This window comes from Schistosoma haematobium, chromosome 4 (genome assembly GCF_000699445.3).
Source record: "Schistosoma haematobium chromosome 4, whole genome shotgun sequence".
Lineage (NCBI taxonomy): Eukaryota > Metazoa > Platyhelminthes > Trematoda > Strigeidida > Schistosomatidae > Schistosoma > Schistosoma haematobium.
In genome coordinates this window covers 24,644,593-24,716,681 of record NC_067199.1, presented here as the reverse complement: position 1 = coordinate 24,716,681, position 72,089 = coordinate 24,644,593, and the positions used below count along the sequence as shown (strand labels likewise).

Below are 72,089 nucleotides of genomic sequence, written 5' to 3'. Positions count from 1 at the left end.
ACAAGCGTACTTACACTCTTCCTAAAATCAATGTTTGTTCGAACTGATCGATTATTCAATTTTTGAATGGTTCGGTAATTGTCAGCCATGCTGCCTGATCCTCGAAATGGCGCTATTCGAAGTTGACGAAGAGATTTTAGCTAAGATATTAGTGTGATAAGATAGAAACAGATATGTATTAGTTCTTTCGAGATAATATATCTAAAAGGTGACAATAACGTTATATACATCCCTTTGAATATAGTGTTGTTGACCATACTGACTAAGCAAAAGCATTAAAAAATCTAAACGAATATATCACTGCAAAATGTTACATTTCAAATCAAAATTGTTGGTGAGTTATTCATATTTTAAAGGACTGATTAGTTTTATGCATCAATTGATTCCAGTAACAAAATAATCATCGAGTGTTAGCATGTGATTTTGTTTGTTTGAATGATTCTAGGATATTCGTTCCCCTTTTTTTAAAACTATTTTCATCATAATATGCAAGCTGGATTTATGTGTGTTTTTCATGAGTAATAATAAGTGAAAAACACAATCAGTCTTTTATTTGAATGATGCAACATTCAAATAAACAAGTATATTTTCCGGAAAATTTGGCATGAAAATAATATGCACTTAATAATTTCGTACAAACTAACTATACTTATATGATAAAGCATTTTACACAAACGGAGTAATTTTAGAGATAACTTTCTATTCAAAATGAAGTATAGTGTTGAATTTTTATATGCCGAACAATGTACACATTAATTACTCTGAGCAAATTTGTATTTAGAATAATCTTTACTAATTAGTTGTTTGGTTTTCAATATCTGTGTTATATGAGACCACTTTTTAACAATATGTAAAAGCTTTTTTTAAATCCTGGAATATTTTATGCAAACCAGAAATTCTACTATAGAAGCATCGCAATTAGCTTTCATAGATCTTTCGAATATTAATTATCTGTAGTGGACCTCTTTTTATGATTGTAACTCTCATCCACACAATACACACGATACCTCAATCCTCTTTTGATTTCGTACTAAAAATCCTCATCAAACATATTTGTCGGGTAGTAACTTATATAATAGATGGTGTTTCTTCATTCATCTGTATCGATAAGAGAACAGGATACATGAAAAATGATATATAAGGTTGATAACAAATAAACATAGTAAACCAGTGTGATCAGTCAAGAAGGCGAACCAATCAATTTAAGGACAGAGGAATAGATCGAAAGAACACTTTGGAAAACTTTTGGATAAATAAGCCACAATGAGCCTATCGGACATCAAAGGAGCACATACAGACCCTCCTATAGGTTCTACGTTATCATCAACTGAAGAAATTAGTATGGCCACCAGACACATCCAATGTAGAAAGGCAACAAGACCAGGCATCGTACTAGCTGAAGCACTGAAGCCAGGCATAGTATTAATCCTTAAGATGCTGCACATCCTTTTCAAAAGGATTTCGGAGAAAGAACAAGTGCCAACAGACTGTAAAGGTTAATATGTTTTCAATGGCGCAGGTGCATCCACTCTTTGTGATCTTCCAAATTCTAATCTCCTGATTCCTCCATGTCTCTTTTTTTCTCTTCCCAAATTTATTTCACTGGATTATACTCTTTGAATAACATCTCCAAACCCTAATGTTTCCGATTACTGCTTATACTCTTACTACCTCTACCACTACGGGATTTGAATGGACAACTGCATCTCTGTGCTAATGTGGTGTGGCAACTCGAACTGATATACGTACGTACGAAGTTCTACGTTGTTACTGACTGACTGAAAGGTTAATATATCAAGACACTAAAGAACGGAAATCTGATCAGGTGCGAGAACTAAAAAGGCATCACATTTCTGTCGGTATCAGGAAAAAGTTTTAATAGAGTGTTTCTGAACTGGATGAAATATTCTGTAGACACCCAGCTTCGAGATCAACAAGGATCGAATGCGCATGGACCAAATAGCTAAACTACGGATCATCGTTGAACAATCAATTGAATGGAACGCGTCACTATACATTAACTTCCTTGACTATGAGAAAGCATTTGGTTGTAATAATAAGAGAATCCTATGGAACCACCTCCAACACTGGTATAATTCAGCCTTAGTCAGAATTCTTACGAAATTCTGCACTGTGAAGCCGTGCATGGAAAGCAGTTCACAGACTCATTCCAAATGAACTTTAATGTCAGACAAGGCTAGGTTTTATTGCCAATTTTACGTCCTCTACTTGGTTACGACAGGATACTATGTACAACTAACGGCAGTCGAAAGTGCAGAATCCCACAGTTACAAACCCGAAAACGAAAGAAGCAGGGGAAGTGATTATTGGGAAGGAAAAACATGGGTATTTATAATTATTAGTATTGTCTATAACACCATTATAATTCAGCCAGTTGGTAAGAAGACTAGTTATGCTATCGTTCAACCGTAGCATGTGATGCTGATATTTTAGAAGGCAGTGCAAGAAACTAGCATTTTCTTATCAATAATTAGTTAGTCAACAATTGTTGGTTATTTCCATAATTTAGCCATAATTAGCCATCATTCGGACATTTTATGCAGCCCAACTTGTCATTATTGAAAAGACAAGAATTACATTTCAATGAAAACCCTAACAGCATGTAAGTGATTGTGTCACATCTCATTGTGTCTATTAAGCACGTACGTAGGGAGGAACAATCGTGATCTGAAATTAAGGGTGGGTGAACGCATACCAAAATGGCTGCAGAAACAGATGAATTCCGATGGTCAAATAAGATCAAAGGATAGACAGACATCTTCCCCAATTGCGAAACATGTGATGGAGACTGATCATAACATTGATATCAAGTCAGCATTTGTAGTATTGTACAAAAGAATTCAAGGACGTATACTAAGGTTTATTGAAGCGTTGGCTGTATGGAAACCGAAACCCTCTTTATGCGTTCAAAACAATTTGTCTTTACACTTAACCTACCCTGGTAATACTGATTTATTATTTAGAGTGGTTATCACATTGTTTTTCTGTAATTTATTATTTTTTAGTTTGTTACGACTTATGTTTAATCTGTCTAGTTGACCTTTTAATTTTCATATAAAAATGTTCTTAACAAGTATATGTGTGATCAGATTGTTTGAAATGTATTGCGTAAATATATTACATAATTCTGATAAACTTCATCTTCCAAAAGGACTAATTGTTTTAATTTAGGTTCGTCAATATTTATTATGAAAGCTTATGCCCTATATGATTACATACAAGATGGCAGTCCTGAGTTCGATTGCCGTTTCCATGGTCGTCGACGTACATTGCTGAAAAGTCTCTTTCTATGATAAAACAGACGTCTAGTGCATCTACGTTCTCAATGTTAGCCTAACTAAGATCAGCTTTTAATTTAAATAAATTTATTCTCTGTAGGAAACTTATAATTATGGTTTCGTTATACGCTTAGTTGCTAGGATAATTTATTCAACACAAAAAGTTTCATATTTGGAGTTATTAAGAATGGTCTATCAGTTGTGAATATATGTTGTCTTACCTGAGTTTCTGTAATTACGATCGGTTGATTAAGCAAAATCCATGTTGCAGTCTCATAACAGGCAGGAAATGGTAAAGAGCCTTGGTAAGTAATATATTGCATAGTAGACGGTAAAACAGCATCCAACAGCAAACCATGAAGCCTTTTAGATTGTCCTTTAAAGAACATTTGTTTGTTAATACAATTAAGAATAATGAAAAAAAAAGACAATGAGTATATCTACATAATCGAATATTGGCAGCAACATACAGAAATCTGAAACTATTTTCTAGCCATCTTATCTGTTATACATAGGAATAACATGTAATACACAATAAAAGTTACGTTCTTTTATGTAAATACTGTCTGTCAATTTTCATCTAAATTCATAATAGTATGTAGATAATGATAAACAAATTTCTGCGGACTGACAAAAGTAATCTACCTAATTATCAATTCATTCTTCAGTAATAATATTCAATTTTAGTAACACGCTTATAGAGGACATTTTTATTTTCTGGCTAATGCACATTATTTACGAATTCGGTTGTGTGTTGGCAATGTCTGTTTATGTTAAGTTGTTTTATTCTGTTTGACAGGTTAACTTTGAATGAAATGATATTAAATAATAATATTATCTCATTAGATAGGTATCTGAAATGATTAGAAAAATCCATAATTTATGCAACGTCAGTCACGATTTGTCGAGCATGTAACTGGTAAAAACAAACTTCAACAGCTTGCCGGGAACGGTATTTATCATAATTATTACAACTAACCACACTAATGTCTATAATCTATTTTATCAGCAAAGAAACATTATTATGGATCAAGGTAATAGATCCATACGGTTTGTTTAATTTCAAAGAGAGGTCTACTTTGATATATTTTTATCGTTTCAAAATGCAATACAGTCAGATTGCTAAAAGAGTTGGACTAGAGTATACCTTTCAATTGAACCTGCTCTGCCGTAGATAGTAATGCTTCCAAATCAGCTGACGACTGATCACCAATCTAAAAGATTACAGAAATAAATTAGTTGAAACTAATTTAATCAGTAATTTAGATACAGTTAATTTCTATGTATTGTACTGGTCAACTTTGTTTAAGAAATATATTTCTTACTAGCTTTTTGTGGAGATTCAATCAATTTAATCCAGTCATTCTGAAAACTGACATCAAGAAATTATGGCAATTTGTGAACCATATGGCTCATTTTATTGAGAACACTTGTCCAGATATATTATATATATGTAGTGGACGAAAACTTAGGTGGGGTTGACCAATTTACGGTCTTATGAAGGATTACAGAGTGCTTTCGTAAAATATGAAAACCATAGACTGGGTACATCATCCGCACATATTCTTTCAGTTGTTCTTGAAGTATTTCTTGATTCTTTTAGTTCTGTTGTTACTTCAATCGCTCTTTGTTTCCTTTCCTGTTCTGTTCAATTCAATCTTGTTCTGGCAGGCATTTCACTTTTGATTGGTGTTACATACTACTTGTATTTGTCAGCATAAGTAGCATGCACCATATATATATTTTTATACTGATTATTGATGATTTATAATTAATACAAATAAAACTCGAGATGTCGTAAATCTTAAATCAGATTTTATAGGTATTCAGCTTACTTATATATTAAAAATGACCAGATATCAAGTCAGTCCTTCAATTGTAAGTATTCAAATGTAGATTGTTTAAATAGATTAAAATAATCCATCGTTCTACTGACCATAACATTATGTTATAAATATATATTATTATTTTAAGGTAATCTAACAGCACTGAATTTCAGGTTTATCCCCCCAGATAGAGTGAGAAAACACATCTCAGGTTCCTCATTCCGTCAATTTTCTCTATAACTCACCTAATGAATAGACATTCATATACTTGGATTGGAGCCACATTTTAAATATCACTGCTGTTAATAACATACGGCTGTTTTAACCGAAATATAAGAAGAGTTGTTTAATCATGCAATTTGCTAATTGAAGGTCAAAAGCCTTAATCACTGAGCCATCGCTCCTATCTCGTTGACAGACTATACAGTTTGCTATTTAGCTTTACACGTTAATATATTCACAAACAACACTAAACAATGATAATGTTGATTACATTTGATAAAATGTATATTTACTTACATAATTAGCAACAATATATATTTTTATATACATATATGTTGTCAGAAATGCATTCAAACTAACACAACTTTTGTTTCTGAAATAAATGTAACAATAATAAATAGTTCTACTTTTTTAGGACGGCAATTTATGTACCTTTATTATTTAGTTTACATCCACTAGTAAATCTCTTTTATATTAATTATCGGCATAATGGGAAGAGAACTAACAAAATAAACTTACTTTAAAAAGAACAGATAATACAGCTAAGCCATTTGGTTTTGAAAGTGCGTTAGAAAAGTTTTGGTATAAAATAAAATTGAATGCATACAGTTGTAGCTGTGAAATAAATATGCAAAAGAAGAAGTGCGTAATACCAGTATAAACATAATTTAGCTATTTTCGTTAAATTATTTAAGACGTTATAACATAAACCAATTCATATAATTACATGTAATGAAACACAGTCTTTGCTAAGCAGTCAGAAAGCTATTCGCATATGGTATAAGAGTTAGTGAATATGCCGATTAAAATCAGATGTTAAACCAAGTTCATACTGAACATGTGCCCAATAACAAAAGCAATATTTTATGTTGTTGAATGAATAATGACACAGTGTGGTTGAATAATCTAATTTTATTTTTATTTTGACGGTTTAAGCGAACATAATGTCTAAACAAACTGACTTGACATAATACAATCTATTTTGTTATTACCAGCCATTTATCTATAAAGTGATGTATAGAACTACTAACCGTTTTAAAAGATAAATATGAGATCTAATACAAAATATTCTTTTAATTCTTCAGTAGACAGATACCTCAGCGGGAAAAGCAATACCATCAATTTGGTGATCTGAACCACGATCTGATCTTGAGCCAAATTTGATTAAAGCTCCAAAGAATTTGTAGTTATATACTAATGGTCCTTCACTGAATACAATTGATGCTATTGAATCGAGGATTTTCACCTGTAAATCTTGTCCTGTATTCACTACCTCCACATCAATCTAAAAAATGTACATAAGAGTTAATAAATCGAGATGTAACTTTTCATCATTTACTCGGCTCTACTACTGATTGAATTAAACTTAGGTTTGAATAACAAGAAAATTCGGTTAGATCTTCAGTTTACAACATAAGATGTTCTGAAGTACATAATTTAGAAATAAACAACTTGAATGTCAGCTACACAATTATACAAGCAGCGATGTTTTTTAGATGTGTATAATCCGAATGAAGACTCATGCAGTTACTGCAACTTATACAACGTTCAGAATTCGTAGTCTTCAAATGAATTCTTTCTTCTTCTGAAGACACTATAGCAACTCACGTGCAATTGAGTTTATCCTCATTTAACTCAGTTAAGCCCTTTTGCTAACTTATTTAGCGAACAAAGTCATCCGCACCATAACAACTTGTTGTACCTTTATTATTATTGTTCTTACATGAAATATATGTGAACGAACATGGTTCACCGCCTACGCAGATATTCATTCTGCCAACTTCATTATTAACTGTTTAATCTATTCGTTGACTTGTAGTGTCAGTCATTATTTTAAGCCCATATACCTTATTCTAGTTTTCGGACAAACCAATCTATTCATTCTACTTGAGTCATATTTTGACCTTGTCAATTATTTGCTTATCAGTCTTGACTGTTTTTATATGAGCGTATATGTGTGTACACTTCATATCCCATGTCTTATCACATGTTTGTAGTTTACTTTGTCTGCCTATAAATATTGAGTAACGCCTGGCTAAAAATGAGTCGGCTTATCAGCCATCTCTCTTGCGCGTCATTTTGGTTTGTTCGATCACATTCACTTTACATACAAAATACATGTGTTCAAAGGCCATTCTCGTTAATTATCTAAATTCCGTTATTGACTAACGTGATTTAAGTCGATGATTATATACGAGGATAGGTGATAATAAACATTCGTACGATCTAAATTGGAGTCAGATCAACGGGCCACTAAAACACTTTTAGTAGGAATGATTGTTTTCAAATTTCTGGATCTCATAGAGATTTTTCTCAGTGTAAGACCAGTAAATTTCTTTGTATGTACATGCAGCATGAATTGATTTGCATTTTTAGCAAATATTCCACTCATGGTTGATTTCTTATTTTCGTTTATGAATAAAAAATCAGTTAACTGAAAAATCCAACAAACACATTTCAGAAACTAGTGAGTCCGTACTTAAAACGTTCTCTAAAAATACTTAGAGAATTCGTCAGTATATTGAACACTTTATTGCTCTTTATCCCAGCTTTTATATTATATCAAACTAATCGTGAAAGAATTTACAGTCGAACATTTGCTTAGGCGCATGTTTCCCATTACAGTTTGTAAATTTAACTTTTACCGGAAAATAAAGTCAATTTTTATTTCAATCTCTTAAGATAGTACTGAATTCACTTGTTCAGTTTTCATCTAATTAAACTGACACTTTATATAGAACGAAATATTCAAGAATTCACTGTGGTGTAAATAATCAGGTTCACACTTACTTGCTTATCTGAACCTGAGATTTTCAATGGCACTAAGTTAGGATCAAATAGTAGATGTTTCGTGGAGATACTGATTGGAGATTGCATTTTCCCTTGATAACAGGCTGGCCATACGTCATTGGCAATGGCCATGAAAGCTGTCTGTCCCCAATGACTCGGACCTAGTAGTAAATGGACCAAAATACTTTTTAATTTATATGCCATATCAATCATAATACTGGAAATTCACTGTTTTTTCTTCATGAAAACGTTGCAATTAAAATTAACAAAGATGATTAGACGAAAAAATAATTTAAAAACGGCTTTTTTATTGGAGTTTAATAATTAGTCGGTACACTTCAATTTATCTTTCGATAAGAATCTCATTATTGGAAAAATAGCTCAAGTCATTTGCATGTAACTGAATATTGACGTATATGTTAGATATCAAACATAAGGCTCAAACATTTTAAAATAGATTCTTAGAGTATTAGCAATGGTTCATCATTTTCATCACATCAAATAGACAACATGAAAAAAAAAATCTCCACTTAAAATTTTGATATATTTGGACTATAAGTGCCGCCAGCTTTAAATTGGGACGTCAATGAGCAATGCTTCTTTCTTGACGACAATATTGAACTAATCCAATCGCAAAAGAAACTTATCGACTGCAGTCCTAAATATCAATGAGGAGGATTCAAACAACTGATACGAACGGATGATAAAGTTACTGAAAACGATTGTTTGCTCAAATATTCTCTGTGAGTTTTTTTTATTGCTAAATTAAAAACAGTAAACGCTTAAGGTTATGTAAATTATGTGGTAATATTCTACCGTATATGATGTTCCATACAGATGAGAATTAAGAACACGATGGATCAGATGTATTTTGAGAATTGAATCAATATATTTGTACTCAAACTGACATGGTGTTTAATAGTAATTTAGATTGTTCAAATCAAGTGTAAGAATAATCAATTTTTATTGTTAAATGTTGACAAATAAACTCATTAGTGATATTTGTTTGGTGCATATTTATTATTCTTATATTGGATAATAAAAGTTTATTTCATTTTAAATTATCACTTAATTTTACGGATTTGATTGTCATGTTAAAGCAAAACGCTGATTTATGTGTATGTCAGTCCATTTTCTACATGTAGTTTGTAAAGATTATGCTATAAAAAATGTTAAAATAATCATTCAACTTTATATGTGGAACATGGAAAATCGACTAAAACAAAAATTAATCCATACCTCCCATTACGCCTTCTTTGTAGTGCCACCATGTATCCCAAGAAGGATCCCAAGAACCGTCATGCCACAAAGCATTCATTCTCCCTGAAAAAATTTCAAATGTATAAAGTAACAACCATTGTCAACACGAAGAAAATTACTTGACACAATGTATTCTTAATGTGCAGTCATTTCTGAATGTCTAAACAAATGATAAATATTAAAATGTGAAATCGGTTACATCGTGTTTATCAAGAAACGTGGATTGTAAATAATTTTGTCAACAATATCTATATTTTCAACTGAATGTATTTCTTCGTTGCCACACATTAACAGACACTTCATTTAAATATATTTTCATAATTTTGGTTTATTTCTGTGTTCTATGTCAACGTTATTAGTTTAAGTTGCGTTTTAATCTTTTTGACAGCAAACAACTGAAATCCAAAACTGTGTCTAAACTATTGTCCGCTACTCTGGTATCTATTTTCAAACATTTTCCCAGTATATGCCAATTTAAGGTAAATATTATCTTTACAATTGAATTTCCTCGTCAATCAATGGGTGAAATATAAACTTGTGTTGTAACCCAACACCAAATATATTTGGAAATATATCAAACTTTTCATTTATTCCAAATTAAAAGAAAGGTCAATAATGGATGCAGTTGTTTCACACAATTAAATATATTCCTAACAAAATTTACTACCTTATTGATATCGTATAAATTATCACTATTCCATAAAAATAACAAATTATGTAATTACAATTTAATTTTAATTTTTTTACTCTTTTAGAAAGTGATTCGAAAAAAAGGACAATTTATACTTGGTAAAAACATCTCCCTAAGTGCCAGGTAATGTGATCTAAAGATCTAAATAAAAGGATCCGGAGTAAAAAAACTGATTGTTTGAAAATCTAATTTCAATTAGAAATTATCAAAAAAATAAATTAATTAAGAATCTGAACGTAATTAATTATTTACTTTGAAAACTTTGTAAATACTAATAACAATAACTTTTAGATTTCAAACAGTTTATTGCATGTAAAATATTGTATTAAAGCAGCATGTATTAGCCAGTTGTTTTATTCCAAATTAAAAGCTCTTAATAGTGAATAAGTACAACACTAGATAAGAATAAACACACTAAAGCTACATATGTCGATAGGTCTACAAATATTCAGCTTATACATAGTCCATTCGAAATTCCTTCACACTGATTAATACTACCTATAAAAGTCAAGTCATTGGTTCGATATTTCAGAGCTATCGGTTTATTCAGTAAAGCATTTAAGAATGAAACCAAGTATATATTTTACGTCCTGTACTGATTATTGGAATCTACCGATTTGAGAACGTAGGTTATCCTGAATTCAACCAGTATGAGTACTCAGTAGAACAACTCACTAGACAGACATTCAAGTATGAGATATAATATAGGTCTGAGGGCTAGTGATGCTTGATGGTTCTACAAACCGAAGCAGTGGATAGTGAGGTTTGAACTTGGAACTTAGTGACTGATAGCCGGAAGCCGTAACATATAAGTTGTCCCAAATTATCTAGAGGTTCAGAGCTCTCACGCAAGACCGAAAGTCCTGAGTTAGATATACCGTGATCAGTAGTCCTATAATAGGCCAAAACAACTGTCCAGTACATAAGCATACTAGTGGATTTCTTCCTTATTATAAATCAGTAAAATTAGGTCTGTTCAAATTTTCTTTCTTATTAGTTTACAATCTTTTCAAGAAGGGAAACTCAAATTGAACAGCTTTTTTACGTATGTTTGATGCAAAACACTAGTTTATAAATTATATTGATGGCATATTGAGTTCATGTTACAAACGCCATATAAATATTCGTTACTATTTGAATTATTGTTTACAAAGACACAGAATCTTAGGACGAACTACCTGAAAAAATAGTAATTTGTTCTTTTATCAGTTTGATTTCAGGTCAGTGATAAAACGAATGCAATTTTTGATGGATATAAAACTTTGTGGGGAATTATCAACACATTATATCATTTAAAATTTTCCGTAGGGCTATATTCATTGGAACTGAATTATACTTTGACAACTTGGGGATAATTTATTAGCGAACATAAAAAGACTAAGTCAAACCTCATGGCAATGTTTTATTAATTGCCAGCAATGTAATCATGAGCCTCAATGGTTAGCCATATTCGACAATGGGATTTATCAAGTAAAAATGATGTAAGTCAGGTTTTTCATGTCGCTTACTTTTTAACGACAATTTATATGTACGAAAACAGCATGTTTGTATACTTATTTTCTTAGTTTTTCTAAAACAAACAAAAATCCTCTTTATGACAACCCAAAGGTTCGACGAAATCCTAATGATAAACACACCGAGATAAAATCCAATAAGAATTTCTTTTATCTCAACCTGGATTATTACTGAATGGACAAATAAAAGACTTTAAAAAAGATTATTTATTTCTTAGAGAAGATTGAGAGTTTACGTTTTTACTCAACACAAGTTAAAATCGGTACAAACAAAAATTAAGTAAATGTATATTGCATATTAACTAGATTTGTTACCTTTATTTTAAAAGATAATGCAACCTCTCATTCGAGTGTTTAATTACGGGCAAAATAATAATGAATTACTTCATTTAGCTTAGCGATATTATGTAATAATCACACTATTTACAGTGCTCTACTACACTTGATAAGAAGCTATTCGCACTTACAACGAACGTAATTTAATCCAATGGAAGAGTAGTATTTAATCCATTTCAGATATAGTGTACTTATTTTTGAATATTTATTTAAAGTTGTACTGGTTTTAATCGAAAAATTGTTAAAAATGACTACCGTCTTATTTTCTAATTAATCAACCATTTCTTTCTTACTTTTTTAAAATTCTTTATCAATAAGAGTACAACAATGAAGAAATATCTACATCTATATGTATAACACTGAGTAAAGCGTATAATTAACTTTTGTTTATCTATATTTATTTGAAGACTTGAAGCAAATCACGTTTATGTTACACTGATATTATAAAGTGTACAGATTCACAGTATAACCAATGAACCACAACTTGTGATTAAAGTTTGTTTTCATTTCAAAGTGTATTTTTAAGTGAAAAAGAATTTGAATGAAATACCCTTCAAAATAATATGACTAAATTTAAACAATATATTCGACTTATTTTACAAGATAAAATAATAATTCTTGTATCATCTTTATTGGGGATAAACTTAGTTATATTGTAATATACACATGGTATATACTTCCTGTATTAAGTTTAATAAGTATGACCCATAACTTCTGTAGCTATCAAATATCGGTAGACATATTGTGGATTTAGCAAACGTTCGCATATGTTTAGCGTACAAATACACTATCACTTCTTACTGCTTGTAATTTTTTTGTGTTATTTACAATATTTATGTGTTTTGTTCTTTGTTTTTGACGAGTACTACAACATAACATGCTAATCATGTGACAGACTAGCTAACTTCAAAATTATGCTTTGTTTATGACTTAAAATTTTAGATAATATTAAAAGGATAAGTCAGTATGGAAGACAAATACATAATGTATTCACTTACATTAGTTCAATTAAGACATGAAGTTTTTGTACCTTTCAGCAACTAAAACTCATTATTGTGAATATCAGACAATTCCACAAGGTGAATCTCAGTCTAGTGTATGGGTTTATAAAACTCAGGTATTTAATCACAATTGACTGATCACTGGGTGGTGATCAATGTCATGCTTGTCTAGTCCTTATTAGTGCAGATCGAATGCTATCGATCATGTTGCAATGTGGCCACCAGTCTAGGTGACTCGACACTGCGGGCACTATGTATTGAGATTTAGATGGTAGTTGGAGGTAGTCAACAGGAAACCCTGGACCCGGGTTTCGTGCTACTTGGCACTCGTCAGCAAGGTGTACCTGTAATCTTGAGGGAACTGGTGCTCCCTGGCGGATTCGATCTCGTGTCACCCAGCTTCACAGTCAGAGACGTTACCACTGAGCTATCCGAGCCGTGACTAACCTCCTGCACTAATAAGGACTAGACAAGCATGACATTGATCACCACCCAGTGATCAATCAATTGTGATTGCATCTCAGTCCTACAGGAGGTTAGTCACGGCTCGGATAGCTCAGTGGTAACGTCTCTGACTGTGAAGCTGGGTGACACGAGATCGAATCCGCCAGGGAGCACCAGTTCCCTCAAGATTACAGGTACACCTTGCGGACGAGTGCCAAGTAGCACGAAACCCGGGTCCAGGGTTTCCTGTTGACTACCTCCAACTACCATCTAAAACTCAGGTATTTAAAAACAGTGGATTTATCAGCAATGATGTTACAACAATAGACCTTACAATTTTCTCTCATTAAAGCTGACATCTTGATGCTGACTAAACCGCCTAAATGTCATATTATCATTACAAACTGGATTGGGAAATAATTCTATCCCAAGGGTGGCTAGTAAATATTATTATATTGACCTTGTTATCAATAGCTTAAATGTCTAGTACTGTTACTAACATATAAATGAACAAGACATTATATATAAACGGTATTTGAATAATAAGTTATTTTAGATCAAACTGAAACAGTGAGATAAACGGTTCTACGTTCATCAGGGCAACTTATACACGTCCTCTAGACAAATGGGAATTTCGTACTTGATTTCACAACAGTTAACAGTTGACTAATGCCATAGTTTCACATTCTGGTTTAAATAAAACTAAGGTTTGTGAAGTTTCTGTTGGGATATTCAGGAAAATATCCCGAAAATTATTCTATTAAGTCTAATCCTATTCTTGGACTTGGAGATGGTGTTATTCTCTTATTGGTCAGTGCTTATTTCACGTGTCATTTTCCTACTGGTCAATACTGTACAATGTTATTTCCTATTTCATGGTACGATGTGGTCTGCTTGATTAGTATATAAACAGAGTGTGTTTGAAATATAATGATTCATATATCCGAGGCTGTGACTTGCGTTCTGGACTTAACTGGCTGGGCTAGACAGGGAAGCGGGGCCAATCAGGACCCTAGGTCGTTCTACGTGTTTGTGCGTCTTTGGTCCGATCAATAATTCGCTACCCCTTAAACAGCAGCATTTTTCACCGTCATAACAGTTTCCTAACTTTTACACTTAAAGTTTAGAAGGACGAGTATAATGTTGATGAATTACGTGTTTGATACTTCAGTATTTTATCAAATCTATCTGTAAGGATAACATTGAAAATCAAGAAACGTTTCCGATGTATGCGATTCTACTACGTTGGTCAAAAGTTATTTAATTTAGCATAGCATTTATTGTAGATCAGGGTTTAGCATTTCCAAGACATTTTATGCTATTCATTAAATTAATTTCTCACCTAAAAAAAGATAAACATGAAGTAGAAGAAAATCCCCTATCATGATGTTTATTTTGCGAACAACTGTGAATTTATTCTAGGGATTGTTTTGAATCAACTAACTTTGAAAATATTTGTGGTAACATTGCTTAGAAAATTGAAACGGTCGTCAAATGTGAATTTTGACTGCCACATAAAATTAACAACAAAATACTTAAAATAGAGCAAAACAATTGTAGATCTAATCACTTCAAAATACATTCGAATCACTCATAATTCAATGTAAAAATTACCATAGGTACAAATCTAGTCAGTCGTTTTTATTCCTGATAATTATTCATTGTTTGTTTTAAACTATTTTGTCAGCTTACGGTATCATTTCAATGGTATAGTTAGAGTATAAGGATTATAGAAAATAAGAAAATTTGTGAAGATTTTTACGACATCAACTAAAATAATTCAAAAGTTCACTTAGGCTTGTTGAATAAACAGCATATGAAATAAATGTGAGTGATTCATTGTGAAATGACACTGTCAAATCACTGAAATGATCTATTTGAATAGTCAGTTATCAATGCAAAATTTCTTGCTTAGGTCACAAAATGAAAATACCACATTGTTGTGACACATCTTGTCAACTGTATATGCACTAAACAGCCTATATAGCAACGTAATGTACTATGATTCTAGCCAACTGATGCTTAACGTGTTTTAGAGTTATTTAGTGTGAATGTTAAGTTGACCTCTATTTCATTATCAAAGTACAAGTACAGACACAAATTTTTCAATACAAGAATCTTTCATGCTTTAGTGACAACTTAATGAATACACTAATAATGAACTTCATATGCACAGGTTTGTTTATGATTCACACGCGATAAAGAGTGAACGTGCTTACGTATTCATTACTAACAAAAGGGAAAATGAAATACGTCTTACATGAATGTTTCGCTGAGATATTTAGGATCTGTTTACTATTTGTTACTATTTATTATTTGTAATCTGCATTAATCAGCTCATTTGCTTTGAACTTGTTAACCCATATATATTTCAGCGTCATATCTCACCAAGACCTGAGATAATTTTCTAAAATTATGATTAAAATATATAATTGAGAAAATGTAATTTAAAAAAAGAGATGTTTTCCTTTGGCTTGTTTCTGATTATCACTGTTCAGTAAAGTTTGTGTGAAATCGAAACATGTAGTTTTTGAATGACTTTGAATAAATTCATCGTTTGCAACAAAATTAATATCCAATTTTTAGATAAATTAGGAAGTGTTTTCTCCAAACATGTTGATGCGATTCCCAAAAAGTACTCACTTAAATAATTTGGTCGTCTCATGTTTTAACTTTTACAGTCGAGATAAATACGGCATGTTTGTACCAACATAAGATATAGTTTAGACTTGATACGTTATCTTAAATGTTATTTGATGTGATAAAATCACTATTTAAAATTACGTCCATTAGTTACTGACTTGTAAATGAATTCCAGAAGTTCTACTGAGAGATCATAACAGGTAAATTGCATCCTACTTGTAAACATGTAATTATCCATCAGTAAATCGCCAACTGGATCCATTTCGAAGTATGAATTATTAGGGATCTGTTCCATATGTCTTAAATTGAAGTTCTTGTTACAAACTCCAAGAGCTCCTACGTTCAATTCCATTTTGTATCATCGGTACATTCTATTGTCTTGTTCTTCCTGATTTTCACCAGTTCCCAAAATGATTTCAATCCCAAACGAAGGCGAACTTCAAACCAAACTAGTTTCTGTGAACTCTATATCTGTATTCCAGATACTGTAAAGGAATAACTGTATACCACACCAACACCAAGAGTTCAGAATTCAGGCTACAATATTTGAACATCGTTTCATGTTAACACTTTTAGGTAACATAATATTTCATATATTAAGTTCTTCTTACTATGTGCATTAATGTCAAGGAATGCATAGAACTAGCATGTACAATAAAAAATCAGTTATAACGAGTATAGTCAAATTTCTACTGTCAGAATTCCTATCTGATGTTGAATACTAGAATTCTTTAAAACTATTCCCACAATTATCTCTTTGATTTTTAAATAATAACTATTTATTTTGTTGATCTCAGTTTTAATTAATCAGCCAGGTAGAAACAAATCAGACTAATTATTGTTATAAATTATACTACATTTCATATTTAGTAATTCCGGAGGAGGGTTTTAGATAAACTAAACAAAAACTTTTCTTCAAGCCGCCGTTATTTTACAATTATTAATGAATACAACAAACATACAAACCAAATAATTGTATTGCTTTTCCGATGCGTACACCTCTTCGATTGATTTTAGTTTTAGATACACAAAATTATTTAACAACTATTCTGACAGTTGTACATTGTACAGCTTATGATCTTAAAATGTCATTTCATATGAAATAATCATGTTATGATTATTCTTCCCAATGATATTTTTCTCTTTAATTCACTGATAATTAGTTTTTGTTATTGTGGGTACTGTTTTAACCTAGTTTGCCTGCAATTTTTGTTAGAACCTATCATCCACCATTCAATAGTTTTGTGTTATCTAACTATATCTGGGTGGGAATAACTAAATATTTTATGTAAATATGCATGAATTCATGATCAATCGATCAGTTAGATCACAAGTGGAAGTCTATAAAGCATATTTGCGGTTTATAAGTGGACGATAAATCAAGTGTTTGAACATCACTGAAAAACATTGTATCTAAATATTTTGCTTGTGTACCCTAAGATATTTGGTATATTTATAGCAACATTTCAAATAAATTTTTTATGATCAAAATGAAAATGAATTTATATCCGTTCTTGTTTTTACAGAGCATTTACATGGATTTATATAGGAGAGAAACATTGACTTATTTGGGAATTAATAAGCACAAAATAAAACTTTATTATCTTGATCAATCACAATTAAACACAAGCTCGATAATGTTCCGAATGTAATTTTTTGTTATTCCACTTGTTTAGTGTGGCATCAACAATGATTATGTAATAGAAATAAACCAGTATTAGCGATTCTAATTTCTGATAAAGTCAAATTCATTAATGCAGGTTAAGATGAATTTATAGTTTGTTGTTTGGAGGTCATCGAGGTGCTACATGCGTCACTATAATATTCCCATGTGGGCTCGATACAACACATGTCGTAACTTTTGTGTTTCATGATACTTAAGCGATCTATGCTTGGTGCTGGAAACTTCATATTTGACGACGCGTGTTTAATGCACAAAGACTGCTAGTATTAATTTATTTGATCAAAAAAACTAAACCAAATTTATATTTGAGTAAGTCACTTCTAATGAGCCGCTTGTTGTTAGATTAACATTCAGATTTGTGCAAGCTGACCAACTAGTATTGGGCATTAGCCAATTAATTACTTACCATGCGAATACACACTTGCAGTATCATAATGGCGAGTTTTCACACTGAATCAGTAATTCTCTTTTGATCGAATTAAAGTACAAGAGATGAAGAAAATGTATTTGTGAAGTATTTTATCAGCTGGCTAGCTTAAATAAGTCAACAAGCAATTAATTCATCGCTTATGTTTGCCTCAGATGTATTTATTCACCTTGCAGAATTGGAATAAGGTAAATTAAAAACTAGGAAGAGATGTTATGAATGCTTTCTCCTCACCATTGTACACGTTTAGTAAAAACGAAAATTAATCTTAAAAATAGTTGACTTGTGTAAAGTTTAGGAATTCATTATAAAAAACCGTATTATTATGATGATTGTTGTGTATCTCAGTTCTTAAAGATGAACGTGTAGGTCAAAAGAAAACAATGGGGGTTAACTAGTCACTACAAGAAAGTGAATAAGCTCACACTCAACCAAGAATTAAACTATCAAAACCGCATACAAATTTTGATTACATTGCACATAATCAGAATTCAAAGGGTAAGTCCATTACATAGCAATCCAAGGATAAACTAGAACTGAAGCAGATCTTTGTTCATTGAAGTATTATTATATTGAATGTCAAATAAGCCTTTTGTTTTCTAAATTTTATTTTTTCCTACCCGAAAACGTGGTGCAGAAAATATGGCTATATATAAAGTAAATGGCCATCAGGGCCGGTCGCAATCTCTAAAAACTCTGCCTGACTAAAACGTTCAGGCTCTGTTCTACATAATGTCAAAGTAATGATCCAAAATTTGTCTTAATTTATTATCAATGAAACTAACAAACCAATGAAGAAACAAATGATAAACGTGGTTGTCCTTTGAGTCGTTTGAAAAACATGATTATCCTAAAAACACTTTGTGAAAGTTTACTGCTAATATCTAGTAAACCGACAAATGTAGCAAAGAGGTACGACCGTTTCCACAGTTTTGTCGTTAAACCATTAAGCAAAATATAAAAATAAAAGCTTTGAGTGCAAACTAAAGTAATCACTAAGCATAAAGCAAGGTAAAAACGAAACATATGAATATGGATATCGAAAAGCGACAAAATGTACATTACGTTAAGCAAAAAGAAAAGATCAGTATATTCCTTTGATATAACAAAGCACTAATTCCTTAGAAAATTACTAATCAAAAACTGCTAGGTTAAAACTATAAAAAACAACTAAGTAAAAAAACCATGCTCCTGAACATCGAGAAAAGAGCAAAGTAAACAAAAAGAGTACTTTAATAAAAGGCAAACAAACATATCCAAAAAAGACCAAACACACCAAGTATAAGACATCTTAAATTATTTTAGTCACGGTAAATGATCAACGATGATGTCGTTTAAAACAAAATTTAACACAAGATTCCTGACATTATTCAACTGAAGGAAGATGATTATCAAAAGGTTAATCAAACCTAAGTCTCTCGTCAAAAATACAATATTTGCCCAAATTTACGAATTTTGAAGATTGGCAGATTAATAACAAACTGAAAGTGGTAACAACTTTCACCACAAGGCTAGTTTAGTGTATAAGTCAGGTTCATTCGTCATAACGTCTAGGAATAGTTACAAAAAAACGATAAAAAGACAAAGACATCTGACGAAGTTACCTAACTACCAGTCGAAACATTTTCAGTCAATTCTACTAATGAGTCAATACACCAAATTGGCTATTAAACGACAAATGTTTTCTTGTACTCGTCTTATGTACAACGTGATCAATTTATTCACGATAAACTATTTTACTTGATCATTACATTGGAATTAGGCCTCCTTCTGTGTGAAAGGTCGTCTACTAGTAATATTATGGTAATTACATTACTATTGATCATTCACAGATGACCTAATGCCGAAACATACTTCTCCAAATTACCAGTAAATATTGAAATTGCCCTTAGTTCTAAACCTACAAATGTATGAGCAACTATACAATTTTTGAATTATTTTTTCCGGTTGGCGTTTTTATAGCGAGTCAGTTTTCTACGGGATGGGGTCGCTAACTCCATGCTCAACCGTCCTTCTTTACCCGAGCTTGGGACCGGCAGTAACTCTGGGAGAGCTACAGGTGGACTTTCAACTAATATCAAAGTCAGAATCTTCAATACGAGCGTCAAGACAGTTCTACTGTACGGAGCTGGAACTTTTAGAACTACTACAACCATTATCAAGAAGGTACGAGCGTTTATAAATAGTTGTCTGTGAGAGAGAACAAACCAGCTTCCAACCAAAGAGGAAATTAGGAAAGGACGATGGAAATGGATAGGACATACATTACGCAAATCATCAAACTGCATCGCGAGGCAAGCCCCAACTTGGAACCCTGGAGGGAAGCGGAAAAGAAGAAGGCCAAGGAACACTTTACGTCGGAAAATAGAAGCAGATATGAAAACGATGAATAACAACCAGAAAGGATTGCCCGGAACAGGGTTGGATGGTGAGTGTCGGTGGGCGGCCTATGCTCCTCCACGAGGAGTAACAGGTGTAAGTAATTAAGTAAGCAAAGTATACAATTTTGATCTTAATGTCATTTTTGGTTTCGGATTATATACAGGCAAATGCAAGACAATATGAATAAAATTCTATTCATGTTTAGATACTCAGACGGAATTAAAGATTCATCCCACCAAACAAAAGCTTCTACAATACACATAAGCCGCTGAGTGCAATAATAAACCAGTTCAGAATCCACTAAATGGGGCAAACACTTTTCTAAAATCAAGAAACGCATTCCTCAGTGAGTTTTAATTCTGTAAATGTTTCTAGACACTAAGTCCTGTCTCGTGATCCCGTAACACAACTGCATGTCTATAATAAAGCCTCAAATCAATTTTTAAGTTGGGCAGCAAACCGCAAAGAGAATGGTTTTGGAGCCTGGACATGAAAGGAAAAGACTTGTATTCGTTTGAGAAGCGATTTGAAATACACCTTCTAACGCTTCATACTTAACATCGAACCACTGTAAACTGCCTACTTAAAATTCGGCCATACACAAAACGTGCACTCATTGATTACGCGTTTAGCTTACCAATTTATGATGTTGTCGACATGCAAAATATACATAAAATATAATAGATTTGAGATAATAGTCTACTTAGCATAACAGTAAAGGAAGAAGCTCCCGTATAAGTCTGAAAATCAACCTAACTAAAGTTTTGGGTGGCAATTAACCGGAACAGAACTGTTAATACTTCTTATCTTTGTTAAGTAACTCAAATAAAACTTCCTATTTGAATGGAACAAAATATTCACCCGTGTTTATCAGTTTTTGGACTCATACAAAGGAGTTGATAATATATAAGCTTACCCATCTTAATAGATCAACCGGTCTTTCAAAACTACGGTCAACACGGTTTATTCGAATGTACCGGTATACACAAAAGATTGTGTAATTTTATTCTATGCAGAGTCAAAAGACGTCATAAATATGCTATCTGAATCGAACGTTTGAGAAAAATAGTGATTAGGTCATCTTTCGCTTCAAAAACCACAGTGCTTTAAGATCTTCAGCTACTTTAGATGGTCAAATAGTTAGCTCAAGTCAGTAAACCAAACAACAGCCAGCCAAATATTTTAGAGTTCTAAATAAGATATTGGAATGTACACCGATGTTAATTAGTTGTATGTATTTTTCTGAATGATTGTTCAGTTGGTCTCCATTCCAACTAACGTATGATCGTAGTCCTTTAAGTGCAAAGAGTCGAAAAAGCTTAAGGTTCCTCGAGTTGGCACGCTATGGGCAAGAAAGATACTAAACAGTAAACTTGGACAAGAGAAAAACAGACGAAACAAATTCGACACTACGCCTTAAGCATGCAGGTATCAAACAAAGGCCTATACAATTTCATGGACTAGTCTAGGAGAACAATAAATCCACTCTCCTACTTATGTTGTAAATCGTAGCAATAATACAGCACTTAAAGAATTAAAACAACTTACTGGTTATTGTGAAGGAAATAATACCAAAAACTGTCAAGATTCCAAAAATCATTCCCACAGACCAGGTGGGCGCATCTGTTTACTATGGTGAATTTTCATTATGACGAAGCTATAGTCTGAATGAAGTGCGCAGTATTAAGTAACGTACTTAAGTTCTCAACACATAAGGTCGTATAATATCGTGTTCAATGTCCAAAACATGAGAAGGTCGCGTTTCAATATTCATTCATTTGTAATACGTTCAACGCGAATCTCTTACCTACAATAATTAGTTAATGTTCGTTATCAGGTTTCGTCAATCGAACGGATGTTAATATATGATATCGACGAGCTACCCAGTTTGCTGTTGAAGTTTAAAAATTAAACAGCCACGTAGCTAACCTGTAAGTTTTACTTTCATTTGAATAATACCCTTTGATTAGTCAGGTATGCACTAGAGAGTTAAATAAATCCCCAAAATAAATAGCTCTGTTAGTTTTGGACATTGGATGCTGACCACATCTTTTAATGGACTCACCTAGCTGAAGGCGCTCGGTCATGCATCCGCATCAGATCACGAGTGTGAACGCCGTGCTCAACATCTACTGCAATCGCTAGCCAGACTAGATCAGACGATTCTCGATATATTGATACTCATCAAATAAATCTTTCAATCTCCTTGATTCTGTCTTTTGATTTCTGTTGGTGGGTACGCATTACAGAGGGCTGCTACTAAACGCAACACAATTTCGTGAATGTGGCCTTCAGCTTAGCAACCAATCAGAACGAGGCGGGAATTATTATATCCGCCATCTTTGTAAGCAATGGCGGTCGGCTTTCTTCGTTCTGTGCTTTTTTCAGCTATTTCATTTGTGTAGCTACAGAATTTAATGTTTCAGTGTGCTAAAATGCAGAAGTTGATGTAATACTTTAAATGTTGGAGCGAAATTTCTCCTCATTTTGCTTTGTTTTCTGGGTTTTGGCTGCTGCTACTGAAGTCAACGTATTTCTTCAGCCAAGCTGGATAGTCTTATCGGTTTTGTTTTGACTTGTTTTCTGGATATCCGAAGCCGAAGCTCGTTTTTTAGCTAAAATAATTGTTGCTGCAGCCTGTGAATAACTGTTCGTATGTTCTTTCCTAACTCTCCTTTATGATGTTATCAGCAAAATGAAAGGAAACATTCTCCGTTTTTTCAATTTTCTTCAGGATTATGGACAACACTATCCCATCAACGATTCAAACTAATACAGAGTGCTCAGCAGTAGGGGATATCAGTATTGTTTTTTGAAAAGACTAAGACTTCCGATAACCATAGATGAAGTTGTCGAATTATGGTCTACTATGATATAAGTAATGCTCTAATAATAGACCTAATCCTAAAATAGTAGATTTGTCATGATATAACTGCTTAATCTATAAGATCTTACGTGGAAGTCACATCATCGTCTACACCAACTCACTGTATCATAACAATTACCAATACATGATGGAGAACAAGCATAGGCTAGAGAAAGAACAATATATTTAATATGAATAAAAGATATAAGGTAACATCCAGCAGGGACCACGCCTGCATGGCTGGGCCATGTCATTCGACCAACTCCAATTCATTCAATTCCCTGTTCGCGCCTTCTCCATCGTTAGGTATTTCTCCGCGTTAAATATTGAATATCTATTTTCCGAGTAGTCTCGTTTTCAGCTTTGAGGATTGTGTGGTTATGGTCCAATGCCACTACAAAGTCACAGATGCTACCAAATCTATTGCAGAGGGTTGTGGCAAGCCCATTTCACTACTGTATCATTTATCCAGTCATTGTAACTCAGACTCAATTCACTATGTTAATTTCGGTGTGTATGATCGAATGCATGTCTGTACATTAACGCTTAAGCTATCTTCCTATTGGTCTCAATAGGAAGATAATCGATAATCTATCCACACCCGATTAACTCTCAAATATATATGGATTTTTTAACAGACTCACTCACTCACTCTGTTTCATCGTGTGCTTGCTCACCGTACGCTTGTGGATTTTTATTAATCATTAACAATAAACTATCTCTATAACTGGTGTTCAGGCTTCTCAATAATCTCGAGTAAATTCGCAATTCTACTAGGAGATTAAGCCTACCTAGAATACTCAGTTAACGGGATATTATTTCTTGGAGTCAGATATTGAGGACATTAGCCTCAACATTTTGGTGAACCGCTTTTAGAACACACCATTCCTCTACGAATTCTGCTGCATACTCTCCAAGCGTATCTTAAAGAACTTCACATTGGAATTACTATTACAATTATTAACAATTCATTAACAGTCATAATAAATCCATCCATAACATTGTTCCTTTGGAATTATTGCTGTATATTCGCATATTTAAACCAAAAGTGACAGTTTTTCTTTTTGGTGAGTCTTATATATATTTCTTGTTGTTATTTTTGATTTCTCTTCATATTGTATATTACAATTCTCGGCTTATTATTACTATTGCTTCTTCGTATCATGGCACTTGATAATTCGCTAAGCCTTTCATCTAAATCTATTTCCGTGGGTGCCATCTCTGTACCTTTACCCATTTTTAATCCACGAAAGGCTGGACTCTGGTTTGCTCGTTTAGAAAGCTTTTTTGTAGCAGACAAAATCACAAACCAGAGTACGAAATTTAGTTATGCAAATTCACTGCTGCCAGATGACGTCATTGAACGAGTGCCGGATGTCATTTTTAAGCCGGATCCTGACTCACCATTCGATTGTCTAAAAAGAGAGGTCATTCGTGTCACATCTCTCACCGACCAACAGACAATTGATCAACTTTTAGCCAACGTGGAGCTAGGTGATAATACACCGTCACAGTTAAAACGCCACATGACAAACTTATTAGGAAATCGTACAGTAGACAAACGTCTACTATATCAATTGTGGCTCAGACGTCTCCCTCAAAACATTCAACAGATACTTGCAATTGGAGACGAAGACGCCGATTTTGATAGGCTAGCAGACATAGCCGACAGGATTTACGAACGGTCCAAGACTCACCTTGTATCTCAAATCCAATCAAGCTCAGCTGACGAGATCGCCGAGTTACGACGATCAGTTGATACCCTTACCAAACAGATAACTCAGATCCAATTATTGAATGCCTCCCACAGTAAGCGTAGAGGAACATCCACAAGCCGTAGACGACGTAGTCTAAGCACTACTAGACACAACATTTGTTGGTACCATAGAACATATGGCAAACAAGCTAGAAAATGTACTCCGCCTTGTAACATTGCAAGCACACAGAAAAAGGGACGTCAAGACCACAGGTTAATGACGACTGCACTCACAGACCACAACTTTCAAGACAGTCGTCTATTATATGTTACAGACAAAAGAACCGGCACACAGTTTTTAGTCGACACTGGGGCAGAGGTTAGTGTAGTACCACCTACTGCACTCGAGAAAAACACACCTGACCCCAAACTAAAACTACAAGCTGCAAACAGGTCTGACATCAAGACGTACGGCAAAAGGCGGTTGCAATTAAATTTCGGTCCTAAATCTAATTTTTCCTGGAGTTTCATCATAGCGGACATCCTCGTTCCTATAATCGGCATTGATTTTCTGCAATTCCACAAAATACTGGTAGACGTCAGAAATAGGAAACTTGTCCTTGCCGAACAGAGTAAGGAAATTAGAGGGATTATATCAAATGAGACTTCCATACATTTATTAGTTAAACCTCATCATGAGAACGACAAATACGTCAATTTACTTAATCAGTTTCCAGATTTATTACGACCGAGTTTCAAACACGACAAACCGACGCATACCGTCGTACACCACATAAAGGCAGAGGGTCCACCAGTGTTCGCACGTCCAAGACGCCTTGATCCCTCTCGTCTGGCTGTCGCAAAGAACGAATTCAACGAAATGATTGAGTTGGGCATCATACGCCCCTCCGATAGTCCGTGGGCATCACCGCTCCATATGGTACCTAAGAAAAACTCTTCCGAAGTTAGACCGTGCGGTGACTATAGAGCTCTCAACAGCCGGACCATACCAGATAGATATCCTCTCCCACATCTGCATGACTTCACTCATAGCCTATCTGACGTGTCGATCTTTTCAAAAACTGATCTCGTCCGTGCTTACCATCACATTCCAATTCATCCAGATGATGTTCCTAAAACAGCCATTACTACCCCCTTTGGACTATACGAATTCGTCCGCATGCCTTTCGGATTAAAGAATGCTGCACAAAGTTTCCAGCGTTTTATTGACCAAGTGGTACGGGGCTTACCGTTTGTGTATGCTTACATAGATGACCTACTTATAGCAAGCAAAGATGAAAATGAACATCTAACTCATCTGAAGATGCTTTTTGAGAAGCCAAATGAGTATGGGTTAGCAGTCAATCCTGACAAATGTGAGTTCGGAAAACAATCCCTCACCTTTTTAGGTCACGTACTTGATAATCAAGGCATTAAACCAGTTCCTGAGGAAACACAAGCTATCAAAAATTATCCTTTGCCTGATTCATTCAAGAAACTACGACGTTTCCTTGGGATGATCAACTTTTACAGACGTTTTATCCCTAAATGTGCAGACTTAGCAAAACCACTAACTGATTTATTAAGGGGACGAGCTAAATCATTAGCAATGACACCGCAAGCAATTCAAGCATTTGATCAGTTGAAAAGCGCTTTAAGCACAGAGGTATTACTCGCACGACGAAAGGTTGATGCACCTTTAGCAATAATGACCGACGCTTCTAACGTAGCAGTAGGTGCTGTACTTCAGCAACGTGTCAATGAACAATGGCAACCCTTTGCATTTTTCTCAAAAAAGCTAAACGCAACGCAAACAAAATATAGCACATTCGGTAGAGAACTGTTGGCTATCTACTTAGCCATCAAACACTTTCGCTACATGTTAGAAGGCAATTCTTTCACGATATATACTGATCACAAACCCCTAACTAAGTCCTTGATGCACAATCATGATAAATACAGTCCGCGCGATATTCGTCAACTAGAATTCATTTCACAATTTGCAGCTGATATACGCTATATTAAAGGCAATGTAAATGAGGCAGCAGATGCACTATCGAGATTAAATATCAATACCTTCTCGATCCCTGATATAGACTATCAAGAAATGGCAAAGCATCAAAAGCTCGATACGGAGCTACAAAAACTTTTGCAGTCTAAGGAAACGAAACTATTATTCCAAAACATCCCCATAAACAACAAGGACACCTTAACTTGTGATACCTTAACAGGTAAAACTCGCCCTTTTGCACCTTTCGGTATGAGACGAAATATTTTTGGGAAAAAACAGACAACTGTAAAACCGTCTAAACCTGCAGCAGAGCAAGCACCATTCAAACTACCTGCAACAAGCAACACTTCAAATCAAAGTTCAGCAGCAGCACAAACTACAACAAGATCAGGAAGAAGAGTACATTGGCCAGATAGGTATGTAGTAACCACTATATTTATCTAGACCAAATCCTGAGACTACTCTTATAACACATAAAAATCCTACTTTATTTTGATTACTATTTTCTTTATTTATTGGCCCCACGGATCATCATTATGCTTACATTTTAACTTTATACAATTCATTAATGTTAAATATACACTTGTATATACATGATATGAAACGTTTCAACACACAAGCTGTTATTACAATTTTACGCTTACTCATCATATTGAGTTGTACTTTCATTTTTAAAACAGTTCCGTTCTTTATCTCTTTGTCGAACATAGATGTTAATCCAATTTTTTGTGGTACATAAAAACATCAATGTTCTGGATGGGAGCTTATGTGGCAAGCCCATTTCACTATTGTATCATTTATCTAGTCATTGTAACTCAGACTCAATTCACTATGTTAATTTCGGTGTGTATGATCGAATGCATGTCTGTACATTAACGCTTAAGCTATCTTCCTATTGGTCTCAATAGGAAGATAATCGATAATCTATCCACACCCGATTAACTCTCAAATATATATGGATTTTTTAACAGACTCACTCACTCACTCTGTTTCATCGTGTGCTTGCTCACCGTACGCTTGTGGATTTTTATTAATCATTAACAATAAACTATCTCTATAACTGGTGTTCAGGCTTCTCAATAATCTCGAGTAAATTCGCAATTCTACTAGGAGATTAAGCCTACCTAGAATACTCAGTTAACGGGATATTATTTCTTGGAGTCAGATATTGAGGACATTAGCCTCTACAGGGTTTGTTATGAAAAATATGACAGATAGCAGTAATAGAGTAGTTGTAATGATTACGTCGTGCGTTAAATCAAGCTTAACGTTGAAAAGCCGGAAATCTGCTATCAGTGTGTAGTGTATGTTTGCTGTTTTGCCCATTAAAGGAAGCGGAAGGGTCATGATCAGGGAGTAAAAAGGTAATTAACTGTTATTAAGCCCACTTTTTTATAGATCATAATTCACCACTGGCAAGTTTTTGTTTTTTTACGGTATGATGTCAACCTGTACCTAATATGTTGACCCTTATTTTTGGACAACTGTCTTCCAGTTTGAGTGCTTTGTACCCCCTGGAAGACTATATTCCTACATTATTCGTAGTTCCATTATAACTTTCTCACGCAGTAAGTTCAAAGTAGACACAAATCTTTCTAAATTAGCCTGTTAAGCTAATATCCGTATCCTTTATTCCAGTTAATAGATGAAGACATGTACCACGTGCATCTGCTGTATACTGCCATTTTACTCCAATTCTAACTGTTATATCTTAGTACTGAATATTGAAGTTGCTATATGCAGCAAATACAGACTTATTTGTTTTGATGGAGATAGGGGGGTTCATGGGATTTTTAGCAGGACTATAGTAATATTCTCACTAAAGAGCTAAGTGATTGCGTAGACCAATGTAAGGTACCATAGAGGGTGCATTGAGTTACTAGTGTTCCATTAGTGCGGGTAGGGGCATCGCTTGCTCATCATATGGCGTTTGAATAAGGAGCCATGAGATTGGACGCTGATACGGTTAGGATGTGTAACGCGTGTCCATCCGCCTGCTGCCGCGACAACTCATGGTGGTTAGAATAAGTTATAAGAGGACCCGAGACTGGAGGTTTCCCAAGAAAATGACGAAGATACGTACTAAACCACTTAAATTTATTACATATGAGCTAGATGCTGAGGGGCTCGTATATCACAAGTTTCTTGCAACGATTAAGTAGATAAAACAAAGTACCATTGGATTTAAAAATTTATTCGGGAACTTTCATTAAGAATCGAATATCAAACAAAGGTTTAAACGAAGTCTCTGTTTAAAAGTTGCACTGGTAATGTTGAGCTGCAGTCTTTGTTGTTTTTTTCCAAACGAAAGGGCAAAAGAAGTAACTCAAAAAGTAGTGCAAGTGGTTGTGAGACTAAAATGGACATCCAGCATCCTTTTTATAATCTGCTGTTAGTTGGGTTTCCCGTAAACAGTTTCATAGGGCCATAGTTCTAAGGGCGAAACAGTTCTTAGGATCCGTGAAGGTTCACTCCTGTTGCATTCTAAATGAGAAAATAGTAATGAATTTAGTCAGAAATGTGGAATAGATAAATAACTAAATTGCATGTTTTTTAGCAAAGAATTTATGCAGTTGTGATTTACCTTGAGTTCATGCATATTAGATCAGGCCAGCTACTGTCACTGGCGCAAAGCATAACATGGACTTAGCACTGTATCGCAATGCTTTTATTATTTTGCTCCCATTTAAGTATGCCCATGAATCCGCGTCTAGTTTAACAGGAGGACATACAAGCAGAGTTAGTGTCTGATAAACTAAAAGTCCCAGTTGTCAAAAAGATTCTCAACATTTGTCCACAGCCAGCTGCGTTTAATTGAGACACAGAACACTCATCTTCAAATACTGCATACTGCTCTTCTGCAGGCAAGTAAAAGCTCAGACAGTTAGCTATCCTGCTACAGCTGTTATTGCTGGGGAAGTTTTTTAGTGACAGTGGTCTTGAAACATGAACAGTGTTAGACGTACTGTCTATAAATAAACACCAAATGTACTTAAAGCTATCTTATAATATATGACAGCAACAACATCAAAGGCACTTTTTTTCCTATTTTTAATCTGACTGATTTGAATCAGTATACTCACTAAAACCAGGCAGCTCTACTTACTAAACTGATCCGTTTCGTTACAGGCTTTAAGCACTATACATAAGTATACTATAATTCTATCGACTAATCTAAATTATAAAGACAACCAAGAATACTAAACTGAGTTAATGTTATAATTATTGTTCCATTTGCACAGAAATGTTGCTAAACGGAGTAAAATGAACAAAATTCAGCCGTTAAAACCAAAACATGAAATATAGGCCATTTGAACTTAACTAACAAAAGACAAAGGATATGTATATTGCTTTCACGCTGAAGACATCAGTCATAAAGACATAGTTTACAGTATAACAAACATTTCTTCAGTAACATCGTGCACTGGAAACATTCAACTATGTGATTAAACTAACTATGACTTGAGATACATTACAGCGTGCAATGAACGCATTGTGTAACGCAGCATGACGTGGCGAATGAAAACTAAAAATATAGCAAGATAACAACCACAAAATCTAGTTATTTAATTAAAAATACATTATGAAATGACAAATTCTGTGGTTACTTGAACGCACAGATGACTTATTACACTGGGCGATATAAAGTTTACATAGTTGCGCTGCAGATAAATTCGCTTCCTACAGAGCTATTTATTTTGGGGATTTATTTAACTCTCTAGTGCATACCTGACTAATCAAAGGGTATTATTCAAATGAAAGTAAAACTTACAGGTTAGCTACGTGGCTGTTTAATTTTTAAACTTCAACAGCAAACTGGGTAGCTCGTCGATACCATATATTAACATCCGTTCGATTGACGAAACCTGATAACGAACATTAACTAATTATTGTAGGTAAGAGATTCGCGTTGAACGTATTACAAATGAATGAATATTGAAACGCGACCTTCTCATGTTTTGGACATTGAACACGATATTATACGACCTTATGTGTTGAGAACTTAAGTACGTTACTTAATACTGCGCACTTCATTCAGACTATAGCTTCGTCATAATGAAAATTCACCATAGTAAACAGATGCGCCCACCTGGTCTGTGGGAATGATTTTTGGAATCTTGACAGTTTTTGGTATTATTTCCTTCACAATAACCAGTAAGTTGTTTTAATTCTTTAAGTGCTGTATTATTGCTACGATTTACAACATAAGTAGGAGAGTGGATTTATTGTTCTCCTAGACTAGTCCATGAAATTGTATAGGCCTTTGTTTGATACCTGCATGCTTAAGGCGTAGTGTCGAATTTGTTTCGTCTGTTTTTCTCTTGTCCAAGTTTACTGTTTAGTATCTTTCTTGCCCATAGCGTGCCAACTCGAGGAACCTTAAGCTTTTTCGACTCTTTGCACTTAAAGGACTACGATCATACGTTAGTTGGAATGGAGACCAACTGAACAATCATTCAGAAAAATACATACAACTAATTAACATCGGTGTACATTCCAATATCTTATTTAGAACTCTAAAATATTTGGCTGGCTGTTGTTTGGTTTACTGACTTGAGCTAACTATTTGACCATCTAAAGTAGCTGAAGATCTTAAAGCACTGTGGTTTTTGAAGCGAAAGATGACCTAATCACTATTTTTCTCAAACGTTCGATTCAGATAGCATATTTATGACGTCTTTTGACTCTGCATAGAATAAAATTACACAATCTTTTGTGTATACCGGTACATTCGAATAAACCGTGTTGACCGTAGTTTTTGAAAGACCGGTTGATCTATTAAGATGGGTAAGCTTATATATTATCAACTCCTTTGTATGAGTCCAAAAACTGATAAACACGGGTGAATATTTTGTTCCATTCAAATAGGAAGTTTTATTTGAGTTACTTAACAAAGATAAGAAGTATTAACAGTTCTGTTCCGGTTAATTGCCACCCAAAACTTTAGTTAGGTTGATTTTCAGACTTATACGGGAGCTTCTTCCTTTACTGTTATGCTAAGTAGACTATTATCTCAAATCTATTATATTTTATGTATATTTTGCATGTCGACAACATCATAAATTGGTAAGCTAAACGCGTAATCAATGAGTGCACGTTTTGTGTATGGCCGAATTTTAAGTAGGCAGTTTACAGTGGTTCGATGTTAAGTATGAAGCGTTAGAAGGTGTATTTCAAATCGCTTCTCAAACGAATACAAGTCTTTTCCTTTCATGTCCAGGCTCCAAAACCATTCTCTTTGCGGTTTGCTGCCCAACTTAAAAATTGATTTGAGGCTTTATTATAGACATGCAGTTGTGTTACGGGATCACGAGACAGGACTTAGTGTCTAGAAACATTTACAGAATTAAAACTCACTGAGGAATGCGTTTCTTGATTTTAGAAAAGTGTTTGCCCCATTTAGTGGATTCTGAACTGGTTTATTATTGCACTCAGCGGCTTATGTGTATTGTAGAAGCTTTTGTTTGGTGGGATGAATCTTTAATTCCGTCTGAGTATCTAAACATGAATAGAATTTTATTCATATTGTCTTGCATTTGCCTGTATATAATCCGAAACCAAAAATGACATTAAGATCAAAATTGTATACTTTGCTTACTTAATTACTTACACCTGTTACTCCTCGTGGAGGAGCATAGGCCGCCCACCGACACTCACCATCCAACCCTGTTCCGGGCAATCCTTTCTGGTTGTTATTCATCGTTTTCATATCTGCTTCTATTTTCCGACGTAAAGTGTTCCTTGGCCTTCTTCTTTTCCGCTTCCCTCCAGGGTTCCAAGTTGGGGCTTGCCTCGCGATGCAGTTTGATGATTTGCGTAATGTATGTCCTATCCATTTCCATCGTCCTTTCCTAATTTCCTCTTTGGTTGGAAGCTGGTTTGTTCTCTCTCACAGACAACTATTTATAAACGCTCGTACCTTCTTGATAATGGTTGTAGTAGTTCTAAAAGTTCCAGCTCCGTACAGTAGAACTGTCTTGACGCTCGTATTGAAGATTCTGACTTTGATATTAGTTGAAAGTCCACCTGTAGCTCTCCCAGAGTTACTGCCGGTCCCAAGCTCGGGTAAAGAAGGACGGTTGAGCATGGAGTTAGCGACCCCATCCCGTAGAAAACTGACTCGCTATAAAAACGCCAACCGGAAAAATAATTCAAAAATTGTATAGTTGCTCATACATTTGTAGGTTTAGAACTAAGGGCAATTTCAATATTTACTGGTAATTTGGAGAAGTATGTTTCGGCATTAGGTCATCTGTGAATGATCAATAGTAATGTAATTACCATAATATTACTAGTAGACGACCTTTCACACAGAAGGAGGCCTAATTCCAATGTAATGATCAAGTAAAATAGTTTATCGTGAATAAATTGATCACGTTGTACATAAGACGAGTACAAGAAAACATTTGTCGTTTAATAGCCAATTTGGTGTATTGACTCATTAGTAGAATTGACTGAAAATGTTTCGACTGGTAGTTAGGTAACTTCGTCAGATGTCTTTGTCTTTTTATCGTTTTTTTGTAACTATTCCTAGACGTTATGACGAATGAACCTGACTTATACACTAAACTAGCCTTGTGGTGAAAGTTGTTACCACTTTCAGTTTGTTATTAATCTGCCAATCTTCAAAATTCGTAAATTTGGGCAAATATTGTATTTTTGACGAGAGACTTAGGTTTGATTAACCTTTTGATAATCATCTTCCTTCAGTTGAATAATGTCAGGAATCTTGTGTTAAATTTTGTTTTAAACGACATCATCGTTGATCATTTACCGTGACTAAAATAATTTAAGATGTCTTATACTTAGTGTGTTCTGTCCGTATTTAAGCTGCCTATCTTATATTTTTCTGTGTTGTTTCTGGAATTCTTTTTTTGTTGATCTTTTATTGTATGTGGTTTTTTGGTATATGTTTGCTGTTTGTTTCTGTTATTTCAAGCTTTTTGTCTGATGTCATAGGTATACTGCCCACATACTTCTATTATGACAGTTTTTCGTATCGTCTCCTATTAGGGATTTTTCAGATTTCTTGTTTTTTTTTATTTATTAGTCGGATTTTACTGTTGAAGAGATTTTATATGTTTTCTTCTAACGCGAATTCTTATTTCTATTAATTGTATTGCATAGCGCTTTCAACATCAGATTACTTTTTACAGACCAATATTTTCTCAAAAGCATTAATAATTTCGTTAGTTTCTCATAGAAGTATTTTTGGATAGTCCAAATTCGAACCATTATTATTAGATCTTCAATGTCATGCATTACGTTTAATTTGACACAACACATTTTGTGTGATGTTTAATTAAGTAAATCGCTGTTTCACGGTTTTTGAGTTTAATTTTTAATTTCAGTACTCTGTTTATTCACTAGACAGAAGTTAGTTCAGGAAGTAATTAAAATATATTTTTTAACATGCCTAATATACTGAACTTCAAGTTGAACGTGAAACTTACGTGACTTGACAGTCATCATCATCTATATACTTGGATTGTGACTTGCAATAAAGTCGTATTAGTATTTAAGTGAAACGTTTTGACAAAAGCGGTACCTTAACCCTTTGATAATCATTTCTTTGGTTACTTAAAAACGTGTGCTATGTTTCTAGTCATATTCTTTGGTGTCTGTTTTTAATGCTCGATCAAACTTATGCTTAGTGATTTGTAAAAGTCTAAATATTACTTGTTGTTTGTCTGTAGTTCATTTTTGTCGTCTATTGTTAATGTTTCTTTTAACAGTAGTTTTAGAGTTAAAACAAATACATAAAACAGTAAATGCTGTTTAAAAGTATGTGCAATTTTTTGATTGTTGAAATTTAGAAACATACGCTGAACAATTATTCAGTCACTTGATAAATGCCACAGGAGGCAACATGAGAAATTAATGTTATTAAATTTCTTTAAGGCCAAAAATTATGTGATGTCGGTAAGTAGAAAGGACTAAGTTTAATATCTGTTCAACTGAACGATAAAGCCAGTTATTTCAACGTCTTTGGTGTAAGCTTCTGGGGAATTGTATTTCCTGCGAAATATTTCAAGCACCCTTCATCAAAACGGTCTAATCTATTTTTGTCAACTCTCCCGTCAATACATTTCCCAGATATAACAACTTTCTGTTTTCTGAGTAGTATCTTAACAATGATAGTTTATTCTGAGTGTGGAAACGTTTATTGACGCGCAACAACTTCCTTTTTTCCCGTCAATGATCTCACTAATTGCGCCATAAGTCATTAATTAAACAATATGCTAACTTCCAGCCACATTACCACCCTCTTATTTAGATATATTTCTTTGGAAAGATCGAGTGATTTTAACCTGTATAATTGAAATGTAGCTATGTGTTTATGGTGAGCGTTAAAAAATTTGGGAAAACATATGCTGGTAGTGATTTCATGGTCACATGTTCATTCGATCCATTTGGGGGATTAATAAACAGAAAGCAAGTGCTTCATTTATGGATAATTGTCAAACGTTCTAAGTGCCTAAGGCAACAGAAGAAAATTACTCCGTGAGGATTATCTATGATTCACCAGTTTTTTCTGATTCTAAGTTTTCAAATTCTGAAGAAATAAAACTTCAAGTAGTCCCTTTTCATTTTTAAAGATAGTAAATTATACATAGAAAATATCACTTAATAATGTGAGATATGATTAACCGAAATAAGAGCATTATTCTAAACTTTTTTTCAAAATTAGTCCTCTACATGAAATACATGTAAGAAATATTTCTCGAGTTCATTCAGTTGTGTCCTCTTTTTCAACAACCTTATATTTATAAGAGATAAAAATGTCAGCACTATTAGCTCGAAAATTCAATAATCAATCAATTATTTTTTTCTAAATATTTTAAGAGTCACTTGATGCTCTGTGGCAAGAAAGTTCATGGGATTCTACCTGGGATACATGGTGGCATTACAAAGAAGGTGTAATAGGAGGTATTTTATCATATGTCCAAGAATTTTGTCTAATTAATGATTTTTTTTAGCTGTATATATATAGTGCCTAAGATCTAACTACCAAAAGTATCCTCGAAGTTTTAGCGCCTTACTTAAATTTATAGATATAATTCTTACACAGGTTGATGTTTTATTAACCAGCTATCTATTTATATAACGTCAGTTTACCGTGACAATAGACAGCCCCTATACTGATAATCAACATGCGCTCACTAGTGACTAACTTCCTGAAAGAATTCTCGGAGTTCTAGTGAGAAGCCATGACCAGTGGAGCTAGTCCATGTCGGGTAAAGACAGGTATCTACTTCAGTACAATGGAAGATGGTCGTGCAATTTCGTGTATTGGTTGGTGTTAGACACTAACACCATTGGATACTGGCTCATTGGTCTACAGTTTAAGCGTTCGCGCGCGATACTGAAGGCCCTGGGTTCAAATTCCGCGAGCGGGCTCGCGGATGCGCACTGCTGCGGAGTCCCACAATGGGACGAAACGACCGTTTAGTGTTTACAGGTTTTCCATGACGGCCTAGCATCAATTGAATTATGAACTCAACTGTTCAATTTTAATTGTATCGATAACATCTGTACGTTAAGCGGATTCCTGGCTTTTTCCTCTTTTTTCATAATAATAATGATTATGATTCAAAAAGGTAATTAATTTTATTTAGTTTGTGCATTCTCAGTGGAAATCATAATGATAAGTTGAAACAGAATAATAATTTAAGCATAATGAATAACTGTTAACAGGTAAATGATACTGAAAAAATACAAATTATATAACTTGTTAAAGCATCTGATAAGCTAGAATTTTTTCAACCTAAATTTATAATCAAATGATTATTTTTAAATAAACCAAGTCATCACTGCTATCTCATTAATTAATTAATTAAAGTTGGTTCAATGGGACATCGAAGTATATATGCGCCACACAATGATAATCAGGTTGTAAAGTGATAGAGGAGGGAAAGCGAGGGCTTCCAGGTTTCCAGCAGTAGTTCATGATCTTAATCAAAAACTTAATAATCCCCACAACCCCTATGCTGATAATAATAATAATAATATGATAACCAAAATTGAGGTTTGCTTATTCTTACACTTGACACAATGAAAAATGAGTTTGAACTTAACAGCGTCAAAACGTTATAAATGAGAACTTGTACATTAATTTCGATATGTGAATTTGACTAACCTTATTACTAATTATTCAACTCGGATGCTGTTTTCATCGTGATATTATAAGAATGCTGTTAAGCCAATGAGCATAATGTTTTTGTGGTTTTTGATTGAATCGGTTAGATTTGCTAAGGAGAGAAACTTACCCTAGAGTAATATGTGTTCGTCTTGAGATTGCTGTTCAACAAACATAGTTACAAGGCACAATATTGATGCGAGGCAAAGTTTGAAACGTTGTGCGCATTTACAACATACAGATTTGAAACGAATTCATTGTGGCGGACGAACAAATAGAAATAGTTTTAAGGGTCTTACGATACTGTACCAAAAATAGCACCAAAACCATTGCAAATTATATACTCAGGATCTACTATCGCAGTTGCTTATAACGAACTCAGTCATTATTTATGAAAAAATTCCGTCGACTGCAAACATAAAGTGACCAAAGTTAACTTGTGCCGAATGCTTACACTTGATGGTATGTTGATCCGATTTCTTTGAAAAGAAATGATATTTTCAAAAGGGGTTTTGTGTAGATTTTTAGACATTTCAATAGTTAAAATCATGAGCCAATTGAAGCTAGACCACCATGGAAAACCTGGAAGCACTGGGCGGCCGTTTTGTCGTAGTATGGGACTACTCAGCAGTGCGCATCCACGATCCCGCCTCCCTCGACATTCGAACCCAGGACCTATCAGTCTTCAAGAGGCATTTACTGGGGTTCTAGTGAGAAGCCGCTGCCAGTGGAGTTCAACCAGGTCTGTTGTGAGACATCAACTAACTGAAGACAATGGTGTACGGTGGTGCAATTTCGTGGATTGGTTGAAGTTAGACATTAACAACGTTGGATGCCAGCCGGCTCAGTGGTCTAATGGTTAAGCGTTCATGCGCGAGACTGATGGGTCCAGGGTTCGAATGTCGCGGGAGGCGGGATCGTGGATGTGCACTGCTGAGGAGTCCCATACTAGGACGAAACGGCCGTTCAGTGCTTCCAGGTTTTCCATGGTGGTGTACTTTCAATTTACTCATGATTTCAACTATTGAAATGATATTTATCAAAAAAATGAAAGGACCTTTTCAAAATCGTACCTTGGAAAACATTTCATATTCGATGATATGTGTTATCAAGGTTTATCTGAGCAAAATGTATTTAGTGATTAATAGGAGACAAAAAGCAAAACGTTCCTTGTAAACCAACAAGCTGGTCAATGGGAGAAATCGCTCTTTACCAAATCTTCCACTTATGCATGTGAACTAACACATTATTTATGTAATATCTACGGTAATAGAGGACTAAACTAAAGCTTAGAAAGCCTCTGTAACACTATATGATTTTATAAGGTATTACGTGTCCATTTTCTGAAATTCTTGACTAAATATTGATCAGTCTTTGTCGGCCTATGTACATCCTGTGCTGGTTGCAGCAGTTTAGTCATTCTGTCATACTTTTGCGCAACGGATTTAGATTTTATTTAATTTGTAAGGTTTTCTCGACCGAGAAGCCTGGTGGATAACACGTTGGGCATTTGAAGCGAGAGATCCTGTTTTCGGGTCCTTGCATGAAAGTCAACACTAGGATGCAGATATACCAAGATGACTAATCACAAATGCAACAATAAGCATTTCTAAAGCAGTGGCAGTTAGAACGCTGTAACATTCACGGTCCTGCTGCTTCTGCTTAGAATCGAGAACCGTTGTAATTCTAACGAGGGAAAACGATAACACAAGACCAATAATGAAGTTTGATTGACTCTCCGAAAACAGAATTGCACTGAACCACGCAAATACATTTAATCACTGACTTTAAACATCCTTGGTGCTTAGTTAATAAACATCATACAAATGAACGGCTACACAGGTTTACTGTAAAACAAATTCGAAATTTGCATAGGATAACACAGAGAATATGGCTGTCACGTTAAACGAAATATTACACCTGTCATACTAAACAAAATTCACACCTAATTATTTAGAAACATATTGATCTGAGACAATGATACGCTATAAGAAATAAACCCATTATTGCTCCGACTAAAATATTACATTAAGCATAAAACCAGTCAAATGTCATACCGAAAATAAATAAATATTTCGCTGAATAAAGAACTACCACAACCATCATCAGAAAGGTACAAGTATCTATAATCAATTGTCTACGTAATATACTCAATATCTGTTGGCTGGATACGATCAGCAACAGCCTACTGTGGGAAAGAACAAACCAACTTCCAGCTGAGAAGGAAATTAGGGAAAGACACTGGGAGTGGATAGGACATAGTGGAGAAATCATCAAACAGTATCACGAGGCAAGTACTAACTTGAAAACCTGAAGGGAAGCGAAAAAGAGAGATGTCAAAGAATGAACTGTGTGGAGAATCAGGAGCAGACATAAAAAAGATGAATAGCGGCTGGAAAGAAGTGGAGAGTTTTATCGAGTACAGAGTTGGGTGGAGAAAGCTGGTGAGCGGTCCATGCTCCTCGACGAGAGGTAACAGGCGTAAATAAGTAAGTACGTCGAAGAAAATGCTACTTTGAAAATAAAAAACGTTGAAGTGCTATATTGTGATCAAAACTACTGTCCTGAAACGTTACGCTGATTTAGAGAAAATTATTAAAGTTGCATACCTGTCCCAATTTATTGATAGGTCAAAGCGAATTTATGTGCGATACGAGAATTATTTTTTAGCAATCCCATGGTAAGTCGATAAACTGACTTAATTTTCCCCGAATATTATTACTTACATTTCAGCATACTTCACTCAGCTAACCGTTATTTTATCCACTTTAATATTAAATTTCCATACATCCGTGAATTTTACTTACTCACTCCTTAAAAATTAAGTAAATTTTTTAAGATCTATAATTACTACTCAATTTGTCTTTTGTATTAATAAAGTCTTCCGGGCTTTATATTTTCTATATTTTCCCTCAAATAACTTCACACATGCATGTATATATACAATACTGACAATCCACTGTTATTTTAGTTTTTCAACAACCAATGATTACTACTTGAAACTATGTTTTATCACAGTATGAATACGTTTGTGGCAAGACGATGAAAAGAGCTTCATAAAAATGAACTATAAACCTGCTTCCCCTATCATTCTTGGTTTTTTAAAGTTCATGAAGGAAATATATCTTATAAAACTGTCATATTTAACAGATATTTACAAACAGTTGCAATGTCTGTCTTTCGTATCAGAGTAATCATTTATTAATATTCTTTTTCTCTTCTCATCAAGGTCCAAGTAACTGGGGGCAGACGGCGCTCATGGCTATTACCAGTGACATTTGGTCAGCTTGCTATCAAGGAAAAATGCAATCACCAATCAATATCTCTACAAAGCATTTAGTATTTGATACTAATTTGGAACCTATAAAAATACTAGGCTTAGATAAACAGGTAAGTGCTCAGTCCCAAATACGTAGTTTTTTTAATGTTCTGTAGCCGACTTAAAATATGATGGTTCGTTTTGAAGTAATCGGGCGTTACATTTTTTGTATTCTTATTAAAACATGTTTATTATTTTATTGCTGTATATACTTGTAATCATTAGTTATAATGATGTATAAGATACAAAATTTTAAAGTTTAACTGTCATATTATTTTATAACAAAGTGTTAAGTTTTGTTTCGTATTTCAAACCATTCTGACATTAGGCTAGATACAAATCAGGTAATGGTCGGTCAATCACACATTAATATGATGTATAATCCACAATATATTGTTTAGTTAACAGATACTAAAAATATGCTTGCACGATTCTTTCAGATTGACGTGGAGATAGTGAATACTGGACAAGATTTACAAATGAAATTTCTTGATTCAACAACAATAATTATATTCAGTGAAGGACCATTGGTATATGACTACAAGCTGTTTGGTGCTATTATAAAATTTGGTTCAAGATCAAGTCGTGGTTCAGATCATCAAATTGATGGTATCGCGTTTCCGGCGGAGGTAGAAATTTTGACACTATTAGATAAAATTTTTAATTGTTGTGTGTGAATCGCAATTAATCTCATAGATTAAGATGTTTCTAATGATTCATTTAATACACTAAATGAAACAGATGTTGAGTGCTTTAAAGATACGTATGAACTATACCTAGTGACTGAAGAGCAACTATTATTTTAATATGATAACAATGTAGTTCACGTTCCCTTTTAACGAAAATAGGAGAAATGTAACTAAGATCGCTTGTGATGCATTCAAAATATCATAATCTATCAAATTTCATCAGGAAAGCTGTGAATTCCTGTGCAAATATGTATTCTGTGCTTCAAACTCTTCATTGTAATTCTAAATATTAAAATAAATCTAGAAAAATCAAAGAACCAGCACCATAAATTCGAAAACATGTTCCCAAGTGTGGATATTCGAAGGGAAATTGATATCAGTCAGGTTCCGAAACCCGGTTTTAAGTAAATACTGCTCCTCAACTTCCGAATGAGAGACCATATGTCATTAGCACATTTTTTCAACCAAATTTAGTTGTTTATACTCTTGTTTGTCCAACATAATAATGGTTGTAATTCATATGCCGTAAAATCTATCTACATAATTGTATGAATGAAATAATTTAAAGCATATGTCGTTTAACCTCTCCTTCTGTAAGTTACTCTTGCAATACACTTGATTAAATTTTAGTAAGTTATTATTTTATTAGTAAAAGTTAACTGATTTAAACAAAGTAGAGATGAACTCACTATCAAGAATGATTTGTATACTTTATGATTAGTTAGAACACAATCATGACGTAGACTACCGCTTTGCTGCTTCTGAAAACAAAAGTGACTGATGATGACAACTCCAATATTGGAGAAATGATAAAAGTTGACTGACGCCTTTTAAAATATTCATTTTGCAAGTATTACAAGAGAAAAAAACAATAATGTATTGATAAGCGTGACAATTGAAAAATAGAGCAATATAGGCTAGTAGGTAGTTTAAAAAAAATTTATTGGGCCACATTGAATCATACATTCATACCTTCAGCTTCTTATTTCTAAACGAATTTAAAAAAGCTTGCATTGATTAATGACCGTTATGCCAGAACAAAGATGGTTAAGTTATCAATTAATAAAAAAGTTGATATTTTATCACAATGGCGATTCGTTTTGATGAAATTTAACCATTACACCAAAACTAGTGATTTCTTACGTCATGTTCAATTACAATATTCTTACTGTTTTTATATCACCAACACTTTTCCCACATAAATCTAATTTATTGATCAACTGAGAATTAATGTGATAATATTTTCACATTCCACTACACAATTTGGTCAAATATTTTATACCCCCGAAAGTTTGTAGAACAGTACTTTTTTACAGATACTTATTAATTGTTATGCATAGATTGAAAGTAAAAAAATATATTTCGTATGAAATGATTTCATAAACACTATGAGAAAAAGTGAAAGCGTTTTGATTTTCCTATGGGATAAATATGGTGTTTCGTCAAAATAATTGACATTTATTCTCCTCAGACATATACTTCTGAGTTCATTTTTTATGAAACCTGATATTTTACATGGATTTCAATACTAAAAATATTTGTGACAAGAACGATCTAGTTACACTTGAAATACCATGCATCTTAGTACATGGAGTGATTGTACCTCTTTTTGAATAAAGGTGGACAGATGTAATTTGCCGCTAATATAATATGATCCTTAGGTAGCACGGAATTTATGAGACTTCTCTTATGTAATTACGTCTTATATAATGAGTCCTTCCATTGAATTTTGTGACTATTTCAGTACGAGCTAATTTATTAAAGATAAAAAAAAATGTGACATTTATTATGCCAAGAATACATTGTTTTTTTGTATTAACAGCTACAATTATATGCATTCAATTACATTTTATATCCAAATTTTTCTGTTGCACTATCTAAACCGAATGGGTTGGCTGTATTATCTATCTTCTGTCAAGTAAGTGATTCTTGCACATTATGAATTATTTTTATTGAAATGACTGTTGTACTATACCAAAATTTGCTGAATCAGCAGCGCACTGATATGTCTAACAACTCCTTAGTTCGTTTGAATAATAATAGAAAATGTTATTTAATCCCATTTACTCAACATCAACTTGTTTAGTTATGGGTTACTTTTTTTAAAAAATGCAAAAACCAAATACCAAGTATAAATACAAGAACATTTATTCACAGAATTTTCACGCATTTCAATTGTTATTCTTACTTGTTGAAAAATATTTTACTTGTCCACTAGTAAAGCATAAATAATAGTTCTTAGATTTAATAACGGTATAAATAAATGTATCAGAATTTAGTTGATGCATACAATGGATTTAAATCTGTCTCATTTTGCTTGATTAAACGGTATAATTCCTTATATTTTCTATTGAGAAAAGTGAAATCATTATAATTGCAAGTTTTTCACAACAGACGTTGTTTATTCTTAAGACTAAAACACTGACGAATTTGGAATTTATGTTTTAGGAATGTTTCGTTAAGTGTCCTAATAGAAAAGAGTTATGTGCACGAAATCTAGGCAAAAAAATCAACTTAATAATAGTATAGTCATATTTATTTTACTGTCAGTAGTATAAAATATGATTTGCCGACTGGTTTTTATTTTATACAAATAACTAACTTAAAATCTATGTCAAAAAGTGACTTCCGATAATAATTATCATTAGCACAACAAAAGTCAGCTCTTTTTATTACGGTGGTCAATTATTCGAGTGTTTTGTAAAAGTTTACATTAGGAAGAACAAGTTTTGAATGACATATATATCGTTTTGACTTAGTCTGCTATTTAAAACATTTAGTCTCTTTGATAAATTTTGATAATGCAATGAGAAAACGAAGTTCATCAGAATTAGGTGATATATTTTCGCAATACATTTCGAACGATCTGTGTGTGCGGTAACACGTACATAGTGAAGAGCAATCGTAATTTCCAATTAAGGGTGGGTGAACACATATCAAAATGGCTGCAGAAGAAAATGAATTCCAGTGATCAAATAAAATCAAAGGATAGACAGACGTCTTCCCCAATTGCGAAACATGTGATGGAGACTGATCATAACATTGATATCAAGTCAGCATTTGTAGTATTGTACAAAAGAATTCAAGGACGTATACTAAGGTTTATTGAAGCGTTGGCTGTATGGAAACCGAAACCCTCTTTATGCGTTCAAAACAATTTGTCTTTACACTTAACCTACCCTGGTAATACTGATTTATTATTTAGAGTGGTTATCACATTGTTTTTCTGTAATTTATTATTTTTTAGTTTGTTACGACTTATCTTTAACCTGTTTAGTTGACCTTTTAATTTTCATATAAAAATGTTCTTAACAAGTATATGTGTGATCAGATTGTTTGAAGTGTATTGCGTAAATATATCACATAATTCTGATAAACTTCGTCTTCTCATTGCATTATCGAAATTAGTCAGCTATGTATCGAGGATTACACAATCAAACAACAATTTCGAATAATTTAATAGTAAGGCTATGTATCCGAAAACGAGCAGACTCGGACGAATATACATGGATTTTGACTAAACTGGACAATAATATCTTCTAGAAACAACAAACTTGTGAATCGATAATGGTTCAATTTCATGCAATTTTATTTATAAAGTCGAGCGCTCATTGAAAATAAAGTTAAGAATATTTACTGTAAGGTGATCAATCACATTCATCACGAAACAATCATACAAAAGATCAAAATGTTATGTAGGTGTAAATAACATAATTGGTGATGAGTAAATCATAAGATATGAACGATGAGTGTGCACTTGAGAATTGGGGATGGTAGAAATCACAAAGGAGTTACAAGAAAAAGTATGTAGTGTATAGTTTATATACGTTCCGTCCTTAATCGTGTATCCATCACTTTTAATAAGCATGGTTCTCTTAATATTAAGTAATCTATTTTGATCAATACGTTTCCATATTATGTAATACCTTTACGGAGTTTCGTCATATTGATTAAAACCATATAATGAGTATTCCCATTCTATTTTCAGTAACTTCAACTTTATAAATAACTCTATTTATTAAACATGTATGCAGTGCAAACATTAACTATTTGTAATACGCGTTACTGTTCCAGTTGATCACAAACATGTGAAAATACTTGCTCCATTTCAAAATTTTGTTCCACTTCTACAGCCATGTAATGACATTCATCAAGAAGCTTTATTATTATGGAGTATGTATTTAAATAGTATAAACACAATTCAGTTTTCAGTATAGGGATTGTGGAGATTATCAGGTTTTTGATTGAGAGCATGAACCTATTGATGTTAGATCACCATTGAAAACCTGGAAGCACTAGACGGTCGTTTCGTCCCATTGTGGGACTCCGCAGCAGTGCGCATCTACGAGCCTGAGCGCGGGATTCGAACCCAGGGCCGTTAGTATCGTGTGCGAACGCTTAATCTCTAAACCACTGGGCCAGCATGCAATTGTGTTAGTATCTAACACCAACCAGTACACGAAATTGCACGACCATCTTCCATTGTACTGAGGTAGATACCTGTCTCTACCTGACACGGACTAGCTCCACTGGTCATGGCTTCTCACTAGGACTCTGAGAATTCCCTCAGGAAGTCACTAGTGAGCGCATGTTGGTTATCAGTATGGGGCTTGTGGAGATTATTGAATTTTTGATCGAGATCATGAACCTAACACTAACAACATTGGATGCCAGCCCGATGGTTCAGTAGGTTAAGCGTTCGCGCGCGAGACTGAAGGCCCTGAGTTCGAATCCCGCGAGCAGGCTCGTGGATGCCCACTGCTGAGGAGTCTCACAATAGAACAAAACGGCCGTCCAGTGATTCCAGGTTTTCAATGGTGGTCTAACATCAGTCGGTTCATGATCTCAGTCAATAATTAGTTTATTATTAATATTATCAAAACAACTATTCATAAACTCTGTAGGTCGGTATTCAGTCGTCAGCTGATTTGGAAGCTATATTTTCTATAGCAGATCATGTGCAGTTGAAAGGTATGTCATTACAGACAGCATTGTCTATTATTTATTGTTTATATATTGACGTAATAACAATAAATTATTACTTCTTTAAAATTATAGTTTTACTTTTTATTAGAGAAAGACAGATTTTAATTCATAACTTTCACATTCTTGATTAAGATTTAAAATGAGTTATTTTGTCGTGAAATTATGAAACACGCTATCATCATCAAATGATTGACAAACCAACTATTGTTAGTGATATTCTTATGTTGTATGAAAAAACAAACACCTATGTATTTTCTAATCATTCAATTGTTATAAGAATTTATATTACAAACAATATACAGGTATATAAAGCATTCATGAATGTATGGATAAACAAAACTAAATACAAGGGTAATGTTTCATGGGTAAATAAAAATATGTCATTGATCTCTCACAATAAAACCAACTTTAGATGATTTCATATGGAATTAATGAAATGAAATGAACAATAGACTACTAGATACGTACCATTCAATGGCCCGCTTTATGTCTTTGTAACTAGTTACGAAAAGAAAATTAATTTAAAAAATGAATTATTTTTTAAACCGAAACTATGAGTACTTTGTAATATTATGGTGATGAACTATTATTCCCAACGAAATTTTTTGGAAAGAATTGGATGCAAGAAATATTTTGATCTGGTTTCTTTTGTGTTTAGTGAAAGGCGATCTAGTAAACTTTAGAGAAAGCTTTATCGTAGTCGGTCAACAGAGTTATTAGGTAAAATATGTGTAACTTAGTTTCTTCTTAGATAATATATGGGAACTTTATTTAAATATTGACAGTGAATGAAGCTATTCTAATGTTAGGTTGAATGGAATTCGAACATGGCTATAAATTAATACTAAAATCTGTTAACTACAAACAAAAGTAACACACAATATCTTTGAAGAGAAACTAAAGAAATTCTAGTGATGAAAATCCTTTTTACTACAACCAATTAGTAATGGTTAATGTACGAATTTTCATAGCTTAGTTCTGTCAAACAGGAAAAGTAACTTAATTCAATCTTTATTCTGAACATCTAGTAGAATATGCTCTAAAAACAGAACAAACGAAGAAGTGTCCCAACCTCGATAAATATTCATAGAAACTGTCTATCCATTCAAGTTCATTAAACCTGGACTTCAACATACAACACCTCCGGTTTTAAAAAAACTCTTCCCATGAACAATAAGTTTGAAGGACATACTGTTGTAGAAGTTCTGAAAATTTGTAGAACGGAATCTTTAGGAAAACTAGTTTTATGGCTATCAGTCATTCGTGGATATATCAGAGATAAACTCCTGAGTTGTGCCTCATCAATGTGAATCTATACGTTCACTTGATTTTGTGAGGCGGGTTGAGGCAGTCAAACAAGCGAAGTCTTTCCGGATTTATTCTTCGAAATCGTCCATAGAACCAAATGATTACGTTTGAATGCAGAGCCAATTAATAAGATATGCACTGGAGAGGAGTTAGTAAATCATTTTCTCAAGCTTGAACGCTGTGTATGAAAGCGACACCTATAAGGTGGGCCTAACGCCTAATTTTCACAGATGGCAAATTGTTACTAATACGTTCTTCTAACGTTCCTTTTTTTACAAGTCATTACTATCGTGTTCCTTTTTTTTCGCTCACTATTGTCACATTCGTTTAGTGGATAGTTGTCTTTCATGCATTTGGTTCTCTTTTATCATTTTCCCCTAAATTACCAAATGTTACGTGACTTTCCGAAATTATATAATCGCTCTTCTTTTTTTCAATGGACCACTTTATTTGTCCATCGGTTATAAATATCACTGTACAAATCATTTAAATGATTTTATTGAAGACGTTTTTTTAGGTATAGCTTTACTCTTATCAGACATCTAGAACAGTTTAACTGTCATTAACGCATCTTGCAAAACAATTAAAATTTATTGATTGTGTCAGTAATTATGATTTAATCCATCTCATTTAGAAGTAGTTTAACGGTTACATTCATATATAATTAATGAAATTTTATAAAACTACTTTCTTTAGCCTTCGGTTCATTTATTTAGATTTTTATTTGGCTAGTAAAGTTCAGTTTCATTTTTTATTTATTTACCCTCTCTTTTGTGTAGGGAAGTTTAAAAAGCTTCAAGGTTTGTTGTTAGAAGGTATAATACCATCAACTGTTCACTATATGACATATCAAGGTTCTTTACCTTTTCCTGCTTGTTATGAAACAGTCACCTGGATTATACTCAATCAACCAGTTATAATCACAGAAACACAGGTAAACATAAATTAACTTTAAAGGGTGGTTTAAATAAAATATTACCATACTGATAATATATTGCTAAAATGGACTTACTAAATACGTGTTAATCGACAAAGTAATTTCTGTTTATCTATTCTTAAGTATATAAATTTTTTTTAAAAAGAAAATTTTAAAGTAACATAGAAAATACACTAAATAATCACGTTTCTCATTAATGAATATATAGATATCAAACAACTCATCGATTAAAATTATCAGGTAAATCTTCATTGATTAAAAGCCAATAGAAATAATCCGACTACTCAAAAGTTTGTTAATAAATAAAACGATCATAACCATTGAGTATAGAAAGTATGTTGCCTTCAAGTTGAGTTACCATTAATTATTTTTTACAAAGCTAAGAATTTTATTATGGCTATTCTCTGAAATACTTCACTTCATTGTTTTACTGTTTGTTACTTTTAGCATTACTCTTAATATTTCTTAACTTGTTTAGATTAGTTACTATTAACATTGATTAGGTCATAAATGTGCTTGGGCTAAAATCGGCATATAACATTAGGTTGACAAGATGAAAATAACAAGATAGGTAAGAAATCAAAATAATGTTATGATTATGATCATGAAAATGCGACTGTACATTGTAAAAATATCGTTCAAAAGAACAGTGAGAATTCTATTCAGATGAATTGTTGGAAATCAAGACTGAAAAAAAGGATCAAGAGTTAAATATATCAACACCATTGTGAATGATCTTAGGAAAAAACCCTTTAAGTGTATTTTGAAGCAAATATCGCGCCTAACTTTATTGATTTAATTAATAAATTAACCATTTACAAATTGGCTATCTTCTTTCCACGTAATAGCTTAGATTTAAGAAAGATATTGTTATAATATTATTTACTATTTGAAGAACACTGACAAATAATTTTGAAGTTAAATTAAATCGACGGACCAAGTGGTTCTTCATTGATATTGTGGTGCGTGCTACTTATATTGACATAAGTAGTATGTAACGCGAGTCAGGAATGTAATGTCTGGCAGCAGAAGATTGGGAAGATCGAGAAAGGAGGAACGGGAATAGAAAGCAATTAGTATAGAAATGCAAGGACAATGAAGTTCGAGACAATTATTGAACATTTTGCAAATTAGGTATTATAGCATATATATATATATATATATATATGATCTCAACTATTGGAATAACTACAATCTCCACAAAACCCCTTCTAATTCATAGTTGTTTTGCATGCCGGAAAAGTAACCAAAAAACCTTCAAATAACTCGTATTTTGAACATGTATCTCATTAGTTTTTTCACATGTAAAAGAAGTAATCATTAGAAATAATTAAAGTATTTCGACTGTGTGTGGTATATTGTAAAACGCATATATGTTTGAATTATTCCAAATGCTATATATATTCACTACCAATGTTTATGTAAAATATATGTAATTAAAAAAGAATAGACATTTATATAACAATGTGCTTTTACATTATTTTTACATTATAGTTAAAATCTCTTCGTCAACTTCGAATTTCTTCATTTCGGGAATCTGGTAGAATGGCTGATAATTATCGAACAATTCAGAAACTTAATAACCGCTCAGTAAGAACAAATATCGACTTTATACAGACTGTAAGTCATATTACTTGTATGACAAAATCAAGTGTTAAATACAGCATATTTATCGAATTCATTTTTTTAACACAGGACAGACTTAGCCACTTCAAAGCTCATGTAGAACTGAATTACCACCATTCGTGTGTATATAAAGTAACGAGAGTTCTGGAAATGTAGCCAGAAAAGTAGACCATTAAACCATCTTTATTCGGCTTGTTATCACATCTCTTAAGTTATTATCCGATTACACTACTATGCTCTCCATTCGGAATAACTTAAGAAAACTAATTGTTTTTATTGTTTACACTCATTCTATCATATAAGTTACTTCAACAATACTGCTAGCTGTTGTTCTAATTCAAATATTTAGGCATTTGTAAACATCCAAAATATATGTGATGAAACAAATGAAACTACTTGCAGTCCAATCTCCTAATTTAAGTTACGTATTTATAACCATATTTTTGGGGCGATATTACGAAGTCTAAACTTTCACAATGTAAATCATTGTGCACGACTTGTAGGGAAAGGAAAATGACTATTTGAAAGAACCGAAGTAACGTACTGTTAATTCGTTTGGTCAGTATATTAACAATAAATAAACTTAACTCTTAAAATGTTATTAAACATACAGGATATTGTACCAGCAAATTCACTGAGTTCTTATTCGGCAAACACAAGTCCACTCTGTTACGTTGTTATATAAACCGGAATTAGATTAAGCATTCTATATGCTCAAATGTGAGTGAAGTCATAATTTGTAGTAAATTTTGTACTAACTATTTACATGCATTTTCATCAATGAAAGATAAATATCTGCATAAACAGAAATGTAGTTGTTAATTTTTTGTATTGTTTCATCAAAACAGATCCTTCTACTCACAACCATTAAACATTAGCTACGAAAACAATTGTACATGTGACTCCATAATCAGTTTAGAATTTATATTATCAGATGCAATCGGATAATTTATCTTTAGCTGTATATTGTTTTGTTTAAATGTCGTATTTAAATAATAATAATATTAGTATTGTGCATAAATGACACTTGAATAGTACTTATGTTGATCATGAAAAAATTATCCTGTCATTTTAAATATTGGCATAAGGATTCCTAAAATATTATTCAATGTTTTCTATTACCTGAAAATGTTTTGTATGACAAGTAAGCTTTATACTGTCAAATACTCTTGATACACATGATTTCTAATTGAAAATCATATAATAATGACATTAGTTAGTTGAGTCGAATTATTTAACTGAAACGATACATCATTTAAAAGAACAATGGAGAAAATAATGTTTAATACATTCTAAGTACCATGCAAAATAATGTTGTATAGGAAGTTGTTTACAATGACATGGGCATTACAGATATTCTGAGTATTTCTACGTTTAATCATGCTTCACCAATTCTGTATTTTATGTTTTCCAAAAATATTCATATATATATATTTAAAATGCTTAATTTTTACGAAACAAAAATGAGGATCCATTAGGTTTAGTATACAATATTTGCAACACTGAAAAATGGCACATGGATAAGAAACGATCCATGGTATGTCATTGGATCTCATTAGTTGATTTACGTCTAAAAATTAAATTCATATATCATTTGTGACGATTCGTTTTTTTTAAATGAAATACATTTTTAAGAATAACGCAAAAAGCATAGGAAGACTCAACTAGAGTACGTTTTGAGCTTGAAATTATCAGGTATCTATTCCATCTAAATATTTTTTGGAACGCACAACTAAATAAACCGAAATTTATGAAAATAAATAATTTTTAATTTTTTGTTTAAAGTTATTTTGATGATTAAAATTAACAAAATGTAATTAACTTGTTTTATTTGTAAGCAACCATACTGCTCAATGCAATCTAGACGATCTTACATTGGTAAGTTTAAAATACATTTTGTATATTAATTATAAGAAATCACAATAAATTAAAATGTGTGTATAATTAGTTAGTGAAACATTTGTTTGTTAGATATAAAGGTTTTTCCTTTGATTTTAAAACGAACTATTTGTTTAAGCAAAGATGGATAGTCGCTGGCAGTGGAATCAAGGACGCGCGTTTTATTCTATTTGGAACTGCTAGCCACTATCCATCTTTGCTTAAAAGCTTGTGCTTTAGGCTATATCAAGGCAATCCGCACAGGATGCACATATTCCAACATGAGACTGATCAATTGCGGTCCTAAATAACAATCGGAAGACACAAGTAAAACAACACCAAGTGAAATATTTGTTTGTTTGTTTTTCAAAATCTATTGTACTCATTCTTTAATTTAACTTATTTTACTAGTAAGACGAAAAAAGGTTACAATGTGAGTCACATCACATAAAATAGAAATGAATTAGCTATAATTACATATGTCACATGTTAGTTATACATTTATCTATTTATCGTTTTAGCAACAAAATGAAATAATGTAAGAAATTTGACTGATTGTGAATATTTCAAATCTAATTTCATTGAATAGTATAGTATAAGCTGAATTTTCTAATTAGTTAATGATGATATGATGTGTAGTATGTGTAGTGGCTGCGCTTCGTTGACTGATCACCTTCGTAACCGTTATCATATAATCATTAGGTAAAGAGAAGCAGCGACTACAGTTTTATTAGCAGATAACTCAGACCACAGAGTAGCGAACCGAGAGTGTAGAGTGTTAAATGTACATGTATATATATAGGGAACTGAATGGATCATCCAATCAATTAAGGAAATAATAATAATGCTAGCAGAATGAATATATGAGTAGGCGGTAAGCAATGTTCAAGCATACATATTTCACATAAGCAAAACAATAATAAAGGTACAATAAGTTGTTCTAGTAAGAATGACTTTGTCCGCTAAGCTAACAAAAGGGCTTAACTGAGTTGAATGAGAACAAACTAAATTGCACGTGAGTTGCTATATATGTAAAACCAAATCATATTGTTGTTTAACATCCTCTTCGCATATTGTAGGAGAAAAATCATTTATATTGTTGTACAATAATTCTTATTTTAAAACTATTACACAAAAGTATTTGTTTTCTATTTGTGTTTTATTCTTATGGCCTGTTCCAAAATTCTTACTTCATCTCAATTATTTGAATGGGAACGATAACATCATTTTGATAAAATGTTTCAATAGTATCAAAGAAAACTCTTGAAAACTAAAGATTTTGGTCAGTATATTATGATCTTATTGAATGAGGATACATGAATTCAAAAGGTTTCATAGAAAGAGATGTTATTTTATACGAAACCAATTATCTAAGTTGTTCTACTTCCTAAAAGACAATTTTCTGAAACGAATGATGAAAAAAACTCGAAGGAATAATCTGAATTATTTATTCAAAACAAATAATATAAAATTTGATTCAGATCATTACACTTTAGTAGTAAAATAGTTGCTGTACTCAGGAAAGAAAAGACTGATTCTTGTTTTTATTATCTTTTATCATCTACCTCATATTACTAGTAAAGTATTCAGATTGTTAGTGAATGAATAAAAATAATAAGTTTGTATACCTCGACAATACATAACCTAATTTATTGTCAATACTTTTTATGAACTTTTATTAACTCTTATTCCATATCTTGTTCGTTTGACTTACTATGTAAAACAAAAGACGACAAATAATTGTGATAAAATAAAATATTTCATGGGTGTTGTATAAAACTTTGATTTGAATTCATTCTAGTTATTCGATCAACAGGAGAACAAGTATGGTTATTGTTACCTTTTTTTAAATTTTAATTTACTTAATGTTAATGATATGTAGCTATGAATGAAACTAAACAAAACAATAGAATGTTTTACAACATACTTTCATTACATTGAAAAAAAGGTGTTTAATCGTGGAAAATAACACTTTCGTTAACATTAATGAGTTCCCTTTGTTATAGTAATTTGTGAATATCACTATCATAGTCTATTTGGATGAATGCATTTTAAAAGAAAATTTATATATACGGAAACTTTATATGGTTGGTAATTGTAATGATAAGTTCTCAACAGAATACTAATTGTTATGCATAATCATTTACAAAATGATTTCAATTTGGTCAACAACAAAAAACAAACAAACAAACTCTGTATCTGACACTATACAAGTTGTTTATTATTTATTCAATGAGATAGTTATAAATGTTTTCTTAACCAAAATATTATTTCATGTATTCCATGTTGAAAGCACAATAACTTTAAAAGACATTTTCTTTTCTCTCTTTAAATTCAAGTATATTTTCGTTTCCAAAAAGAAAAAGAAACAAAAAACAAATCTCCACTTTTTAAAATTCCTACCCATCTATATTTTTGGCTAAATAAATTTTATTATTATTAAATAAAGGTTCAACATGATTAATAAGAGAGATATTAAAGATTCCCATTGTGAAAATTAGAACAACATATGTAAGTGAACAATTGTTTTCAAATAGATCATCATCAGGCTTTACTCTAATATATATGAATATTTATACGAAAATGTTAAACCAATCAAAACAATTTAAGTCAACAATCACAATGAAATAGAATATATCACCGCAAATAATTGGTAAAAGTATAAGTTGATAGTAGGAAGATAGGTGTACTGATAATAGTAAGAATAATAAAATACAATAACAAAAGTCATATCAATAGTTAAACATCTAATTGATAGCGGTCACACTGTAGACAAATCGAAGTCATTTAGAGTGAGCTTCGCATAACTCCATCATTTCCCGGTGGATTTCGTTCCCCTCTCTTAAATATAGCTGAAGCCATAGGAATTCGCACATTTAACCCCAATTTATGTGTACGGAGGAAATTCGTGATCCTTCTATCCCTTTAATGGCCGGATATAACTAATGACAATTGTTTTTATAAATTTTGTTTTATTTTTTTGTCATTAGCATTATTTTCACACCCGTATTTGTTTGCAATTTTCCGCCTTTTTCCGTTTGTATTCTTCACTATTTAATTATTTACACACTTCATATTACGTAATGGTTTCAATGTTTTGTGATGATTATTCTAAGTTTATTCACTCACGTTTGATCTTGTATTTCCAATGTTTAACTATTGATATGACTTTTGTTATTGTATTTTATTATTCTTACTATTATCAGTACACCTATCTTCCTACTATCAACTTATACTTTTACCAATTATTTGCGGTGATATATTCTATTTCATTGTGATTGTTGACTTAAATTGTTTTGATTGGTTTAACATTTTCGTATAAATATTCATATATATTAGAGTAAAGCCTGATGGAACTCGGCTTTCATCATGAGGCGTCATAACTCTTCTAAACAAACCAGATCCCAGCAGAGGAGGGAATCAGGAAGAAGCGCTCGAATTGGATAGGACACACATTGAGGAAAGCACCCAACTGCGTCACAAGACAAGCCCTCACATGGAAACATCAAGGCCAAAGGAAAAGAGAAATACCAAAGGACACAATACGCCGCGAAATAGAGATAGACATGAGTAAAATAAACAAGAATTGGATAGAACTAGAAAGGAAGGCCCAGGATATAGTGGGTTGGAGAATGCTGGTCAGTGGCCTATGCTTCATTGGGAGTCACAGTCGTAAGTAAGTAAGTAAGTAAAGCCTGATAATAATCTAATTGAAAACAATCGTTTATTTTAAAAAAAAATATGACTATTTTTTAATGTTTACTCTAACTTATGCATAAAAGAAAATATTGTGATAAAAAGAAAACTTTCATTTAAATCTCAGTAAAACAAGGAAATTTATTTATAAAGACGAAAAGACTCATTGAAAAAAAGCATTTCTCGCCTACATTTTTAATTTTTGACTTTAATTCTTATTTGTATTGTAGATATAAATAGATTTCAACAAGGTAACATTACTCACTTTAGAAGAAAAAAAGAGAGAAAAAAATGAAGAGAAATCCTTTTTTTCAATGACTCTTTTCGTCTTTATAAACAAATTTCCTTGTTTTATTGAGATTTACATTAAATGTTTTTTTTTGGCGAGACTATAATTTATGGACGAATTAATCAGATTTACAATAGCGGGTCTAAATAGAGTTTTGGCATTATAGCTAAAGTGAGTTCGTGATGAAAACTCTAAATCTAATTCCTAACCCTAACCATCAGCTGTAAATCATAATCCTTATTTTTCAGACTGCTTTATAACCATCATTTGGTTCTAGTTATAACATTTAAACTCTCAAAGTCACTTTAGCGTTGCTCAAATGTCCATAAATTATAGTCTCACCAAAATGTATATGAGGTAATTATAAAATTACTTAAGCCAATAGATTTCCATGTTTGTCTATTTAAAAACAAAAAACGAATAATTGATCATTGAAATGTCATTTACATTATGTTGTAGAAAAATTAAAATAAAATTATTATTGGACATTTTAAAAGTCTTATGTTGTATTAAATGAAATTGGTAACAACTTTTTTTCAATTTTAAAGATGCTACATAGAAATGTATAGATGTAAGTTCTTTTTTTTTCTAACTCACTTTTGTTATAAACTGAACTGATAAGACACCGTGAATGATAATCTGGCTTAATTTTTGGGAACATGAAACAATCCACCAGTTTTCAGAAAACTACAATCCACATACAAAATATAGACAATATATAATATAACATTAAAATATCTACTGTTACCTTAAAAGAAACAGGAGAAATCACAGCAAATCTGATCTATGAGTGTGATAAGTAAAAGTGATCATCAAATTTGTATGTTGTGTATGAAAATTTCTTACTCGATTTCGAGAATAATTCATCGTGGGTACGACATCAAATTTTTCTAAATAAATGATCCTCTAAGCCACTTTATGTATATTAAGTAAAGATTGTTTTAAAAGCTAATTGTAGAACCTAATGAGAAAGAATACTCTTCGTTTATATAATTATGTTTTAATATCATGAGAATTTTTCAGCGATTAAAACGAGAATATTTTACTACATAGTTGCAACGGTTCAAAACTAAATGTTTTGACTAATAATCATATAAACTAGACTTTCTGAGTAACTTCGATTTTGTTTTGTTTTAAAATCATTAGGAGATTTCATTAAATGATTTGTAATAAAGACACGAATTAAACATGAAATTTTAGTCGTGAGTGTAGATCATCATTCAGCAACTGAATGAATCTTAATATTTTCTGTAATCAACCACTATTGAGACAACAGGGATTTTATTTTAGCCGCAATGTCTCATATGTCTTTCTCTAAACATTTAAGAGAAAATGGATATGTGTCTAAAGTGCGCTATTCATTTAACCCATAGAATAGAACAAGTGTTCACTAATCCTTCGATACCCTGATTGAGTTTATTATATAACCTACTGAAAAATAGTTGTTATTCACAAATGTTCTCTGAAGTTGACATGTATCTCAATTTCCCATCTAGTCACTTAGCCCTGTAGTGAACAAAACACGAGTGGGGACAATCGAATGTATTTAACACAAAATTACAGGACTTGTTAATAAAACGTAACAACCATAAAGTAAATGCTTAATTTGCAAAATGTCCACGAACTGTCTCAAAATGACTCAAACTTCGTTTTCATACAAATCGCATCCTGCTTCCGTTCTTTACTGTTCGATCCTCATGTCTCTCTGCTGCCAGACCTTCTGTTTACGACTAACATCATATACTACTTATGTCAATATAAGTAGCACACACCACAGCCCTATTTAATTTTTGTCAGAAAATCATGTATTTATTTGTTGAATTAGATTGAATAATAGTTTCATATTTGTGGCTAACCCTGGAAATGCAATTTTTAAGTTTTATCTACACTGGTCATTCATCGAACGTATTTCACTGCAGATTTCAGTACTACTTTAATTCACCTTAAAACTGATTTATGTTATTTACGTTGTGACTGAACGGTTGTGGAAATAAAACGGAAGTATTTGAATTAAACAGTGTTATTAAATATTATTAAACAGATAAAAATATAATCGAATGAATTAGAGTTAGAAGCATGCATAACTCTATAAATAATCTAGTAAAATGAAATCTTATTTTTGCATAGCTGTGTCCATCAAATCAAAAGATATCATGTGGTATGCTTCATGATAATAATTACCAATAAGTATTTAGAGTATTTGGTAAATGTAATCGACAACCAATTTTTTACTCGAAATCAATTATTATTTATTTAAATTATCGATAGGCGGCATTATTGTTTAGTGGTTTTCATTCGATAATGATTATAATCTGAATGTAATGAACGAGGACTCAAATGGGGACAACCGATTGATTATTTTATGCAAAATTATAGAATAACTTGGTAAAATATAAGAACCATAAATTAAATCCTTCACTTGAAATTCTCTCATCAACGATCCTCTACATTCTGTCGGATTCTTCCAATTTACAATTCCTTTATATTTCCCTTTCTGTTTTCTTCGATTTGGTCTTCTTAGCCTTCTTACGTCAGTCATTGAACATTAGATTGGTGTTACGCACTACTTTTGTCAACAGACATAAATAGTATACACCACATAGGTAATGTTCAAACAGTCAATAACTTATCATACCGCATATGAATAATACAATTGAAGCCAAAACTAGGCAACTCAGGTTACAGAATAACATAATCAATAATCCTGACATTGATAGTTTCTATTCTACCTAAACAAGGAAGTTCAATTCTATGTGTATAAGAATGAGTGAGAGTCTGGTTGCTGAACAGCAATTTTTCAACAATTAATATTTCTAACATTCAGTTCATTTATCTATAGAAATGGTTTTATTCACTTCACTTGATTAGTTTCAAGTATTTATTTATTGTTTTGCTTTAGAAGTACACCAGTCAACCAAAACACTTGGTATCTGCAAGTTAGAGTTTTGTTATACAATTAATGACAAAAGATTTACTAATTAGAATATAAATGGCCGATATACTAAATTCATGTCAGTCTCTATTTTTGGAAAAATCAAATGTTTTGAATAAACATACAACTTGCATTTTCAGTAAGCTACTATCTGTGATGGTGATTGCCTTAGACTTCGATCGAACTAAATCGATTACTTCTGTCGTTTAGTGTAAATTAATCCTTCACCATCGAGAATTTCGCTAAAGTAAGTAAATGAAATTCGTTCAAATAACATACACTAATTCATTCAGGTATGAAGCTCTAATATGTAGAGTTTCCACTGATCACAAATTATAATTATCATTGATCTAACCATATTCAAATGAGGATGAAACGGTTCAATTTTTTTCAGTTTGAATGGATGATCTCGGATTACAACAACTGTTATTCAAATAAGAGCTCACTTCTGTGTGAGATGATTAATCTTAATAAACATTTTATCGAATCAAGCTTCTCTGACTGGTCACAATTATTTGACAAGAAACTGTTACTCTACACAAATTACGCCATGGCTTCAAAATGAATCAATTTAGTTTAAAAAGCGGAATTTAGATGATAATGAATGACTGTTTTACAAAACCTCATTAATACAGGCTATCGAATGACGGTTATTAAAAAAAAGCCACATTACATCATACTACAAGTTCTACTGTACTATCTTTGAAATTCATCAGGTTGCTCAAAGTCATTTATTAAGATTGTTACTTTTAAAACGCTTGAAATAATTTGTGGAATCAGTATCTAAACCCTAGTATCACATTTCATGATAATTTGGTGCGCAACCTGGTATAAAACTTTCCTTAAAATCGAAATCTATGTCTGTAACGAGTAACTGATTAGCAGTAGCTTTTAATTTATAAATGAAATGTTATTGCTAATAGGATTGAAACACAAGATCCTCCATTTTAGTTACTGTAAAGTCATTCTCAAGCTATGGTACATAAACTGCCGCAGTTCCGTTGTCATAAAGATTAACTTTTTAAAACAAATTGAGTAAACATAACAAAAATTTCGCAGAATCTGTTAAGGTAATATATCCTGTACAGGATGAAGTATCACGCTCTTCAAAAAACAGCTGTAAAATCAGAACACGGAAAACAGGAAATTAGTACATGTGTTCGTACCGGCAATAAACAACAAAGAATAAAAAAATTTAAAAATTTTTTGAAAATGAATGTTTTGGAAACAAACAACAAAAACGATTGTATTCAAAATACTTCATAATCGGTAAAACGGTACAGGCTTGTCAAAGAGTCTTATCTATTTAGGTGAATCAGTGACAAAAATTCATTGGAAACATAAGTCTCAATTTCAGTGTACTTATATGTTGTTGAAGTCCAGGAAACAATTCAAAAATTAAAAATAGTATAACGTTTATCATAAGTTCACATTTGTTTAGTAGATCTATTGAATGTTTTGATACATTTGCGTTTGCTCAACATTAGTGATTTAGCGTAAGTTTGATTTGGCAACGATAAAATACATAATCATGAGTACTTTAACAATCTACAGTTGATGTGCTCGTGTCGAAGTATCGATTTTCTGTCAATTTTGAAATAATATTTGTGTTAATTTGATGAATAGAAATATAAATGCGATGGAATCCTATATATATAGAAAATGCTTGAAGTGGATAAGTAATTCTGTTGACTGTGACTTTTCAAATATTATGTATCATGACACTAAAAAATCATTTATACGTATTGGTTGTTTTAATCTTTTCGCTAATATTTATGACTGCAATTATTCAGTCTCTTCTGGTACATGTCCATTAAGTGAGGATTGCCTCCATATTGTCGCTAGGTTACAAGCAACGTTAAGCAAAGATAAATTAAAATTAACCCCTCGTTACCAACCAGTAGCTATCTGGACTTGACAGCTAAGTAGCTAATGGGTGGTATTTGAAACGAACGGTAGTGATCTCGGATCTCGGGATGAATGTCGTCTCTTGGTTCGAAGTGCATCCAGCTAACGAGTCCCACATGGAACAAAATGTGTTTTCTGAATTCCAGTGCTAGCTACCATGCATGTCCGCTTAAATGACTATTTTTCATTCAAAAACAAATGATTATCTTTTTGAAAGGATACATTTTTCATTCATAGTTATTTCGTTTTCATTCTTGATTATATCTCCTACATTTTGCATAATTTGCCTTCAACTGACTATCATTAGGTTGTTCATTATTAAGAATTAAAGAACTACTTTGAAAAAATTCTCATAGCAACAATTTTGATTAAATTCTCCATAAATTGTTGTACTATAATCTCAAGAATAAACGGGTAAGTTGTTTGCTGACTGTTGAGTGTTAATCATTTTATTTATTGAATATAATTACTCGTTTTTTTTCGTAGAAAATAAAGTGTATCTAAAATTATTAATAAACAAAGTTGATTATTCTATTTAATCCAAATATACCAGCTAAACTAATTGAAATACACATCAATCAACATACACTCCTTTCAGTTTTTCTAATATGAAAAAACAACATATCAATTTGACAACTATAATGACCAATGTTAGATTAATAATATCAAGAGAAAAAGATTATAATGCAGTGATTTGACGATTGTTTAAGAAATACAATCTACAATGTTTATATCATTAAACTACCAACAGAAGTAATAAAGTATGAACATCACTTCCTGTTAATGAAACATATTAGGAAACAACTTAACAAACAGTATAACTTTCTTCTGTATGACATAGATATTCAATATATAATAGTCATATGAGAGCTTATTTTGTCGCTTAAATTTTGCTTTCAATGTCTCATTAATTATCGAGTTTCATACGAAAAAATCAAGACATATCAATTCAAGTTTAATCATATCAATCAAAAATCAGAAGTATAGAAAACTATTTGAAAATGAAATACAAGTTTCATGACTAAGTTTTTCCAATGTTTTTTTCTTTGTTAGTCATTCAATTGTATCTTATGTTCTGAACACTGCTTGATGTCAATGAAATACATCTAGTTAGCAATGAAATTGCAATTCGTTTAGAAATTGATACGCACCATAATAAAGATATCAACACTGTGGTTCAAGAGTATCTGGGTGCAGGGTATTAAAAAAAGACAATCACATCTACAACTAGCCGTTATTCTAAATATATTCAATAGGCTAGTGTGTGACTAATCGAGAAATAGAATCAAAAGAAACTGTTAGTTTACATTTCTTAGTGTTGATATTCGATAAACATCAATTTATGTATATAATGAATACTTTTTGCTGTTTATTGAAAATTAAAAAATTTTAGAAGTGTGTTGTTGTCTAAACGTGTATGATTTGAATATTACTACTATAAATAATAGATTATTGATTTTTTTATTGTCGTATAATGTTCTCAGTAGACATCGATCATTTGTTTCACAAATGAGAACTTATTCACTAACACTATAAATCATGATGTTGAAAAACACAAAAAGTTACATGACACTTATGTATACTTGACAGTTTATTGAAGATAATTCAGAGGCCATTGAATTTCTGAAGTCATTATGACTGAATAATACATATATATCTATTTCATTACAATTCTTACCATTCAAACTTCTCCTAGATAAACGTTTACAGTTATTATCTCGGTTAAAAACATTGATCTTGATCTTTTGCATACCCTTCTAGTGAAACATACATATTTGAGTCAACTTATGATTGCTATCACTCTAGAATACTGTTGTGCAACATTTCAATAATGAAACAGACAATACTCATAGACTTTATCTTCATCCGATATTTAACCTCTACGTCGCATACCTATTTCTTATGCTTATTAATAATTACAATTATAATGAATGTCATACCAAACTAGATTATTCTAAGGAGACTTTATGCCTCCTGCATATTAATTGATATGAATTCAATAAATAATCATATTTATTTAAATTAACATTGACTTATTAGTTAAGTTTTCATTTAGTTAGTACTTCATAATCATTGAATTTCAGTGATCAGGTAGATATAATGAATGATAGAATAGTTTACTACCTGCCATTGTTTTCAAGTTTATAAATTAAAGAAATCATCAATTCATTATATCGTCAAGATGATTGCAATTATAGTGTTTACAGTTGACTTTGAACTTTTAAAGTATAGAAATTTATCTATGGAGTATAAAAGGAGATTATTAAGTCATGAAAAACTAATAGAAAAACTTGTTACACTAAATAAACTACGTTATGAATATATATACTCATTACCCAGAATCACAGCCTGTTTTTCAAAACAGATCGATGTTTTAAATACCTTTTTTTGTTCATTTCATATGCTATTTCAGTCTACCTGTATACATTCATTGATTCGTTCAGACCTGTTTTTTATTTGATCACATAATATATGTGTTGTTCTGTTGTACTATTGAAACTTGGATTCATTTTGATTTGGTTATTTATTCTCTGAAGAAGTGACTTACACTAAGTCACGAAACATCAGAAAATCCAATTTTTCTACTCATTAGCATATTACAAATATATTAATTTATTTATCATTGTAAATCATGGTAAATTCTTTACCAAATTCTATCAAATGAATTTTGTGATTTTAAACAAGATTATCATTATTATTATTATTATTAAAATAGAATTGCAAATATACTTCAAATTGTATTAAGCATTAAACATTTAACCACAAATATGCATAAACATATGATAATCATTTATTCATTTATTTTAAACAATCTTTAGACAACTTTGATAATTTAATAAACAAAAATAGTAACTAAGATAAATTTATGTAATTCATGTCAATAACTTTGATAAATTTCATTCCAAAAAAACAATTTCGTTTTATCGACAGTACTGTCGTGAACAGAACACGGGTGGGGACAACCGAATGTATTTAACACAAAATTACAGAGCTTGTTAATAAAATCTAACAATCAAATAGTAAATACGTAAGTTCCAAAATTTCCATCAATTGTCTCATAATGACTGAGAATTCACTGTTCTTGCATTTTCATACAAATCGCATTCTGTTTCAATTCTCTACTTTTCCATCCTCTTATCTCTCTGCTGCCAGACCTTCTGTTCACGACTAACATCATATACTACTTATGTCAATTTAAGTGGCACACACCACAATACTACTTACAAAATTATAATGTCAAATTTGATTAAATGAATGACATTTATTGACAGTTAATGTATAATGTAAATAATTAACGAATAAAATAGTATACCATGGTTTTGTTTATTTCGTTTTCTTATTTTCTAGTTTAATCATCTATTAAAACATTCATTAACATTTAAGACAGTAATATAATTATTTTAAACAAAAAAATAAATAAATAAACATTCTAAAGGTAACAGTTAACGTTTTTGGTTTACAAGTATAAATTTTGTACAACTATAACTTACTAATTTTATGATAGTAAACAACTCAATCATTTTAAACAATATTATTGATTTATAAGCAAAGATGAATAGTGGATAACAGCGGAATCTAGGATGCACGTTATGCACAGTATGCATATACGCCAATAATTGCAGTCCTAAATATCAATGAGAAGATTGAAGTAAAACTATACTAAGTGAATTTAAATTTCACCCGATCGCACAAGCCAGTGACTATCAAGACTCAGTAGGTAAGTGGATAAAGCGATGGCGTTTGAAGTGAACGGTAGTGGGTTTGAGCCCCAAATTGGATGGAACGAGCGTCCTGGATTCCACTGCTAGCCACTATCCATGTTTGCCTATAAGGCTTGTAAATTAAGGCAATATCGAGGCAATACACGCAGTATGTACATATGTCAATAAGAGACTGATCAGTTGTATTCCTAAACACCAATGGGAAGATTCAAGTAAAACAATGCCAAGTGAATTAATATTATTCATTTGTTTTGAAGTAATTGTATTTCACTTATTATTTTTCTTATTATTTGTTGCTGTAATATATGGAAAAATGTAAATGTAATTATGTTTTTCATTGAAATATTAATGATGTATTCATGTATACATTTAACTGTTTAATTGTTTTCTAAAAACATCCACTGAGATTATTGTATTTTGGTGTATTGAAGTTGATTTTCGATTTAAGTGATAATCTATTTTAACTAAGGTTTGATATGCAAGTTAGACTTTAGATTCAGTTAACCTGAAGTAATTTCCATCACAGCTTATAATGAGCACTTTTAACGACATTTGAATCAACAGTGATATTGACACAGTTTGTTTACTCAACAGGTCTTCCGAGTATCGTGTAAATATATTAAAATCTGCCAAAGTATTGACAATATTTACGTATTTTGGAGAAATATTTTCTTCCAAAGAATTCCATTATCAATTAAATGGGTAAATTGTACAAACTAAGCAAGGCTGTGTTACGTATGTATTCTCTATTAAATTAATTTCCATGTTTGCATTCGGCTAATTCCATTTTTAGTATATCTTGAGGCTTTTAGTCTGTACGTTGTTTCTCTGCAACCATTTACTGAAACAAACTGAGTATTCTAGAAAACGATTTCACAAATTTGGTTTTATAGAACGTATATCAAAAATAATACCTTAAAAGTTTTTACAATAAGTAATACTGTGATAAAAATTCTTTTAAAACTGAGTTTGTATACTAAGTAAAAAGAATAAGTCCTTTCAACTCTGAATTAATAGGATTATGTTACCATTAGTTAAAGAAAATAAGTACTTGCCAGATGTTATTACTTGTAAACTGAAAAACCCCATAAATTGATAGTTTTTTTAATGGTCAAAAGTAATCACATAGAATAAGTTCGAAGTCAGTCTAATTCGCAAAAGTCTGAGCGAAACTGTACAGTAGAGAAATTCAATTAGAATGAATCTTATTTCATTGAAAAAAATAACAATCGAAATCGATTGTCAATAATTATCTTATCTTCCACTTCATTTACAACTCAACTGCATGTAGAACAGAACTATGTAGAATTCTAAATATCTACAATTAAAATTTCTTTTAGAATAGTTTACTTTCACTAAGTATGATTTCTTTCAAGTCAACTTTTTCTTACTCTAATTCGTGAAAGAATCTACGGGCCACGTTATAAAAAAGGTTATCACAATATTATATAAATCAATGGCATAGTAAAATATCAAGAATTCACATTATATTAGATTGTTAGTTAATTTTCAAATCAAAAACGAAACACTTGTCTTATATTCTGAAATATATGTATAAACATGGTTGATTTCTATCTATTTCTGACAACAATGTCTTTTCAAAATGTCATACAAAAGTTTAATTTTATTTCAGATGATTAATGATCTCTTTTTACGATTAAAGAAATCTAAGGTAACAATAATTTGAAGTTTACGTTTCTTTTTTTTCTTAATTTTCACACTTCTGATTCTTTTGACCCAATTTTATTGTAGGCGCCTTTTTTAATTACGTTAATTTATGAACTGTTATTTATAGAAAGTTATTGAAAATTTGTTTTATTAGAGTATAATCAGAAATATTTTAAAATGAACACTCTATATGACTAGATCTTTTTTTTTTGTGTTTGTTTGATATCAAAACAGAACATGAATGAAGAATGGTATACATTTTATTATTTGATAATGAAATAACCCTAGTATTTTTGACAAAATGTTTTTCAATAGTTGAAATCATGAGTCAATTAAAGCTAGACCACCATGGAAAATGTGGAAGCACTGGACAGCCGTTTCATCCCACTATGGGACTCCTCACCAGCGCATTCACGATCCCGCCTCACGAGATTCAAATCCAGGACCTAACGGTCGCGTGCGCGAACAATCAGCTTATAGAAGAAGTGACCAGTGGAGTTCAACCTGGTCCGTTGTGAGATAGCAACTCACTGAAGTCAATGATAGATATGTCGCTTAATTTCGAGGATTAGTTGAACTTATATATCAACACCGTTGGATACCAGCAGGCTCAGTGGTACAGAGGGTGAACGTTCGCGCGCGAAAACAATACGTCTTGGATTCGAGTCTCACGGGGCGGGGTCGTGGATTCTCACTGCTTTTCAGTGCTTTCAGGTTTTTCATGGTGTTCTAGCTTTGTAGTGTCAGTCATTATTTTAAGCCCATATACTTTATTCTAACTTTCGGACTGCACAATCTATTCATTCTACTTGAGTCATATTTTGACCTTGTCAATTATTCGCTTATCAGTCTTGACTGTTTTTATATGAGCGTATATGTGTTTACACTTCATATTTCATGTCTCATCACATGTCTGTGGTTTATTTTGTCTGCCTATAAATATTGCGTAACGCCTGGCTAGAAATGGAGTTGGCTTCCCAGCCATCTTCCCTGGGCGTCGTTTTGCTTTGCTCTATTTCATTCGCTTCATATATAAAATATATGTATTCACAATTCCATTCTCGTTATTCGACTTACATAATTCCGTTATTGACTAACGCGATTAAAGTCGATGATTATATATGAGGATAGGTGACATATATATTTCAACAACAATCATCATTACGATCTAAATGGAGTCAGATACACGGGCCACTAAATTGGAGAGCCCTTTCGACACCGTTCGATCTAAACGACGACAGAACTGCGGGCCTCCACTAGAGCTTCAATTGACTCATGTTCTCAACTAATAAAAGTGTATTTTGTAGTAAACTGTCTTTACTGTATATTATATTGTCTACAATACATGAACCAGCCAAACAATATTTAAGGTGCTTAATTAAAATAGACAAAGCGTAACTTTAGCTTTTGTTTTCTTCATAAGGAAATATCACTATGGAGTAGTTTCCAAAATTACTTCCTTCTTAATAAATAACATATTTAGGGCCGATAAAAGATGAAATAAAATTAGGATAAAACTTAACAACTTGAAATCGATTTAAAACTTCTGTAGAAGAATATAAAAAAAGTCGATCTGGTCATCCCAAAACATTTCTTATTTCAAATTATTTACTTAAGGATATAGATAACCACTTCTTTTCGTCCATAAATCAGGAATAGTAAATACTTGGGAAGAACGTTTCAGTTGGTCAGATGAAGGTTTTTATGCAGTACCAACAATATATTTATGAAAACAACCAGACAGTTGAACTTTAGCATCCAAGTTGTAGAGTAAATAACATTTAAAAATTGTCAATGTCTTAATTTTTTTTACTACTTCAAAATTATAACATGTTCATGTCCTGTAATCAAGTATCTTTAATAAAAATAAAAGTTTCATTAACAACTGATGTTTGAATAATATTACCTTACTATATTTTCTGTTTTGAATGGAGTAAAGATACTGAGTAAGACTACATAACTTTATGATATCTTTCACTTAATGTAAGTTTCTTTCTAAACTTGACTGGTAGATAAAAATCGCGACGAATGAACAGTATCAAAATTCTTAAAGAAGAGAAAGACATATAACTCTGTCAAAGTTTTCAAAATGTACTTAAAAGCTTAGAAACTTAGAAAATCAATGATGAGAGAGATTTTTACAATTTGTTTAAAAGACTTGTTGTACAATACATTTGCTCAATAATATGACACATATAACCAATGTTTAGAGAACTAAATTTAGGTTTCATAAGCAGGAATAGAAAAAGTATTCCCCCTCTATTGTCAATGTTTCGATACCATGAACACAACTGATGACAAATTAGAAGAATTCCAACATCCAATTATCAGTAGTAGATATTCTATCACATTCATTGAATGGAACTTTCAGCCGGAACGACGACAAATAATTCTAAGCAAAGATGGATAATGGCTAGCAGTGGAATTCAAGACGAGCATTTCGTCCTATTTGGTACTCGTCAGCCGGATGTACTTGCATCTTAAATAATGTTTACAAAGTAAACCAATAGCGCTTTTCTGTTTGTTAAATTTAGGGGAGATAACGTTCCACAGATCATGAAAAAAATCTATAATCTTTAAAGAAATGTTATATTCCACTCATCTTTGCATTTAGTTTTCCGTTTGGTCTTCGATTTGTGGATGTGTCAAAAACAAACTCCTGCTTTGATCAACGCCAATGTGTTCACAAGTTTACTTGTTTTAGTGGAAGAGGTCATTTCTTAGTCATAAGCGAGCTCTCACTGATCGCCACTCAAATCACTACCTTACAGTCAAAATGAGTATAAAGGTGCATTGGTAGCTTGATTCTTGAAAATCTCACGAATTGTAGTTACGTTTACTCACCGACAAAGTCTTTCAAAATTAGTCTCATCAAGTGAGTTGTGTAAAAAATGGTATAAATCAAGGTGTTATGTACTACAATGGTTTAAGTTATTAACCAATTCATTCCTACAACTTAGTTTCAAAAGAAAAAATTCGTTCTTGTATCTTTTACAGCATTTTTCCAGTAGAGTGTGATATAGATTTAGTTAATGTAGACATGACTGTACAACTTCGATAAATGGCATCATGAAAAAGAAAACCTTCCTGCATGGACAGTTTTTGTTTTCTATCGATGGCACAATTGGTCTCTTTATTTTTTTGAAGAGTGTTTATACATTGTTTAAGTGTTTAAAAAGATGATGTTATATATCCTTATATTTTCTTTTGTTGAGCAGTGGTATTTCAAACCATTTTGTACCAGTCGCATATAAATTAAACCCTAGACATTCTATTCTTTGCTGAAATCTCTATACTGGTGGGTAACCATCAACATGAAATTTAATACCGAATCTTCTTGTCGACTGCTTGTAGATTAATAATATTAAGCGAACTGCATTGAGATACCGAGTCTTTTCATTCACTTTGCAATGTAAATAGATTGAAAAGAATCGATCAACATGAATAGTAACATAACTTGTTTTACTAATCACTTGTTCTATTATTATGACAAATAATCGAAATTACAAATGTATAAATACATTTATTATACAAATTTCTTTAAATTTAAATTTCCAGCATAGCATGTTTAGTCTATCTAAACGGTAATGAAAAAGAATTTCTATACACCTCGTTGAACCTCATTAAAGTCTGTACAAACTGTTCTTCCGTATTTTAACAAGATTAGTTTTTACTTAGTGATAATAGTAGTACGTATACATTACTTTGTAAGTTTATTTAAATCTTCATTTGCTAAACATTTTATTATTTCTGAAAAACGTTTATTTTCATGTTTGAACAGTCATCAAGTAAGACGTTTACTAAAACCTGTACGACAATTTTCATATACATATCTAAATATGCTGATTAACATATTTTACAGCACATAACTTATATATACACTACAACAAATTCCTTATTCATGAGTTTTAACGTTAGTGGACAATCTATTATTTAGACATTTAGATTTTACTATTTCAACTGAAGAAGGTTTGACCAGACAGTCAATCACAACTCTGGAGTGATTTAGATTTCAGTTTCAACGATTGTTGAGAATATAATTTTCTTTGTATTGTTTTTTAGCGACGCCATACCTAACTGTATTGAAAAGATTCATAAGAAGTTAAACGAATGTTCACTGAAATGAGAAAACTGTTTACAAGTTAATGTTTTCGTTCGTCGTCCCTGTTTTTCAGAAAAAGTAGGAATCATCTATTTATATCTCACTATGCATGTACAACGTTTTATTTTAAGGTAAAGTTAAATATATTTGATGCCAAACCTAGGACAGTTATCATAATGTTTAGTATTGCATATAAGAATTATTTTAAACCTAATAGAATAAAAAAATTATGGATGATACATTTTTTGAATTTCGTATAATTTCGGAAAGTTGAAAGAAAGTACATTATGGTAAACTTCTTAAAAATACCTAAACACTCAATGTCAGTTTAATGACAAAACTCTTCTATATATACTTTCAGTTTGTGGTTTTCTAAGTCGCAGCTCGAAATACTATACACACAGAATCTAATTTTAGCTTCATACAAGTTTCACAAGTAATGATTTCATTTTCTTGTCATAGTTAATGTATAATACTAAAACAAAACAAGATCGACACTAGTTGATCAATGACTCATTTTTTAGATAATTTGAAAATACTTGGCGTTTTAACAAGATGTGAAGTGTACGACATAAAAAACTAACACTAATGACTGAATAAAATTCTGAAAGTAAAATCTTTTCATATTTCATTAATGGTAGTGTCTTAGTTGACATCTTAATTGCTCCATATTATAATTTTTAGTAAGATGTTTTATGAGAAGTTAAAGTAATATTCAAACAAAGAAAGTTTACTTCCATATAGAATTGGATCTAAAAGTGAAAGGGGTTGGGACGGATTTGACCAAAAGTAACTATTTGTTGATTCAATGAAACTAATTTCAGAATGTCGTACAAAATCGGTTAGTGAGATATGTTTGTCTTCGTTTCAACTGCAGTATAGTGTAATGCACACATCACGAATTAGCATTGATTCGAAATGAAATGAAGCACGATAAAAACCTACACAACTGGAGTGAAATATTTTAAGAAAATAGACCATTAATTCTAATCTGTTGCTTTCGATCTAACTAAGTACCAGCTATCAAGTTTACTTAGCTTGATATAGTTGCGTACTTCATAACTAGTGGATGAAACCGTGGTGTATGTATGAACTAATGATTCCTTTGTACCTGATGACTGCTTGGTTTCGAATTTCAAATACAAAACGTTCGTATTTATCTAGTACTTCTTGGTCAAACTGCGTTATTTCTAGGATTCCTAGTTTGAACTATAATTCAAATACTTCAAACTATCACAGGAAGTTCATCAGAAAGCGATAAATTACTTGAAAAAGGGATAGCAACAGACCTGAAATTAAGATTTTAGCAGAGCACTCAAAAACTTGTGCTCAAAACAATCATTAATAAGACTTCCAGTTATACCTGCCTTCATAAAGTCAAATTACAGATAGGTCGTTTTATCTGCTTGCAATGTTTGTATGTAATAATTATTCCCATGTATAATATTCTCAGATAGATGCGAATTTCAAATACAGTGCGTTCGATCATGTTGAAAGAGTTCTCTTTGGCATTCACATTGGTCCATACATGACCAATGGATATGAGTTGGACAGTGTTTTAAATTACTAGCTGCTCTAGAGAATCGGACTACTTTTAATTCTTATGATACCGTCGAACTGAAATGCCAAGTAACATCCGACTAGTTATGACCTTGATCTGTCCACTATTTCTGTATTAGATGTATGTTAAAATTTCCTCATGGCTAATCTACAGTCATAAAGCCCAACCTACCTAGTATAATCATGGGGCTGTTAATGTGTGAGTTCAACTTGTAATTAATTGAACTTGAATTAGA

At 32.2% G+C, this 72,089-nt stretch overlaps 2 protein-coding genes across 4 annotated transcripts in view; one reads left to right on the top strand and one right to left on the bottom strand.

Annotated features, from left to right (window-relative positions):
- CA10_4 (Carbonic anhydrase- protein 10) overlaps window positions 1-22,242 on the bottom strand; it is a 25,089-nt gene extending 2,847 nt beyond the window's left edge. Inside the window, exons 1-8 of one of the 2 annotated variants that reach the window (XM_051216045.1) lie at window positions 22,068-22,242; window positions 9,377-9,460; window positions 8,138-8,298; window positions 6,444-6,632; window positions 5,867-5,962; window positions 4,447-4,513; window positions 3,521-3,675; window positions 15-140 (exon numbers count right to left, since the gene is read on the bottom strand). In XM_051216045.1, the coding sequence (XP_051066597.1) occupies window positions 15-140; window positions 3,521-3,675; window positions 4,447-4,513; window positions 5,867-5,962; window positions 6,444-6,632; window positions 8,138-8,298; window positions 9,377-9,460; window positions 22,068-22,119 (930 nt within the window). In that variant the 5' untranslated portion in view covers window positions 22,120-22,242. The remainder of the gene's footprint in view (window positions 1-14; window positions 141-3,520; window positions 3,676-4,446; window positions 4,514-5,866; window positions 5,963-6,443; window positions 6,633-8,137; window positions 8,299-9,376; window positions 9,461-22,067) is intronic. The other variant, XM_051216044.1, reaches the window with a different exon arrangement.
- An 8,847-nt stretch (window positions 22,243-31,089) lies between these two features.
- On the top strand, window positions 31,090-68,034 carry CA10_2 (Carbonic anhydrase- protein 10). 2 transcript variants are annotated; one of them, XM_051216042.1, is made up of 16 exons: window positions 31,090-31,247; window positions 35,940-36,023; window positions 40,463-40,623; window positions 40,993-41,181; window positions 43,064-43,159; window positions 46,146-46,212; window positions 48,315-48,469; window positions 49,967-50,092; window positions 51,937-51,976; window positions 53,225-55,923; window positions 56,510-56,532; window positions 58,861-59,140; window positions 59,187-64,838; window positions 66,157-66,195; window positions 66,426-66,442; window positions 67,845-68,034. In XM_051216042.1, the coding sequence occupies exons 1-10, from the start codon at window positions 31,196-31,198 to the stop codon at window positions 53,248-53,250; spliced, it is 996 nt and encodes a 331-aa protein (XP_051066595.1). In that variant the 5' UTR covers window positions 31,090-31,195; the 3' UTR covers window positions 53,251-55,923; window positions 56,510-56,532; window positions 58,861-59,140; window positions 59,187-64,838; window positions 66,157-66,195; window positions 66,426-66,442; window positions 67,845-68,034. The 2 variants fall into 2 exon arrangements, with proteins under 2 accessions (XP_051066595.1, XP_051066596.1); XM_051216043.1 differs by lacking the exons at window positions 35,940-36,023; window positions 43,064-43,159; window positions 46,146-46,212; ... (8 more) ...; window positions 66,426-66,442; window positions 67,845-68,034 and adding an exon at window positions 43,165-45,981.
- The last annotated feature ends 4,055 nt before the right edge of the window (window positions 68,035-72,089 follow it).

Coding starts and splice junctions, on each gene's coding strand:
- CA10_2 (XM_051216042.1), top strand. CDS start 31,196: ATGATTTTTGGAATCTTGACAGTTTTTGGTATTATTTCCTTCACAATA. Junction 40,624..40,992: donor TACTAGGCTTAGATAAACAG/GTAAGTGCTCAG, acceptor CGATTCTTTCAG/ATTGACGTGGAGATAGTGAA. Junction 43,160..46,145: donor TATTATCTATCTTCTGTCAA/GTAAGTGATTCT, acceptor TAAACTCTGTAG/GTCGGTATTCAGTCGTCAGC.